This window comes from Seriola dumerili, unplaced genomic scaffold, assembly GCF_002260705.1.
Source record: "Seriola dumerili isolate Sdu_G_001 unplaced genomic scaffold, Sdu_1.0 BDQW01000337.1, whole genome shotgun sequence".
Classification (NCBI taxonomy): domain Eukaryota; kingdom Metazoa; phylum Chordata; class Actinopteri; order Carangiformes; family Carangidae; genus Seriola; species Seriola dumerili.
In genome coordinates, this window is record NW_019174592.1 from 1,080,642 (window position 1) to 1,152,730 (window position 72,089).

General features: G+C 42.4%; 3 protein-coding genes across 4 annotated transcripts; 2 read left to right on the forward strand and 1 right to left on the reverse strand.

Moving 5' to 3' along the window:
- Positions 1-21,814: 21,814 nt before the first annotated feature.
- Positions 21,815-23,931, forward strand: rbp2 (retinol binding protein 2). Its single transcript, XM_022760446.1, has 4 exons — positions 21,815-21,942; positions 23,005-23,183; positions 23,300-23,401; positions 23,773-23,931. Exons 1-4 carry the CDS (start codon positions 21,870-21,872, stop codon positions 23,821-23,823), a joined length of 405 nt encoding a protein of 134 aa, XP_022616167.1. The 5' UTR covers positions 21,815-21,869; the 3' UTR covers positions 23,824-23,931.
- Positions 23,932-25,511: 1,580 nt separating this feature from the next.
- Positions 25,512-39,063, forward strand: copb2 (coatomer protein complex subunit beta 2). Of its 2 annotated transcripts, XM_022760443.1 has the most exons (22): positions 25,512-25,585; positions 26,194-26,331; positions 26,483-26,569; positions 27,008-27,134; positions 27,226-27,374; positions 27,721-27,867; positions 28,886-28,985; positions 29,131-29,273; positions 29,770-29,969; positions 30,451-30,561; positions 31,092-31,180; positions 31,277-31,383; positions 31,461-31,604; positions 31,854-31,984; positions 32,260-32,467; positions 32,787-32,897; positions 34,143-34,357; positions 34,452-34,544; positions 34,793-34,973; positions 35,607-35,678; positions 36,832-37,869; positions 38,001-39,063. In XM_022760443.1, the coding sequence occupies exons 1-22, from the start codon at positions 25,583-25,585 to the stop codon at positions 38,088-38,090; spliced, it is 3,684 nt and encodes a 1,227-aa protein (XP_022616164.1). In that variant the 5' UTR covers positions 25,512-25,582; the 3' UTR covers positions 38,091-39,063. The 2 variants fall into 2 exon arrangements, with proteins under 2 accessions (XP_022616164.1, XP_022616165.1); XM_022760444.1 differs by lacking the exons at positions 25,512-25,585; positions 26,194-26,331 and adding an exon at positions 26,686-26,742 and having other exon boundaries at positions 26,499-26,569.
- Positions 39,064-39,137: 74 nt separating this feature from the next.
- mrps22 (mitochondrial ribosomal protein S22) lies at positions 39,138-44,974 on the reverse strand. The gene is made up of 8 exons (XM_022760445.1): positions 44,848-44,974; positions 44,127-44,284; positions 43,865-44,029; positions 43,528-43,671; positions 40,736-40,819; positions 40,416-40,561; positions 40,133-40,241; positions 39,138-39,580 (listed from the first exon to the last, which is right to left on the reverse strand). Exons 1-8 carry the CDS (start codon positions 44,972-44,974, stop codon positions 39,488-39,490), a joined length of 1,026 nt encoding a protein of 341 aa, XP_022616166.1. The 3' UTR covers positions 39,138-39,487.
- Positions 44,975-72,089: the final 27,115 nt, after the last annotated feature.

Consider the following 72,089-nt stretch of genomic DNA (forward strand, 5'->3'; position numbering starts at 1 on the left):
ATCAGGCGGAGAGCAAGTTTTCTCAGGAGTTTATGAACCAAACGTCCACCAGTCAAACACCAGACTAAATACTGCACTGGTATTCAACAGGAAATGAGAAACAACAATTTAAAGCAGACTGTGTGTTACACCGTTTCTGCCACTTAGTTGTCACAAAACACTTGATACAACGCTGAGATTAAAATCATTAAGAATCTAAAACTGTAACAGTCATTGGAAATCTGTACAGCTATTAAAGCTGCTATGACAAATAACTTTGTATTAACAATGTATCAAGTGACTGTGTGTGATGTGGTGGGAGCAAATCTTGTGACAAACCCGCACAGATTTCCTGCTCAAAACTCTGAGATGATGACATGATTGGAGCTGATAGTGTTGATGTGTCACCACCTTCCTTTTACCATAAACATGGCTGTTCTCATTTTTATACACTCTGTGCCTCTTCCACTCCAAGCTCCATGTCAGTTTCAGTTACTCTTTTCCCTTGTACTTGTTTAAGTAGCTTCCAAGTTACCCACAGTTTCTTGCTGTTGCTTTTTCCTGCATTTTCTTGCCCGCAGGTCCAGGCCTGTTATATCAATCCTTTGCCTTTGTTTTTATTTTTACAGGGTTATATTTTGTTAGTGTGTGGCATTGCGTCGCTTTGTGTTGCCATTGATTGTTCATGAGTCAGTCCAGATCTACAGGCAGGTCCACAGAGATGCTCCTTCTGTGACGAGGGGCCGTATAAATAAACCTGCCCTGACACAACTGCAGCTACTGTGGCAACATTTATTTTGAATCTATTTTTTTGCGTGTTTGCTGTTGGTTCAGGCTGCTCTGTCAACATCTGCACACCATCAAAATATCTGGAGGTTTGTATTGTACCCTTCCAAAAAGTTGTCTATTTCTGAAAGGACACACTGAAAGTGGCTCAGTTGTATGAGTATACAGCTAAAAGTCAGATGACCTGTCTTCGCCCTGTGCAAATCACAACAGACAAAAGTGGGATGTGCAAAAAAAAAGAGAAAGGGTCAATGAATGTTTGTTCAATGCTCCCTTTCATGGTATGCCTGAGAACAAAGAGGACTGAGGTTATGGGGGTGGGGGGGTGTTGACTGGAGTTCTTGCTTCCATCTCTAATGAAATCTCTGGTCCATTTTTTGGGCCAGTGTGGATAAAGTGCCATTCTCCCGCACCAGGAAGGGTGAGGAGACAACCACCGCTGCGCTCACTTCATTAAAATTTCCATTTCTGCAACGGCAGGAGTCACAATGAGCCGTGCTCTCGTGGCCCACTGAGCAAACACGTGTGTGTGTGTGTGTGTGTGTGTTTGTGCCGGCATCAGTATGCTGCTGGTAGCTTGAAAATGACTGAACAATGACCCATAGGGCCTGGTGGATGTGCGCTTGTGCGTGCATCAAGTGGGATAGTACGTGTTTGACAAGCACAGATCGTTATGAATATGGACAAATTAAATTTTTTGCTTTTCCTGTGCTGCTGCAGTCAGGTAAATACCACCGCTGTAAACACAGCAAGTCGATATGGCTGTCGAGCATGAGGCTGCTTTCTGTCTCTGTCTGTCACTCTCTCTCTCTTTCTCCTGGCTGTTCAAGTCAGCATTGTGGAAGAGCTGCGGATTTGAAAAGATTATATGCTTTAGACGATTTCTCTGCCATTACCAGCTGGGCCGAGGCAATTAACCCGCTTCATATGTTTCATCTGAGGCCAAAAAACAAAACAAGTTAATCTGTCCTAAGCTGCGGGGACCTCACTTTATTAGTCCCACGCAAAGAGAGGAAGTTGGAAACTCAAGCTCAAATGTTGCTTTATTGCCTTCACTTTTCCAATTAGTGGCTGCCATCTTAAATCTTAACAGGTTCTGAAAGTCTGGGCTGATTACCTATGCAAATGAGAGGAAAGCTATAATAAAGCTGTCAACAAAAATAAATGGGTTTAACAGAGGAGAGCGTTGCAATCTTGAGCATTGCCCGCTGGGCTAAGCAAAGAGCGGCAACACTCCTGAGAGCTTAAAGTTGGTACAGGACAAAGTGACCAGTGTATATGAATGTACCTTTGGGCTGGACTTCGGCCCGGGCTGGTACGTTTGTTAATGTTACATGGCCTCGCCTCGTGATCGAGGAGCACGCTTAGAGCCCAGCTACCTCTTTGATTTGTTTAGTTTTTTTAGGTTATTTGAAGTACCTCTATAGCTGGAAAGCAGAGAATAAAAAGCATTAATTATAGAGAACACGACCAATCCTTCACTTAGGTAGGTGGCACCTGAACTACAACCAATTACACATTGTAACTGGAATATTTAAAAGGTTCTGTAAAGACACAACAAGAAGCAGAACTGAATAAACTTACTCTGTGTACACGAAAGAAAACAATAAACAATCTAACACAGCCATTAGCACAGCAATGCTAGCAGTAGGCAATGCTAGCGATAGCAACATTTGCAATTATAATATCGGTAACAGCAAGTTAGCTAACGTTGTCATGCCTACTGTAGCCAGTCACTAATAAAAACGTAACAATATGTACCATCAAAATGTAGAGGGGAAGGTTATTAAATTGCTTAACAGTGAACATGTTCTTGTGATTCGCCGACGCGATTCACACACCAATAATCTTCACGTCCTCAGACTCATCTCAATCAAGGACTCAAGGAATCTATAACTCAGTTCATTCTCTGATATAACCCGTCTGACCCGTATTTAAACATCTACATTTTCAGAAGGAATGAACAGGCTGAAGGTGTAAAATACTGAAGGACAAACTCACTCACAAACTGACACTAAAAGTTGTGTAAATTAACAAAACTGCAGCGGTGAGAGTCTCTTCAAAATCCAGAATCTGATCAGCAGGGCTCAGGAGTAATATCCACAGGCTAACAAGCTACTAGGCTAACAAGATGTCTTCTGCATGCATGCTGCAGTTTGGTGCATGTATGGTAAGTCTCAAGGGACACGAGGGTATGAGAGCTGGTATCAGCTGCAGCTGAGTCATAGCACAGAAAGCTACAGAAAGCCAGAGGGGAGTGGGGGCATATGTCAGTCAGTTAACACCTACACTGCTTGAAGATACAATTTGTCAAACAGTACTCAAGTGAGTTTGTAACACTATCGGAGGTTGCAATACTTTTGGTAACATATAAAAGCAGGAGGACTTTCAGACATACCGCTATTTCCTGGAGGCAGAACGTACCAGTGTAAAACTTGATTCAGATCGAACTGGCAGAAAGCATTCAGACGCTCATTGCTCTGTCGGGTAACATAAGGTCACATATTGAAAATGAATAATGTGTGTGTTCCTGTATCTCTCCTCACCTGGTGTGAAAACAGAATGTTATTTGCAGGGTCAGTGGTTCAGTTCAGATCCATCCTGTCAGTATGTTAAAGTGTCTTTGAGCAAGACAATGAACAGCTTATGGGGAGCAGGCCGGCAGTTTGCATGGCAGCTCCACCACCATTGGCGTGGGTGAGCATGAGACACCATAAAGCGATTTGTACTGCTTTCGCATTATAAGTGCAATAAAAGTGTCATCCATTTATCTGCCCTTTATTTTTTTTCTCCACAATAAAAAAAGGCTTGAGGGGGTGGGCTGCCTACTCTCTATTAACAAAATGAAATGATTTACTGTTGTGTAAATTACTTCCCTCAGTCAAGCTGAGCCAATCACAGAGTTTCAAAGGAGGATGACATGTTGTGGGAACACGAGGGAGAAAAATCACTTCATATTCAAAAATCAAATAACCTTCTCCAGCCTGCCAGGGGGTAAATCCTTTTACTTTGGTCTGAAAATTGAACTTATTTGATTAACATGTTTGCTTTCATCAGGAATTTCATTTCTTTCAAGTCTGTGCGTGCATGTTTACGTATGTGCGTGCGCGCATGTGTTAATGTGCACGCTGGGAAATACAGCCCGAGTCGATTTGCTGTCAGTGGGTGGCTCATATTTGTGTATTTGCACAGTACATCCACGCCCTCAAGGAAAGTGTTACACTAAAAATCATATAGCTTATATCTTTGCCTCTGAGTCCTTTATAAATATGCATCCGTGCAGACAAGCCAGACTGATGCAAGACTAGAAAGAGGAGACACACAACAAGAGCGAGACAGGAACTCATCACTCACGTGTATTTTGTAATTATCGCTCCTGTAGGTTGGGCTACAAAGGGAAGCCTTAATTGCACACCACACCACTTACGCTAATTGGCCACATAGCATAACTTAATTGGTTAACCTGGAAGAACTTAAATGCCTGTATTTAAATGGGAATGAGCAATACAAAAATCCCTACCTATCTCCACCTGCTCAATTTGCTTCGTACAATTCCCATAGACCACAGATAAGCACTGTAGTGGGAGATAAAACGCTTCGACGGAGAGAGTGGGGAGTTCAACATGCGCTGTACGCCATGATGTGGAACAGCATGGTGCAAAAACAATACACGCTTAGCTGGATGGTTAGAAGCATGATGAGTTAGATTCAAGAAAGTGAAAGGAGGGGAGGGGGAGGGAAAGAGAGAGAGAGAGAGAAAAGAAAGGAAAATTGGGAGCTGAGGCAGCATTGGTGTGAAAGAAGAAACAGGAGATAAGGTAATAGGTGCAAGCAGAGAGGTAGCTGCTAAGTAGAAGGGGGAAATAAGACAGAGGGAGGTGAGAGAAATTGCAATGCATGGAAAAACAAAACAAGGTGAGAGAAAGTGAGTTAGGCTAGGTGAGAGAGATAGAGAGGTGGAGTGGGGAGGAGGAGAAGACAAGTGAGATGGAGAAAAAGAGAAAATCTAGTTAATCTTCTTGATGCCTTTGTTTTTCTTTCACTCTTTCTCTGGTGTGTCCCATGCATTCAGATGAGGGCTACACAAAGTAAGTCAGCTGTATTAGTGGACATGAATTAGTGCATTTCTATGTGTATAGTTTCTATGTAGTATGTCAGTGTGTTTTACAGGACAAGGTGCTATGAGCTGATTGAACTGGTGGACACTAGTTATACTGGCAGCAGATTGCAAAAGAGGATAGTCATGTGAAAGCACGGTGGGGGAAGGTGATTATGACCCAGTCTGAGGCCAAAACACTGTTTTCATACAATATAAATTATATTTTCTCAGTTTCCTGCTGGAAAATTACTCTCACCAGGTTAAAGTGAAGTCAGACGGGGAAGGCAGTCAGACAAACCTCTTCGAAAGTGGAAATGAAGGAGAACCTAAATTGTTACCCAAACTTTCTGTTCTAAACATCCATCATAGTTTATCGTTGATGTATTACTTCAACTGAAAATCCTGAGCAAGTATTTGCTGTAGCAAGTGCCTTGCTTCCAGGTTTTCTTCCATGTTGTGGAGACCGACTGCCACACTTGAATACATGAACGTGTGCGCTTGTTGCTGCTGTTGTTGGAATAGATGACGGTTCAACTTTTTAAACTTGCCGTGAGACGGAGGCTGATTTTACCAGTATCCAAGTGACCTCTGGGCCTAAAATGAGTCTTTGTATTACCAGAATTCAAACCATTAAGTGTGCATTATTTCCGTACCATTCATGTGTGTGGGGAGGCAGCAGGAAGTCAGGTGGCTCTGCAATACATACTGTACATCATGGGCCCAAAAACATAGAAGCAAGGAAGGTTTAAAAACAGACAGTGAATGGAGGGACATCTTGGAACATCGCACAGAGCTCCTTTTAGAAATCCATGCTGTTTACTGACCAGTTTTCTGGATCTGCTTTGACCCATCATACTCACTGTACAGCAGCGGTGTGCACAGTTTTCCTCTCCAGCATCCTGTATGTGGTGTTCTAACTTTCAACAGTGGTTTAGATAATTTGGTTAAACTGTTCGTTTGCTCTAAATAACTCGTGATGTTAAAAACAAGTTTGATCATTTGGTTGCTTGTGTTTCTCTCTGCATCAGATGTCCCTGAAATCACCATGTAATTACTTTGATGAGTGAAATGAGTAACACACACATACATACACCCACAAACTTTGCAGCACATAATCTGCAGTGAAAAGAAAATATATTCAGTTCTCAATCAGCAACTTTGGCCACTTTTCCCTCCATTATTCACATTCACTCTTCGTTCCTATCATTCACATCAACACCTATTTAGGTCCCACCTACAAGACCGACACAAAATACCCACACAGGGCTTTAGTACAGTGTCTCTTTACCCCAATGCCTCCCACCATCCTCTCCACTTTTATCAGTGACAGACCTGCTTCTTGCTAAAAGTGCAACACTGATGGGTGGGGAAATGTCAAGGCTGCTTTGGCATTTTCTCCTCTTCACATTCTCCTTGCCAAGCTTATGCTCTGCCCTGCCATTTCCATCCAAGCTGCCGACTCACAGCCCAGCCCACTACCATCTTCTGTGCTGGCCAGAAAAAGTAGATTACAGAGAGAAAATGTCATAAAGTCTATGGAGAGGAAGCATAGGTTGTCAATTATACATATGCCACTCTGCTGCTCTGCTCTGTCTCCACCCACTCCAAGCGACTTGGCCGAGGTCGGCCCGTTCTCCTCCTCTCCGTGCTATCTCTGTCTAGGTCTGACATCTGTCTTTTATCACATTGCCACATGAGTGACACACGCGCGCAAGCACACACGCACACACACCATCCCACATGGATGCTGGAGGAGAGACGGTTGTCACAACTGAACCCAAAATATTCTGATAGGTTAGAAGCCAGCATGGCTGGAACAGTGAGAGGATATAGAGTTGTGTTGCACAAGATGGAAGCATGTATGTCGACATACAGATGGCTCTATAAATAAACCACTTCAGAGGGACCCACAGAGAAAGATGAAACTAGTGCAAAGAGGGTGGCTTCTGTAGGATTTCTGAACACCAAGGTTGCAGTGACTAGTTGTTTTTTTTTTCAAATGTATGCTTGTGTAGTTTGGTTTATATGCAGTCATGAAGAATACTCGCCAAAGCTCGAAAATAAAACAAACTTCTCATAAACAGAATGAAACACAGAATACAGAAAACATATGTTCCCATAAAACTAAAGCTTCATATACTGTGAAGATATTGAAGTATATACTGCTACTTCCACTTGACACCAGCATGTCATGTGGCCTGAAAGGTGCACAACACTCAATACTTGAAATACTGTATACATTTAGGGATCTGCACACAGAACATACTGAAGGAAAAATACATGATGGCACTAAAAGATGCAACAAATGGCCAACCAAGCAAGCTTCAACGTTTTAGCTCAGCAGCTAAACAATATGTTAGAAAGTAAACATCAATGCAGACAAACGCAGGACACCAGCAGACGGTAGTAGAAGCACACACACTGTGTATCACTGAGCAACCATGACCCAAACACACGGATATCACACACACGCTGTTAAAATCAGCTGAACTCACTCTGTCCAGTGGTGGTGGTGGTCTCCATCATGTCCATCAAGTCGTACGAAAAGGCTGCTCATTATAAGTTCAGGCGTGGTTCATAATCCTCAGTTTTTCTTCTGTATCAAAAGCGAGCCATGTGATTGTTCTCTGTGCAGTGCAAACAGCAACAGAATATACAGAGGTGTACATAGTTTCAAAAAGAAAAATCAAAAAGATGGTTGATAAGACGATGAAAAGGCACAACAGTAATGTGACAGAAGGGAAGGGAGCAGCAAAGACCCTGAGGCAGCTGATTAGGACAACTTGATACAGGTGTGTGGAGGAGGCAGGTGGAGATCAGGGTTGACACCACTGCTGCTGTGGATGACATCATCACTGTTGTGTGTCAGTGAATGAGATAGATAGATAGATAGATAGATAGATAGATAGATAGATAGATAGATAGATAGATAGATATGAGGAGTTTAATGGCATTAGAGAAATGTAATACTGGCTTTGAGTGGAACCAATACCAATGAATTCAAGGTGTGATCACACTACAAGAATTCTTATTTCTTAAGATATCACTGTTTCTCTCACTGCTTCATTTATTTTTTTCCTCTAAAACACTCGGCATGCAAATGAAGCTGCTTTACAACATGGCTCTTTGTCTCTCTGAGGAGTTATCAGAGAGGTCTAGTGATTAGCACTGAGCGCTGACAAGTCACTTCGGCATGTTTCATAACAGTGTGCTACACTAAATGTGATAATCAATCTGACACAAGTGTAGGCAGATCTATTGTTTGGGACTGACATGGGATATAAATATGTATGACTGCAGGAGAACATAATGTAAAACATAATAGAAGAAGAACATTAAACATGTGCTCATGTGAACCTGAAGCACACAAGTGTACAGAAGTATTTCTTCCAGGGTTACGCTCAAGTATGTTTTGAAGACTGCTTTTTCAACAGTGAGCCCAATAAGCAGGATACTTTCAATTTCAAATTTCACAGAAATCCAAGGATGCAGTATTTTCTGTTGATAAACTATCAGGGTTGTGTCACGCTTCTACTTTACAGGGTAGGGGTTCAAGTTGCTGCAAAATCCATAGAAACATAAAGAGCTTCTGCACACTAAGATACATGGGATCGATGCAGAGCCTAGCTGTAGCCTGCGCAAGTGGCTAACACCGGTAATGCACTGATGTCTGTGTCACTCTGCAATTACACCACCAAAACACTAGATGGCGGTGGGGTTTCTACAGCACTGTGTGTGTACAAACCATGCAGACTGAATTTGAGCTAATAAACAATGAACAACTTTTACTGCAAAACTGAAAACCTACAACAGTATATCACTGGTGTAGTGCATGAATTCCAACATGGTATTGTTGTCCCCAATCAGACACTGCTGTTGTGCACTTCCTGGAAATGACTGAGACTTCCTCTTTCCTTTGCTGCCATTAGGGTTGCCACCCATCCTTGTTTTCCTGGGATTGTTCTCTTTTCTGAGCGACTGTCCCGGAAAATTAATATTCTTTCCTGGGACACGATTTGTCCCTGTTTTTCCGTCATTTGATTGGTAGCAGAAATACTAAAGTTTGCCTCATTACTGCTGTGCGCATCAGTTGCTAGGTTGCACATCCACTGCCCCACCGAGAATCCAGGCAGAGATGATTGAGGCGGGCGCCAGCTCGTGTGTCAGTTTTAAAAAAAATCTGAGGTGGCTGATGGTCGAGTGGTTAGGGCGCATACCATATGGGCATACTGAGCCCTTAGCAGCTGGTCCCCGGTTTGACTCCAGTTTTTTACACATCAAAGGTGGCATCCCCAGCTGCCGCTTTTCATAAGTTTGAAAATACACTGGTGGTTCCTCCCCTTCCGCTACGTAGCCGAGATGCCGACTGTTGAGGGTGAGAAGCATTCCCAGTGTTCCACACTTAACTTTTTGACCGATTTGAGCGCACCATCAGGGCACTTATAGCGCACTGCATGTTGCCATACTTCTCAACATGAACGTACTGATGCTCTCAAAATAGGAAGTGTGAGTACAGCAGTACACAGTGGAACCGCAGCATATGTCTCTCTCTGCTTAGGGATGTGGTTGTGACTGAGCCGTTGGCATTATCCAACAGAGTATGGATAGATTTCAGTTTAGATGAGGAAACAGCTTGTCATCATTTCCCCATTCTCTCAGCTGTCTGCGACTATCTGATGCTATTTTTACAGACCCCTCACTTAACACCTTAATATAAATAAATCTTTGATTGTGAGATTTATAGCTGTTCAAGAGCCACGTGTGGATAAAGATACAGACGAATGAAAAGAGAAAGCTAGAGGGGAGAGACTGACTCAAAGAGCAGGTCTCTGTGTGTAATTGGTTAGTGTAGCCGTCTCTCTGCTTACAACATAGCGAGTTCAGGTTGAGTTGGCAGGACTCAACTGTCAGTGAGTGATACTGGGCAGGTTGTCTCTGTAAAAATAAATAAATAAATAAATAAAGAATAAAAAAACCCCAGGCTCCTGAACTCTGTCAGTGTGCCATCTTCTCTTCACTATGCTCTCATACTATATGTCACATCTGACTGCTGAGCAAATGCCAGCGCAGTCTGAAGCGCCATAAATTGTACCAAAACAGAGAGAATTCACTTCTGCATGGATACTCAATAGTGAGTTTCAAACACTTGTGTTGTACTGAACTCATTCAAGAGCAAGATAAATGCTACAACACGGAGTGAACTGCTCATTATGGTTGGTGCTGGAGTGAATCACATGCCTGCCTGCCTGTGTGTGTGTGTGTGTGTGTGTGTGTGTGTGTGTGTGTGTGTGTGTGTGTGTGTGTGTGTGTGTGTGTGTGTGTGTGTGTGTGTGTGTGTGTGTCCATTACAGCCCATTGGATCCATATCCTCTGTCTTCCCTGCAGCATGTACACACTATAATGATCTGCCATCACTTCTGAAGCTGGATCCAGCCCCGTTCTTTGGTCTGGGCCCAGTGACACACTCATGTGCATGATCTACTGTACCTCGCCCCTCCAGCCACACAACACACACACACACACATACACACACTTAATAAATTGGACCACCTCCACACACACACACACACACACACACACACAAAAGCCCAATGTAATAAGCATTGATCGTAGTGTTCGCCTCATATCACTAATAGATGTACTGTGGTCCTGCGTCGTTGTTTCCAAATGATCTCCCTGGTTGTGACAATAAAGGGCCAGTCCACTACAAAACCACAGAGATAAATCCTCACCCGCCTCCCCACTATTGGCCAACGCTGGCATCATCCGTCATGGTGCTGCAGCTACGCCTCTATAATACCCTTCATACCGTCTGGAATGATTCCAGTTCTTAAAATAGTGTCAGGGATTTGGTACAGCACACTAAGAGAAAAGGAAACCAAGGGGAAGACAAGAGAGAATATGAAAGGGAGGAAAAATGACTGCAGTGGTGCGGGTAAAGAGGGCTCCTATTAGGGCAGTGGAGGGAGAAATATTGGCCAGTGTAGCCCTGTACCATTTGTCCTCGTCAGGATCTTAAATAGAATCAGGATCAATTATTCATAGGGTCCATAACTGGCAATAAATGTTAGCTGAGACAGTGTAGCCTGGGCGAGGGATAGACCGAAAAGTGAGGTTAGATGCAGTTATTGAGGGACAAATTTAAAAGTCTGGACAAAACAGCTGAATAACCAATTATAGTTCAGACCTAGAAGTGACATTTAAAAGCCCTTTTCCATAGTTTGATGTGCCACTTTAGCCACACGCCAATCTGTGAAAACACAACGCAGACTTGAACCCAACAAACCCGCAGCGACGTCAAATCAGCTCAGCGAGAATAACACTGCTTGAAGTGAACGGTATCACACACTGGCCTTGAAACTCTTCACTTGGCTCAGGAGCAATGCATCTTTGTGGGAACTCACCAGGTTGTGGTGTAATCTTCTGCGATTTAATTATTTTCTTGCATTTTTTGAAAAATAGAGGCAGAAAAGATGTATTCCTTCAAGTTAGGATATTGTTATGAGAGCGTATAGACAGCACAGTCACCTGTGGATCACCAGCTTAGGTTTTCAATAATAACAACAGAGCTCACATACTAAAAGACATAATAGACATAAAGAAGTGTAAAAGGGTTATAAGTTGTGGGCTGATGTAGGACCAAGGACACTTGTTACTATGGATACCTTTCAACTACCATTTGTAACCTCAACCCAGCACAGCTGCTGTGAAATTTCTCTACACTGGGAACAACAAGCAGGCAGCTATTGTGGAGAGATGCTTGTGTATTAATGTGTCTCCTGTTTGTTGCACTCAGTGGTTTGTCAAGATGCACAGAGACCCGCATGACATGCAGAACATCTCAACAAACACAGCTCAGAGATGGCTCATGTCGGATCACGTCGTCGTCCGTGTTTGATGCACAAACTGAACATTGTTGTGAACTGGAATGTCTCTGGTATATTTTTCCTGTGTGGGTATAAACTACCAGGATTGTTTTTAAACTTACAATCCTTGAGAATTTCACCATATCAAACACAATTTTTGGTACAATTTAAGGCAGACATTTTGTAACTACATTCCATACATTTGGACAGGTTACTGGAGGAGTGAAGCTTTCCCTGGCAGTATTGAAATCACAGACTGTAGCTTACACATGCAGATACTAAAGGTCCCATATTTTACACTTGTTACTGTGTTTTATTTGAAGTGTTGATATCCATTAGAAGATATATCTGTGTTTCCAAAAACCATCTCACTGTGATTTTACATCTTCTCCCTCTAGCTTCGGGCTCTAGGAAAAACAGGTCGGTGAGCCAATCAGAGGAGAGGAGATCTCTGAGCCTCTCTTCTGATTGGCTGGCCGTTTTCTGAGTGATTAAATAAAAATATAGCAGATTTCAGAGAAACTAAATCCTACAAGGTTGGATGGTGGGTCCAGGTGGGCGGGGCTTGGGGAACGGTTGAGAGCGGGGACTGCTTTGTTGTGACATCACAAAGTTACAGAAGTCCTGACGGCTCGTTTTAAGGCTCAGTTTCTGAATACAGGCTGTGTGCATTTCTCTGTGGACTGAGGCTTTGATACTTTCACAGTATTAATATAGAACCTAGAACTGCTTTATAGTAAAAAAAAAGACATGGAAATCTCACTTTATACAATATAGGACCTTTAAAACAATGTAACACAATGAATCCCCTCAGTGAGCACAAGGTCTGTTTTCATGAAGGAAATACATGAGTTGGTTTTCTTCTGTTGTATTTCTGACTGAGTAGGTGCTCAAGGAGTGTTTGCTGCCCTCATTGGTCAGTACACACATTACTTCAAATGGAACTCCATCCATCCATTTTGGCTGATTATTCAGGTTCAAGGTGGCAGCAAGCTGAGCAAGGTAGCAGAGACTTACCTCACCCCCTGCCACATCCACCAGCTCTTCCTGGAGGATGTGTTTCCAGGCCAGATGGGACATGTAATCCCTCAAGCGTGGTTTGGGTCTGACCCAGGGCCTCCTCCGAGCTGGACGTGCCTCAGCTGGCCTCATTCATGAAGCAGACACACACTTCTACTCCAAGCTCCTTTGCACGCTCCTGTCTGTACGGGTGGGCCCAACTACCCAGCAGAGGAAAACTCATTTTGGCTGCTTACATCAGTGATATCATTCTTTCAGTCACTACCCAGCGCTCATGCCCATAGTTGAAGAACATAAGTCAGCTTGTAAATTGAAACTTTTGCCTTCAGGCTCAGCGCTCTGTTCAGCATGACAGTACAGTACTGCTCAACACATCACTGCTGATGCACTCCAAAGCCCGGAGTGAGCAATCCACCTTTTTCCAACACAGCACCGCAGCCTCAGACATGGAGATGATGGCTTGGCTTCACGTCTGACTTCAAACCATCCCATTGCCACAGGAACCGCAGGTGTCACCAAATCAGTCACGCCTGAAACTGAAGGGTCCGGGTACGCCTGTTCAGACCTACTTACTACAACATGTGGGAATCAAAATAGGTTGTTCTGGAGCAGAGCAAGAGCAGGATCTACATCAGCTGCACATATGAACTTGCAGGCTACAGATCCACACATGAAGACTCATCGAAACATACGAATAACAATAATAAGAACTTTCATGGTACCCAAGGCCGCTTAACAAAGACAGAACACAAATAAATAAAACATATGAATAAAAACAAGATGAGACAGAATAAGGATGGCAATGATGGAGGGGATTGTGGGAGATTAGTGAGCTAGAGGCCATAGGCCTTGGTGAACAGGTGTGTTTTCAGCAGGTGATATACAGGCCCAGGCTACACCAACATGTGCAATCAACAGAATACTTCAGTTCACTTTATATTTTAATGTTTTCTGTTTTTCTTTGAATTAAAAAAAAAAATCCTGGCTGTACAATTAAACCACAGATTAACTCTGTTAATTAGTTACAGCTCATTCTTTAAATAATACCGCTTGCATTGTCTCACCGAGCTCAAGTGTGAGCATGGAGCAGTGATGACTGTACTTTGAGTTTGAAATCTCTACTCCATCAAAATGTCCCTTGTATAATCATCCTGGCGCAGAAACACAAGCCCGAGGCATGAATTACTGTATCACACAGAGTCGGTTCTGGTGATAGCCGACTGAAGGAATGCCAGGCACTTACTGATGAACATGGAAACACTCCACTGTGCATCTCCAAATGGCTTTAGCGAGCTAATGGTGGTGTGGGAAAAATGAGCTCACATAAGGCAGGGGAGGTAATGTAGCTTCCAGCTCGGCTCATTTTCTCCAAACGAAAGAGATAATCTGGACCCCTGGGGGCCTCCGAGATTGAAAGCTTCACAAGCGGAAAGGCCAAATAACTAAGAGAAATTAGACGTGAACCTGGGCCAAAGTTTTCTCATTCCACTCCCACGCCACACATCAGAGGCGCCGACGACGCTCACGTGCCTACAGTGAGGAGATCCTTTTCCTTTTGTTTTCTTTCCTGCTTTCCCTCCTTTCCCTTATTTCTGGCTGACTTCCCCCTTCCCCACGTTGCCTCATGTGCCCTCTTATTTTTTTCCACTCACTTCCTGTCTTCTTTTTTCCTTCCCCTCTTCTCCCCTCCATCAGTGTTTGTTATGGAGGGCACAGACAGAAATGCTGAATGTTTGTGACAACTGGAGCACTTTCCATCGCTACCCAGATGGACTGGCAACCAACTGTCTCAGCAGAACAGGCTTTCATTTCCACCAACAGCTCCTCTCCTCTCCTCTCCTCTGCTCTCGTCTCCTCTCCTCTGCTCTCCTCTCCTCTCCTCTCCTCTCCTCACTGGGAAGCAGGATCAAAGACAGAAATTACACCAATGAATTGTTAAGTATTTGTTGGGAATATAAGAAACATGAGAATAAATTACATGCAATAGTTGTCTCTAAACCCGAGCTGAGATCACCCTGATCCCCATACACAAATGTAATATATGTACATATTTAGAATTTCCATATGTGAAATAAAGAGTATGTACATGTAAAATAAAAACAAATGTGTAAAGATTCTATATTCTACAGAGTTCTGCTTTTATTTTCTTTTTCAAGACAAAATAAGATGGAATAACAGTGTTTGATTGCGATACCCCGCTAGTCAAAATTAGCTTGATCTCAAAACATTAAATGATTTTGAATGGAGCTACTTTAGCACCCCTACGTGTAGCATAGCTGCTACAGAAAACGTGGTTCCTTGAGATGTAGTTGAAAGCTCCAAAAGGAAAAAAAACGAATGGCATTTCACATAGTTTTACAGCATTTGATCTCTTTTACAGTTTTTCTCGATTGCTAAGACACATTTCTCGAAAGCAGCTCTCCTTTTCTCTAAACCGTGAACACAAAACCCAATTTTAAAGCTACATTCACAAAACCTCAGACTTTTCTTGCAAAACCAAACTTTCACCTCAAAACAGTTAATCTGTGCTTAAAACTGAACTATGTTGTCAAATCGTGCCCCGAGTCAATCAAAATTAAAAACACTACTGACCAGTCACTGAACACTACATAGAAAAATAGAAAATACAATGCTCAGGACATGAAGCTCTTGAAATAAATGTTTGTTGTTCACTGTAGGCTAAATGCATGTTGCAAAACAAAAAACCTGTGCATTAGCACTTGTACATAGTAAAAAATATAAAAGTACAATAAACAGAAATCTTGCACATGTACACGTAGCACTTGTACAGTACAAAATCAAACAGAAATCTTGTGCATTTAGCACTTTTATACAGTAAGCCTACATATTACTGTTCTTTGTCTTCGCTGACCCCCTCCACCACCTCCACCGCCTCGACCACCACCACCTCCACCTCCACCTCCACCTCCACCACCTCGACCACCTCGACCACCACCACCTCCACCTCCTCGACCACCTCTCACACCAACTCCTCTCAGATTTCTATCCATTGTAGTGCCTCACAAACCAGCGCTATCTGAACTGGCTTGTTCCCTCACATCATTAGCCACAAGTGTGATCAATTTTGAGTTGTTGTGTTCAACCGGTGACACCTGTGTTTTAATTGTGTTTGACTTTTGCCACCTGTGCTCACAATTATGCAACACAGGTGCATCACAATGAAAATGTGTTGGCAAGTTGTGTCTAAACAGGTGAAAAGTGCTTATGGTTTTGCCAAAGGAGTGACTGATTCAATCAGTGGGTTCAGGCAACTGAGCATTTGGTTCAGACAGTTTAGTGTTTTAGCAATTGAGAAAAACTGTAATTACATCACCTTGTTGCCTCCTCTTCTTGTGCAATGGTTCAGGAGAATTAGCATCACCATCATTTACCTTGACCAACCAACTCCTGATATTTGCATAACAGTAGTAGATGGAAACGCATATTCACTTGCATTTTCTTTAGCTGACTTTCTGGGAATTTGTTTAAAATTATGAGCTGCAGTTGAATGAGAACCTGGCTTTTGACTTCATGATGGAGGGGGCACTTGGTAATCTAAATCCTCTCCAGGCTAGATGTCTCTGGACAGTGGCACTCTGGTGATTGGGAATCTGTAAACTGGGAAGAAAAGGGGTTAAAAAATATATATATATAATTATATAATGTCTGAATAACTATGTACACATTGTCAGACGTAAAGATACATTTGGTAAATATTAAATTAGATGAATTCTGCATTCTGTTCCGCAGTGTTTGCCTTGTGTGAAATTGAGTATAACAACAATTTACATGAGGATTACAGTAATCAGAACCACTAACACAAAAACACAGGAGTGAGTACAGGGCAAACTAATCTTTTTCCTCCATCTCCTTCCTTTGACGTGCCCGGCCCTCCACTGCAGAATGCGAATCTGATCACCCTTTCCCTGTCTGATCCCTCAGGACCCACAGCCCTTTCCAGCTCCACATAGGAAGCCCCATGCATTATGCATCACCATCCAGGCCTATTTCAGAGCAGAGAGGCAAAAAAAAATAGAGAGAAACACAGAGTTTACCAGGCTCCCGCAATCAGTCCCAGAGTTGCTCATGTTTCTGTGGAAAACGAGGTCTCGTTCCGACTGCACGGAATTACCAAGAGGAAAACATGAAATATTTAGCATTGTCATCCCCTTCTTCTCCTCTCTACTTTCCAGCTCCGACTTCCTGAGGGAAAAAGTCCAAAAAAAAGTGAAAGATGGCAGAGAGCTTACAGTATGTTTTCTTCCTATGATTATCTGGATGCTCCTTTTGGGGCGGATGGATGTGTGAGGAAACACCACATTGGATTGGTGGAGGTTAGGATCGCAAGGTTTCCCCTCAGGGGATGGGATGACACACACACACACACACACACACACACACAGAGGTGGAACATGGGATTTGATTTATGCTCCTTGGGAGTGAATGGGCTCAGATACCAGGCTGGTATAGGTCGGATGAAAGCGAGCGTGTAGGAGAGTGATGATGGTCAGGCAAGTCGAGGCATTTAGCATGCATAAATAGCCAAACAACCGCAGGCAAGCATGTATAGTGCATGCATGCATTCATGGCAGGACCTGCACACGGGGTGACCTTGACACAGAGTGTGGCTCCACAGGTACCTTGCTTTGAGAATATGTCTGTGGCACCTGAATAAGCATCATCTATTGATATCAAGGCTGCCCAACCTGGAGGCCTATTATTTTCTTCTCTCCAAAGGACTGCGCACTGTTTTGAGTTATAGTCATGAAATGGACTTTCTTTCCCCGAGCTTTTGCCCTTTGTCTGAAAGGTTTTTGAGTGTAAAAATGTAATTTTCTGCGTGCGTGTGTGTGCATGTGTGTGTGTGTGTGTGTGTGTGTGTGTATGAGAGGTGAAAGGGGACATACGCTCTCGTGACAACTTTTAGTTTTAGTTTTTTTTTTGTAGTTTATTTATTTGTTAGGGAAAATGCAATTTAACATAGTTTCAAAAGGCATGAAACTAATGTGTTGCACAAAGAGTTTATAGCTATTACTCATTCTTGACCCCTGTCCCCAGTTGGGCTTTTACATGTATAATGTAATTAAAACAGTCAATAGCAAAAACAACACAAAACAGACACACACAACATAATTGATAATATCCTACAATTATCTAAAATATACAGATGTGCAGTCTAAAAAGAGACAACAGAAGCACAACATGCCAACAAATAGTCAAAGACAATTAATAATAGATGATTGTGATTACGCCAACTCAGCCTCCTAACACACAGGTGTGTATGTGTGAAAAATGACTTGCAGGACGAGCGTTTGTATGTGCATCTCATCCTTCATGTCCCTTTTCACCCCCCTCACAGTATGTGTGTGTTTATGTGTACAAAGTGACATGGAGGGCGGGACACACGGACATACGCGCTAGTGATTATTTACTAAAAGTCCTACAAGTGCGTCAGTGTGTGATCACAACAACCCAACACCACACTAGTGTGCACGTGTGACTCCGAACACAGTAGTGTGCAGGTGTGTGTGTGTGTGTGTGTGTGTGTAGGCATGCATTTCTTCTGTATGTACAATCTAATCTAACATTGCAACTTTTCATCTTGTACTGACACATGTAACACCACTGCTGAGCTTTTTTTTTTTCAGAAAGGCTTCCATGAGGAGGATAAAAGCAAAAATCATTCAATCGTGTGGGAACACTGGGGCGCTTTCGATTCTCACAGGGACATCAAAGCACACAGCAAGACACTGCACTATTAGAGTCCATGGGTGGGATGAAAATATATTACAAATACATCTACTCTCTGCTGAAATCCATGACTAAGGTTTCATAACAAAGAGCAGACATTTCTCAGTCATTTGTCTCCTCTGAGGGTTGTGATTAATCTAACCTTTGATGTTTCGAAACAACAGGGAGGAGGAAGAGATGGCAGAGATGGGGGGGGGGGCATGGGGATGGAAAGACTCTGTAATGTAGCGATTTGAATGGCACGCTAATGAACCAAATTGAATTGAATCACTCAGGATATTGGAAGTGTATATGCGGAGGGTGACACATCATGCACACACAATGCAATGCACAACATCTTACTGTTAAAAGATTAGGCTGAGATAGACCGAAACTCAACTCTCTGAGGGACGAGGGGACAAATGAGGAGTCGCAGGAAATAGAAATGTAGGATTACTTCACAGCCTGTCAATCACAGTATGAGAAGCGTGTTAAAAATGAGATGCTGCGCGAAACAACATACACAAACAAGATATGCTGGAAGGTGCGAAATGCAGCCAAGGTGTGTAGAAATGTTGAAACACACACATCAACTTACAAACTAAATGTTAATGCAGAGTGTGTAAGTGTCAGTGTGTGTGTGGGTATGACGCCTCCAAGGTTATGGGGCACAGGATGTGCCATTAGGTGTGAATTAGGCAGAATTAGAAATGAATCTGCTGTCATGAATTATTAAAACTACCCTAATTGCATTTGCATAAGTGTACGAGACTGTGCAAGCATGTATGTGCAAACGGGTGCAATCCCTTATAGGATTGTCATCCTCTAAATCATTCATTCATTCAAACAAACCTTTATTTATACAAGAAGTGCCACTGAGAGCAAGGACGCCATGAATACAATAAAAATATACAATATAAGAAACAATAATTCACAAATGTAAAAAGTGGTTTGAAGTGATAACAATACAAAGTACAAAAACAATAAAAGCAATAAAACACATAACACAGGACGTATTAAGTCAATAAAAGCAGCATATAAAGATTAAAGCTCGACATTAAATTCAAATTCAAAGGATCGTTTCTGTTTCTTGTTTACTGTGAACCAGTTACTTCGTGTCTTTAACCTGTTCCTACAAGACAGAAAATTCCTTCAAATTCACCTGACGAAAGCAAAAAAGCCACAGAGAACAGATTTCCTCCAAGTCGGGCCTCTCGGTTGCCAGATGGCTCGGTGTCATCTTAGCTTTGATCACAGTATAACATGTAGTACTATTTTGCACAGAGCACAGGATAGTGCCTCCTCTGGTTGTGAGGAGCTCTGACGTTACGTGCAGCAACATTGCCCCTGTGTGGTGAAATGAAGAAAAAAAAATGTTCATGCCGCCCTGAAGTTGAGTTGAGGCGAAGGTTTACAAAAGAGATTAAGATATCAACATTTGAGTTTATCTACAGAGGGATTGTAAGGATTGAAGTGTCATATAAACATGTCTGTGGAGTAGGTGGTAGTAGCTGGGGTCAGCTGCTTTATTTATTCTACTACTACTTTAACTCATTTTTGTTTTTTTGACCTTCTTTATAACTGATGTGCACTAATGTAGTATAATCACAGCATCATGACACTTTGTGTTGCACTGGATTTATGAGACGTATCATTTTCAGGTGTATATTAATTTGCTATGGGAAAAAAATAAAGGTGTAGCAAATGAAAATTTGGCTTTTAAGCTGCATTCCTTCATTTGTTTCTTCATTGTTTTCGCCACTTGAGCTGTGAACACAACGCTGACACCTCATCACATTTTAAAGATGTTAGGGTGAACGTGTTAGCATACAGCTGCCTTTGCACCCTCACGTCTGTGTCCACCTGGTGAATGTAAGTCCAATATTCACTCTCCGTTTAGCGCTTTATCTGCTAAATGCTTTAGTCGCCAACTTTGTCCGTCTGTCATTTGGTGCAAGACAGATAATGCACAGTGGGGTTTGTTTGTTTGTTTGTTTGTGCTGCTGAGATTTCAGAGAGTGAGATAAAACAGCAAAGTTGCAGGCGATAAAAAGCATGCTACTATGGGACACTTAATGTATGTATGCACATTATTTGGTATTCAGATTGATGAGATAGAGACACTGCAATTCAACTGACTATGGCTAAAAGATAAGTGTTACTTTAGATCAAGGCACTTTATTAGTTCTGATAAACCATTGAACAGTCTGCCTGCCTCACCTTTGACCCTCCACATACAACCACATCACCACAAGATCAAACTAGTGTCATAGTGTAGATAGGCAAGATAAGGTGTGACTGTATCATCTCTTTTTCTTCCTGTATGCTCTTTGAAAGCGCTTCATTTCCTCTGAAAGAGATCCAGAGAGCAAACTGTATTGATTGAAGCCGCTGTTGAGAAACAGTCCGTGGTGACACTTGAGATAAAGAAGAGAAAGAAGTATTAGATGGTGATTCAAGATCAATTTCTCATTTGACACAGATAACAAAATGTGGTTTTGTGGTAAAAGTGTGACATGGATACAAACCAACCAGGAACTTTGAATAAACAAACAACTGAGCAGCTCAGACATTCATACACACACACACACACACGCACACACACACATGCACACACATGCACACACACACACACACACGCACACACACACACGCACACACACACACACACACACACACGCACAAAGACTGGGTTGTTAATACTGTATGTGCACACATGCTCGCACTCTCTTGCTGATAAAGTAGCTCCAGCTGATTCAAGTGCAAGTGTCTTATCTTGATGTGATTGTTAAAGAGGTTGAAGTCAAGAAACTTGGAATACTTCCGTGAAATAAGGATTGAATTTCAGTCTATGGTGGAGTTGCATTTCAGTCAACAAAATTTCTTCCCCTTGCTCCCTGACATGAAACCAGAGAGGAATCCTCCCAACGCGAGCCCAGAAACGAAGCACTCATCTCCGTCTCCCTCTCCCCTCAGCTTTACTGCATTAGAATGAGTAATTGATGAAGCTATTGTAGCTAGTTGAGGAAATGACTATGGAAAAAAACATGCAGGAGAATCTTGAGTCTGAGTGCATCCAAGTGAGTGTGCACACACTTAACAGACAAGCAGAAACTGCACACGACTGTAGGCGAGAGGGCAGTGTGTTCACAATGCACCATCTAAGGCTGAACTTTATATTACATACACACACACACACACACATTGTCTTGACGGAATTATCAGGCGGACCCTGTCCTTTGCTCTACACACACTCACACGCACATGCACACACACACACACACACTCAGAGACAGAGTATATATAAAGGGCTGAAGCGTTGAACTGTCTCTCACTTAGATAAACAAACCTAAAGGCAAACTGCTACCTCCATTCACACACCAGTCACAATGCCTGCAGACTACAATGGACGCTGGGAGATGGTCAGCAACGAGAACTTCGAGGACATCATGAAGGCCCTCGGTGAGTGAGACTCACACTGCATGGCATAGACGGGGAAGATGTGGCTTGTAACCCTCTTTAAAAGCAGGGATCAATTAAAGGGTTACATTTAAAGTAGAGTGCAAGGCCTGAACAGGAAATCTGGAATGAGTGTGACAGATAGAGTGAGAGAGCTGCGGTGTGGGCGAAGGAGAGAGAGGGAGAGCGAGAAAGAATGAGAGGGGGGGGGAAAGGAAGAGGAACGTTGTGGCACTGCTTCATTTCCTCATTGAGCTGCTGTCAGGACAAGTTAACCTCCACTCTGTGAGCGGCTGCCGTCTGTTATCACGCCAAATAAATATTGATTCACTCCTTTCTGCATTTTCATCCTCCTGATTCGCAGGAAAGGAAGACAGATTCTGACCCTGGATCAGGCAGCGGGCCAGGTCATCACTTCAAAAAAAAAAGAAAAAAGAAAAAGAGTCCACTCTCCTTTTGGCGCGTCATTGATCAGGCCCAGAAACACTTCCATTATTCATGACTCTATCTGCAATTCAAACAACAACCCCGTTACACTCAGCTCTGGCAAAGTCCCGGAAATCCTGAACGCCTGCACCTCATTTCCATCAAATGGATAGGAAAATGACATCCTTATGGAAATGGGTCAAAAATATCACTTAGTTGGGTAAATATAGGGGGCATATCTGTAAAAGTGATGGGAAGAAATTGAATTTTCACTTTGGGGAAAATGGGATATGAATATCTAAACGGTGAGGGTGGGTGGTTCTCTTTTGGCAGGGCCCAGTGCTGAACAGGGTGGAGAAACTCATTTAGGGCTATTCTGACTCGGAGCAAGGTCATTTTTAAAGGGTAAATGAAACTGTCAAGGCGACCAGTAGGAGAGGAATCATAATAAGTGGCCTGTGGTGTCATATGTGTTTGTGTGTGTGTGTGTGTGTGTGTGTCTGTGGATTTAATCATGAAGCAGCGAGCCAAAAAGTACAAACTACACACCGAACCAGCATGAGAAAAAATTTCCTTGGCTACATAAAACCGACATTAATCCTCTCTTCTTTTTTCTTTTCTTTTTTTTTTGGCTTGCAGATATCGACTTTGCCACCAGAAAGATCGCTTCCCACCTGCATCAGACAAAAGTCATCGTCCAAAATGGGGATAAGTTTGAAACAAAGACAATGAGCACCTTCAGAAACTACGAGGTCAACTTCACCGTGGGAGAGGAGTTCGAGGAGCACACCAAGGGCCTGGACAACCGAAAAGTCAACGTGAGACTATTTTCTGAATCCTTTTACATTTTTCTATTTGGAGTAATCATGATAAAAAAAAAAGCAACTACAGATGCACTGACCATTGTTTCTGTGTTTGCGTGGTGATATGACAGACACTGGTGACCTGGGACGGCGACAAGCTAGTGTGTGTGCAGAAGGGGGAGAAGGAAAATCGTGGGTGGAAACACTGGATCGAGGGAGACCTGCTACACCAGGTGAGAGAGAGAGAGCGTGTCGCATCAGTTAACACGTGACACAGAGGTGTAAAAGTTTTTGCATATTTGCCTGCAAATGAGATTTTCCTGCGTGACCACAGCTGTAACAGCTGTATCAGCACATTAAACAACAAAGTAACATCAAAAAGCAACCTCAAAAAAAAAGAAAAAACACTTCGTCTCTTCACTTGCTTGATGAACCCGCACTTAGTTCACACTGATTTGTCTCATATCTTTGGGCAATAACAATAAAGTTACACCATCATCATCTAAAACATAGGCTTATGCTCAACCTTATTATCTAACTACAAGAAACAGTCGTTGCATCATATTGGACTCGTAGTTTAAAGGTCTGCTTTCTTCTCTTTCAGGAGATCACTGTGCTCGACAAAGTCTGCCACCAAGTATTTAAGAAGGCATAATAACATGGAAACAAACCTCATCTGCCCCAAACTGTCTGTCATGTATTGCATGTTGCTGTCTATTTATAATGTAACCGCCCAGATCTGCAATAAACTGATTTAATACCACTGTTCTACTTTAATTGTGCCTTTGTTTTAAAAGTCCTACATTTAACACTTTTATAGTTAACAATATAGTTTTACATCTCGGCTTCTCTCTGGAGCTCTAGCAGGAACAGGGCGTTCTGTGTCAGTCTCTGAGCCTTTCTTCTGTTTTCTGAATGACGCCTGCCACAGGAAACAGATTGTAGCCTCATATTGTAGTTTAGCAAAACTCACCGGTAAATGCAAATGACGATGGTCGGTTAGTGATGAAATGAGCCCAAAGATGGTCAAATTTGGGACTAAATTGCCGTGGTATCTCAGAAAAAATCGACTTTAGCCACTGGTCTCTAATATTAGTCTCCATGGGAAGGTTGTGCAATGATATGGTTTCCTGACATTCAATGATTATGCAGGGTTTCCTCAACATTTTTCTGTCTCCTAGCTTGCTAGTTAAGTGAAGTGGAATGACCGCTTGGTGTTATGTGGTTAATAAAGGTAAAACAACCAAAAATGGTAGGTGAGTGGATGGTGGATCTGGATGGGCCATGCTGGGATCATGGCTGAGGGCGGTGACTGTTTTGTTGGGACATCACAAAGTTAAGGAAGTCCTGACGGCTCATTTTAAGCCACAGTTTCTTAATACAGGCTGCGTGCATTTCTCCGTGGACTGAGCGTTTTGATACTTTTACAGTATTAATATAGAAGCTAGACCTGCTCTATGATAAAAAAAGACATGGAAATGTCTCTCAGTTTCCTCATGTGGAAATTGTATTGTGAATGCTTGCACAATATCCTGTAAAGAGAACAGCTTCTGATAATACACTGCAAAAAAAATGTCAAAATAAAATTAGATAAATTCTCATTCAACCTGAAACTCTCTGGACCATTTGCATGAGACAAAAGACCAAAAGACCTTATTCATCCATCTTTTTACATCTGTTTAGTGACTTGTAGGGATTAAGACTGAGGAGTGAGCGTGGCTGGCTGTTTGCGTACAGCCTGTACGTATTTATTTTTTTACAGTGCAGTAGAAACTCACAGGTACAACATGTTCCACTTCTCTGCCGGATCTTGAGCTGCTCCTACAGGAAGCGCTGGAGGATCCACGTCGCCAGAAAAAGCTGCGTCAAATGAGAGAAGTGACAGGTAGATATGAACCGGAAATAGCTGATTTTGTCTCCAAAATAAAAGCCTATATCCACAGCCATAAAACCGTAAAAGTAAAGGATATTTTGAAAAATGTAGATATTAAAATAAAAACAGCTTATTACCACTTATTAGATAAGCTAGTGTTCACCACAAAATACCAGCTTTGAGAGAGCACTGATTTTACTACTTACAAATTATATTAGCTACAGTTTCAAATACATATTGTGCAGCAACCTGCATCCATTATCCATCATCAAATGTAAATCTATAGTGCGCATAGACGTCCATACATGTAAATACTGTCCATAAACCACACCATTGGCACTCCCATGCACCTTTGCACTAACACACTGTCGGCTTTGAGATTTATCCTGAAATTAAATACCGGAAGTCACTTTGTTTTCATTCTTGGTCGCTTGGTTATAAAACTTTCCCCGCTGAGAACCACTGGAGAAGCCCGACGAGGGCAGCAGGGAGGCCGGTGTCTTTACCAGACGGACTAGCAGGGACTGACTGACGTGGAATCATGGTAGGCGGAACAAACAAGCAAAATATTTATCCGACATAACTTTATGTGTTGTTTGATGTTTTCTGGTTTTGTCAGCGGAACGGTACAGTAACTTCTTCAACTCCATTCGTCATGTAAACTACAGCAGTCATCCATTCAGAAACCATATGCAAAACCAATATCCAAAAATTACAACAGATTTTAAAGCAAGAGAGTGAAACTAGCACCAGCACATTTTTACCAAGTATTTACATTAACTTACGAGAAACTTTTAACATGCAGTCATCACACGAAAAGTAGATGAATGAAAAGACTGCAAGTTTTCATTGACATGAGAAGACTTGAAAGGACCCAGTCATTCTGGAGCAGGCATGCATATAAAATGTGGAATGGGAAGTATCAACAGACACCCCACCCCCACCACCCCCCACCCCCTCATAACTATCCCCAAAACCTGAGGTGGAGTATAATAAAATATGTTATTGCACCCTACAAAATGTCAATCTGCATTTAAAAAAAAAAAACATCTCTGCAAAACATATTTAAAACGAATTATTGTCTGGTCATTGAGTGATTTTACTGTCAGGAGGTGTTGCTGAGCGTCTTCTTCTTTCTCCCTTTGTGAACAGCCTCTGCGGTTGGACATCAAGCGGAAGCTGACGGCTCGCTCAGACCGGGTGAAGAGTGTGGACCTGCACCCCACTGAGCCATGGATGGTGGTCAGCCTCTACAGCGGTGGTGTGGTGGTCTGGAACCATGAGACACAGGTCACTATCACTCAGTTACACATTTATCTGCTCGCACAAATCACTTGATCGATTCATATAATCACTTCATTCAAGTCATTCCTTCACATAAACAATCACTTCAAACTTGTTTCATCCGTGTTTTTGATTATCCAATCGATTCTGTGTGCAGACGATGGTGAAAAACTTTGAGCTGTGTGATCTGCCTGTCAGAGTGGCCAAGTTTGTAGCCAGGAAACACTGGATCATCGCTGGAGCAGTAAGTACTTAATGAATGTATTAAAAGGGACATTTCAAATCACTTATGAGCATTTAAGGAATAAACATTTGTCACTTTTCAGTATCTCAAGTCAGTTGCTTTATTTTTTCTCCTAGAATAAACGGCCATTTCAACATGGGAAAACGTTTGAAAGCTTGAATACACAAAGATAGGTGCAGCTCTAGGTCAAAATTGATCCAATTTTCAGTTTTGAATGTCGTGCCCATCATTTTGTACAAGTAACAATACATTTGCAATCATTTTAAGGTAAAACTTGAGCTGGGTCAAAATAACCCACTGTCTTGGGCCGGGTGTTACCCATTGGTAATTGGTGCAGTGCTGCTGGTTGGAGACAGTGAGCATGGCCAGAAAAATGTGTGTTTTTGTTTTTGTGTTCTGTTCGTGGATAAATATGTTAATCTCTTTGTCCCTCCCCAGGATGATATGCAGATCCGTGTGTTCAATTATAACACTCTGGAGAGAGTCCACATGTTTGAGGCTCACTCTGACTACATCCGCTGTATCGCTGTCCACCCCACGCAACCCTACATCCTCACCAGCAGCGGTAGGAAAGAACTGCACACACTCACGTAATCACAAAAAGTACAGCACCATCAGCACACACTCATTAGCATGTTTTGTGTGTGTGTTTTCAGATGACATGATGATCAAGCTGTGGGACTGGGACAGAAAGTGGGCATGCAGTCAGGTGTTTGAGGGGCACACTCACTATGTCATGCAGATTGTCATCAACCCCAAAGACAACAACCAGTTTGCCAGCGCCTCTCTGGACAGAACTATTAAGGTTGACACACATACACAGATACACGCACACACATGCAAAGGCACACAAAGGAAAATGGCTGCAGGGCACAAACAGAAGAAAAGTGTTGCTCTTCTTGTTTAAATGAATGTAAAAGTGACAGCCAGAATTAACGGGGATTGTGGGAAATGTGGTTTCAATCTGGAGAAACACTACCACCATCGTGACCAAGACCTTATTTGCTTGCAACAGTTACAAAATAACAATGATACACTGATAGAAATCACTCTACAACTCATAAAATACATGGACAGTCCTTGGTTGCTCTCTTTCAGACACACTCCCACACACACTTCCTTTCAGCATATCTCCACTCTGCCTGTTGTAGGTGTGGCAGCTGGGCTCCAGGACTCCTAACTTCACTCTGGAGGGCCATGAGAAGGGAGTGAACTGTATTGATTACTACAGTGGAGGAGACAAGCCGTACCTCATATCGGGGGCTGACGATCGACTTGTCAAGATCTGGGATTATCAGGTGAGCTAGTGAGCTGTTAGCTAGTGAGTCAGTGTTTAGTTCTGTGCCGTGTTATACACTGCTAATTTAAAAAACATACATCTCCCGGTAAAATTATAATTACTTCAATATGCTCAAGTCCAAATGAAGAAAATAATAAATAATTAGGCCAAATGAACCGCACGTTAAAAAGAACTGCTATGAGCCTAAAGTTTATTTGTCATCTCCCAGGATTCTCCAGGTAACTGGATCATTTAAACGTTTCATGTTTGATCAGCCATCTCAGTATTTGTGTATCATCTACACACTATGTATTTAATTTAATACACAAGTATTGCGCAGTTCCCTGTAAAAAAAAATAACCATAGAAAACAGAATGGAACTGAGTTTCTTTATTATTTAGAAACTACATTGAACAAATCCACTTTTTTTCCAGACTGACAAACCGCCAAGTTTCAACATTAAGAGATAGAATATCAGAACTGGGCACATTACAATCTTTGCTTTTCAGATAAATTATGTACAACATCATTTTCACTACCATATTCACAGTATATCTTCCTACGTGTATGCAGTTATGGTTTTCCCTCTGTTCTTTACTCTGAGCAAACATGGATTCTCTGAACAGACAAATATTGATCTTCTCTGTATTAAAAAATGCCTCACCACACTCACAGTTGTAGAACAATGTGCACACGTATTTTGATTAAGAGCCAGTCATTCCTTTATCTCAGATAAATATGTTTCTGGGAGCCTGCTTTCTTCCATGTTAAGTATCTGATTCCATAACTGAGCTGTACGTATCTTCCAGCAAACCTCACATGGCTCTGAAAACTGAATATCTGATTTCTAAAGGTGTCTTAATTGTTGAGCTGGCATTTAATGTCTCTACACTCCAGTGCTAGCAGATAGCATGTGCACATATTCTGTTTGGGGATATTCAGTGTTATATATAGATAACATACACACATGAGCAGTTTAGATGCAGTGCTGGTCGTGACATCATATGATGAGTGTATGTGCTGCGTGTCTTTACCAGAACAAAACTTGCGTTCAGACTCTGGAGGGTCACGCCCAGAACGTGACCTGCGTCAGCTTCCACCCCGAGCTGCCAATCATCCTCACAGGCTCTGAGGATGGTGAGAACTACAAAAACACACACACGCACGCACGCACGCACGCACACACACACACACACACACACACACACAGAGAGCAAAACAACAACCCAAAGTCAGCTCAGCACCTCAATGTGAGTTCAATGTGAGCTCTTTGTTTCCTTAGGCACTGTTCGAGTGTGGCACTCCAACACCTACCGACTGGAGAACACACTCAACTATGGCATGGAGAGGGTGTGGTGTATATGTGGCCAGCCTGGCTCCAACAGTGTGGCTTTGGGCTATGATGAAGGCGGCATCATCATCAAGGTATACTGTTTTGTTGTGTTGTCTGCCTGGTGCAGTTTTTAACAATAGCAAATGTTAGAAACCACAGTATAGAGCTACTATACTGCCTCTACTCTGTCATTGGGGCCCAAAAGACTGTCATAGACAGCCACTGACTTGGAAAATAATGTCAGTAATCTGTTGTTAACAGAAAATTGAACGTTAACATTTGATTTTAAACTGTAAAAAGAGCACTTCAGGTTGTTAATACCCACAAATCCCCAGAGAAAATAGAGGGCATGACCTCTTTATCCCCAACAGCAGCTATGTGCAGCCAAATAATATGGCGTCAGTTGGAGTGTATGTTATGAGCAGATTGCATTGTGTAAGCCGAAGGAATATTTGCTGACCTGTGTTATTAAAAAGGTGCCCCTCCTTTAACCACCGGGTCCCTATCATTACATTCCTCTATAATACCGTTTTCTCTTCCTTTTTCTCATATCTGGCACCTCATCTCTCCTCTTCCTGTATGTCTCAGCTGGGTCGGGAGGAGCCCGCCATGTCCATGGACTCCAGTGGGAAGGTCATGTGGGCTCGCCATTCCGAAGTCCAGCAGGCCAACCTGAAGGCAATGGGAGAGGCTGAGATGAGGGATGGAGAGAGGCTGGCGCTGGGTGTCAAAGACATGGGCAGCTGCGAGATCTACCCCCAGACCATCCAGCACAGCCCCAACGGGAGGTGAGACACCGCGCTGTGGGTCTGTGTTGAGTTGCCCCTGAGAGCACTTTTACCCACGCTTACTGTATGCCGGAGAAAGGAAACAATAATTAATGAAAACATTATTGTCTGTTTGGATTATTATTAGAGATGTTTAATTGACAGCCTTCCAAAAAATTTTCCACTGCTCAGTTTTGTAAAACTACTAAAACTACTCCTTTGACCTTGGCTTTAGTTTTACAAGTGAAATTTATTGTGTGTAAAGGTTTTTATTTGACACCTTTGATAATTTTCCTAAATCCATTTATGCACACAACTGGTTATGAGCACATGAATAAAGTCCAAATGAAACCTGGACTGTACAGTAGGTATGTTTCTATCCCAGGACACAGGTTAGTGCAGGTAGAAGGTGTGCAGAATTGTGTGTATCATCCTTGTTTGAGATTTCAATATAATTTTATATCCATATATGTGTGCATGTTGTGTCTTTGTGTATCTGCAGGTTTGTAGTGGTGTGTGGAGATGGCGAGTACATCATCTACACGGCCATGGCCCTGAGGAACAAGAGCTTTGGCTCAGCTCAAGAGTTTGTCTGGGCACATGACTCCTCACAGTAAGTCTTTAAACACCTTAAAGAAACAATTTGACATTTATTTGCTTTCTAGGGAGGCACCGGATGAGAAGATTGACACTACTCTCATGTCTGTATGGTTTGTATGGTAACTTATGAACCTACAGCCAGCAGGCAATTAGCTCAGCTAGCTTAGGTTAGAATAAATACTGGAACCTGGAGGAAAGAGTTAGCCTAGCTCTGTCCAGTGTTCAAAGAAATGCCCACCAGCTACCCTGTTTGTCATGGGATCAAACAAATGACATAACGTGTTAAGTATAAAGTTTTAGAGATGCTGGTAGTTGTGTTTTTGGGAGAGAGCTAACCTAGCTATTTCCCCCCGCTTCCAGTCTTTGTGCTATGCTAAGCTAACTGAGCTAATTGCCTGCTGACTGTAGCTTCATATTTACTGTACACACATGAAAGTGGTATTGATTTGTATGTCTCAAAAAGTCAAATTATTCCTTTTACAATATATGTTACAAGTATAATTAACTCAGCATTATATCTAACCGTGTACATTATATTTACAGGTATGCCATAAGGGAGGGCAACAGTATGGTCAAAATCTTTAAGAACTTCAAAGAGAAGAAGGTTTTTAAACCTGACTTTGGGGCTGAAGGTGAGTTTGATTTCCCATTCTATTTGTTGATCTGACAGACATCTGTGTGTGAATGTGTGTGTGTACAATGTGTTTGTGTGTAATGCTGTCCCACAGGTATCTTTGCCGGCTTCTTACTGGGAGTGAGGTCAAACAGCGGCCTAGCTTTCTACGACTGGGAGAGTGCCGAACTAGTCCGCCGCATTGAGATCCAACCAAAACATGTGAGTCACACTCCCGTGGCTGTGACCATTCCCATTACTCTGTCTATTGCTTCTTATAATCTTCCTCTTGTCTTTAGATCTTCTGGTCTGACTCTGGAGAGCTGGTGTGTATCGCTACAGATGAGTCTTTCTTTGTGCTGCGTTATCTGCCAGAGAAAGTGTCAGCAGCTCAGGAGTCCAAGCAAGACATGTCTGAGGATGGCATAGAGGACGCCTTCGAGGTCAGAGACGCATGTAGTGTATTTTAAGAAATACACTAGGATATAATTCATTTTTGCAGAATGTAATCTTTAAAAACACAGAAGAAAATGTCTACTAGCTGCTGCATGCTCATGCCTTTGCCAGCATTTGGTGTTTTCTTGTTTGAAATTTGACTTTCTGGAGAATGCAGATAGTCTGTAGAGGAATTATGCTGGAGGTTTTTTTTAAAGGTCTTTCTTTGTCGTTCTTGTTTTTTTCTTGCTGACTAGGTGCTGGGGGAGGTGCCGGAGGTGGTGAAGACAGGAGTATGGGTGGGAGACTGCTTCATCTACACCAGCTCTGTTAACAGACTCAACTACTATGTTGGGGGAGAGATCATCACCATTGCTCACATGGACAGGCGAGATGCATTAATAAATGTAAAATTAGCAAAGATGCACTGGCAAACCCGTCATGGTTTATTCATGGCGTATGGTAGCAGCACAAAACAAATGTGCCTCAGCCATCATCAGCATTACAGCCGAGTCCTTGGCGTGCAGAGAAAATCTATTCTCTGACTATGAATCTCCTTGCTGTCTCATGGCGTCCAGCATTCTCATACTATCCACAATGAATTAGAAATACCATAAAATATGCTCAAACGGGTTCCTTAAAACTGGTCTTTCTCTGGTGTAGGACCATGTATCTGCTGGGCTATATCCCCAAGGACGACCGTCTCTACCTTGGAGACAAGGAGCTGAACATCATCAGCTACTCCCTGCTGCTTTCTGTGCTGGAGTACCAGACAGCCGTCATGAGAAGGGACTTTAGCACAGCTGACAAAGTTCTACCCACAATCCCCAAGGAGCAAAGGACCAGGGTTGCCAACTTCTTGGAGAAACAGGTACAGTATGTCCGTCTTCCAACTTTTGCACTTAGAAGTCCATGTCCGTTTCTCTCTGCTTGAGAAGACAATAAATTCAGGGTTTGGTGCATAAATTACAGAACATCAGGCAGCCAGATGGAGTAAAACCTCCTGGCAGAATTTTTGCGTGTTTATTTTAAAATATATTTATGCAGGGGATGGTTTTGCTTCTCACGCACTCTTACTACTTCACTTTTTCACATATCTAACCTTTCACTGTCGGCCACTGTGCTTTACAGAGCAGAATAAATAAAATAAAAATGCTTATGCATATAGTGTGTTTTCTTGTGTTGTGTAGGGCTTCAGACAGCAGGCCCTGGCTGTGTCTACAGACCCAGAACACAAGTTTGAACTTGCTCTGCAGCTGGGAGAGCTCAAGATGGCCTACCAACTGGCCTTGGAGGCAGAGGTCAGTGCAAACATCAACATGCTCAAATTCTAAGGTTTACCATATTTACTAGTGAAGTATGTTATCATGCAAGAAGTACAGCTGAGGCTGATGGGGATGGCATCATATTTACTGTGGAAAAACATGAAACAACAAAGTCACACTGCTGCAGGGATGAAGTGTTTTTGTAGGTCAACCTTGAAGTTAGCCTCACCCTGGTTCCCTCGACAAAAAATCAATGGGATTTTTCGATTGGCTTTTGGATTACTGCAGAAAATAAACTCTGACAAAAAAAAGTTTATGATACTGACACATTTTGTTCAGCAGGATAATCTTCACAAATGAACCACTTTTATGATTTTTTTAAGCCTAAATACAATCGCCAGAAGTAAAAAGCCAATTAAGGCTATAAACGAGCTACACCGCATTCGCATGACTTCAATGTCACCACCGCTAAACTTCAACTTGAAGTTTGATTCAGTGCTTTCCTATTCCAGAAAAGGCTTTCCTCTTAGAAAGTTAGTAACAGTCTACAAAAGCTTAAGTTTATGTGAAGGTGGACTGATGAGTAGATCGGTTTTCGTGTTTGGTGTGATGACATTTTCACGTCTGCAACAACCTCTGCAGTCTCATTTAGACCCTTGTTAGCACCCAGCCTTTTTTAAGAGATGTAAAAGCTTAAAGAAATCATGACTGGGGTATTTACTGGTGTATTTTATGTTGTAGAATAAATCAATAAAATGTCTTGAGCTTGTGTTAGTTAACTTGACCTTATTTCAGCCGTCTAACCAAAAGCCCACTCAAAAAAACCCATCCATCCAAAGGTCAGGGAATCACCAAAGTTCTTAGGGTTTACCCTCTGGGGACCAATAATGTCTTTACAGTTTTATTGCGATCCATGACCATCCCTAGAGCCCTGCTGCTAGCATGAATAAAAGCTATACAAATGCAAATGTCAAGGAGATAAATATGCTCTTAATGTTAAGTGTTGTTGAGAACTGAAGAATGACACTTAAATGCATCATCATGTTTGAGCAAATTCTTACTTAATAGCTTCGCTGTTTCGTTTTCAATGACTTTCTTTCATCAGTAGCTATGTAATATGCAGGATAATGTGTATAGAATCAGTCATTCTTCCTCTACAAGTCTGACAGGGTGAGTCACAACCCTGGCATCTCATACTGAGTAACTGCTTCACAGTGTATTGTTGTGTTGTGATAATCCTCTCTTCTGTCTCTTTGGCACTTTGACATGTGGGGGCTCCAGTCAGAGCAGAAATGGAAGCAGCTGGCAGAGCTTGCTACTACAAAGTGCCAGTTTAGCCTGGCCCAGGAGTGTCTGCACCAAGCTCAGGATTATGGGGGATTATTGCTGCTGGCCACTGCCTCAGGCAACACAGACATGGTGGGCAAACTAGCCGAAGGGGCAGAGAAGGATGGGAAGACCAATGTGGCCTTCCTCACCTACTTCATGCAAGGAAGGCGAGTATCTGAGAAGTGGATGGGGAGAGGAGCTGTTTGAACTTGTTTATATTTTATTTATTTTTGTCAATGCTATTTTTGTGTGTTTGTCCAGATTGGACAAATGTCTGGACCTTCTCATCAAAACAGATCGGTTGCCAGAGGCTGCATTCCTGGCAAGAACATATCTGCCCAGCCATGTGTCAAGGTACTGGCTGTGTCTGTGTACATACATGAATCATATATCTGAATCCGTTCTGGAGAACTTCTGTATCTACCACTAATAAATACCTGTGTTTGTTTCCCAGAGGATAAAACTTTTAAAAGCTCAAAATCGGTCGAAAAAAAAAAAAAATGATGCAGTTCCTGAAACCTTTGACAATGGGAATACGCATCTCTCTGTGTGTGTTTACATTATGCATCACTGGTGAGCGGTATACACTTCTCCTCCTCCAGGGTGGTTAAGCTGTGGAAGGAGAGTCTGTCCAAGGTCAACCAGAAGGCAGCAGATGCTCTGGCTGACCCCATCCAGTACAGCAACCTGTTCCCTGGCCTCCAGCAAGCCCTGCAGGCTGAGCAGTACCTGAAGGAGACTCATGTCAGGGTCAGACCTGCCGCAGAATACCCACTCATCATGGTCAGTGGACGTCAGAGGAACTATAAAACTTTATCACATCAAGGAGTGTACTGCTATAAAAATGTGCACAGTTGTTGAATTGGGACCTTTTCTCAAATTATGTATTGCTGTCCATACTAAATTTGTTTTACTCTTGCTACATAGCCAACATTAGCATTGACAGCTGTTAAATTACCAGTCTTTAAGAAACGTTGCGAGTTCAGCATCAAACTTCATTCCTTTGCTCGCCAAGAGCTGTCTCCAGAGGTGGAAAGCAACGCCAATGTTTAATCTCATTTTGCTTCTATTTCAACCACGTCTTTTCTGCAGCTGAAGTTAGCATGCTAACCTACTAGCCTCGGTCAAGTCAGCCTGTTTTATCATTTTTCAATAGCGAGTCACTGTAGCCGCCAGTCTGCCCGGAACAAGAAGCGTTTCTCGGGGGGGGGGGGGATATTAAAACCTCTTATCTTGTAAATGTAACGATGACTGAAGCTCTTGGCAAACGACCATCACCACCACCAGGTCGCAGCAAGAAACCACTTTCAGTAGCAGAGACTATTACATATAGCCCCTTTTTAAAAGCACCAATCAAATATCAAATACCTGTTTGAGATCGTTATCAGATATTTGTCCTGTTCCTCTGCTTTTCAGCCAAATGAGGAGCGAAACGTTCTGGAGGAATCTGCACGTTTTGCGTCAGAAGAAGAGGTCAGTGAGCCAGAGGTGAGGACCAGAATCTGCATCTCCACACAGCCCCTTCCAGACATGCGCCTCTTTACATAAATGTGATGGCAAGTTTGAATGTCGGTCGTATGTCAGAAGTCAATTTTTCATAAGCCACAACAGGAATCTTACTAAGTCTGGCCTAATTCTGAAAAGTCTGAATTGAATGTTGTCAGATTAACATAACAGCTGCAGCAGGGCAAGGTAAAATACACAGAGAGCGACTGTACATACATCAAGTTCCACATCCTAAGAGCACTGTATGCACAAAGAAAACAAAACCAGCTCAATACAGCATTAAAAACTATGTCAGATCGGTCAATGACAATGATTCCCCCTCTCTTTAACCCCTATATTTATAACTTTCATCCCTGCCAACAGCATGACATTTCCAAACACTACACATACAGCAAGAGCAACTTAACGCCCTGAGGTGTTCTGAGCAGTGCCACTGCTCCCTCTTGTGCCCCAGGTGCCGAATATGGCACAAGCATTGTTTCTTTTTCTATAAATAAAGTCATGTTTGAATAAGGTCACAAAGAGTTTAACATAAAAGACACTTTTGTCTGAATGACCATGAGACATTGCTTTGATAGATAAAGCCTGGAATGTAATGTATTAATTCATGCATAATGCATAAATATCTGTATGTGAAACAGTTGGAGGAAGATCTTATTTGATTTATTCAGTGTTTTGCCTTAAATGGAGGCTGAATCAAAACTACTTCAACCTTCAACAACAGACTTCTTTGGCCACTTGGGAGCAACAGAAAACACTGACATTTTATCACTTTACAAAGCTGTCATTGTTAGCGATCTGTTGTCCATTCACACACCCAGCAGATACTGAGCAACATTTGGATTCATATGGAGTTGCGTTTCTGGTCACCCAACAATACTAGATGTATATTACAGCAAATCTTTTAGCTCCAGATATTTCTTTAAAAAACAAAACAGTAAAGTGTGTCAGAAAATGAAAACAGTGAGCTGAAAGATGCTATAAACCGCCAACTGCAAAATTGGATGATAATAATCAGTGGGTTCATCATTACAAGCGACCCTTTATGTGCAAGTTGTCATAACCAGTTAATATAAAACTACTGAGTAAAGCTGCTTTAAAATGGAACGGTTATTTCTGTTTGATCTATAAACAGGAAGCAGTGGAAAGCATGGAAGAAAGCTTCATAGTAGCAGAAACAGAAGCTGTGCCTCCAGAAGCAGCAGCAGCAGAGGAGCCCGTTCCATTACAACAGGAGACCACTGCTTTTGTTTCAGCAGTAGAAGAAGAATCACTTCCAACAGCAGCTTCCCCTCTTCCTGTCGCCATAACACAAGAGCATGTTGAGGTGGCTGCATTTGAACCGGAGGTGGCAGCAATAAAGGAAGACATCATCACTAAATTTGAGGAGGCTTCACTCTCTGTGGAGGAAGACGTTTTGGAGGAGTCCACCATAGAGGTTACCCCCAAAGAGCCAGAGGTGGTACAGTCCAGACCAGTGGATGATGTCAGATCTTCGGATGAGGAGGATGTTCAGGAAACGTCTCCAGCAACAGATGCTGTTCCTACTGCCTGTGTTTCTCAAACATGTCTTACTGAGACAATAGAAACAATAGAAACCATCATGGCAACAGAAGAAGCACCAGGTGAGACAGTAGCAACAAAAACCATGGCAACAGAGGATGTTCTAGTTACCACTGCATTAACAGCTGATGCTAACGTAAAAATGCCTGATCATGACAAGCTGGAAAAAGATGTAATGTCTTTAGATGCACCACCCATCAAAGATGCACCAGCAGCAGCAGAAGGACCTCCTGTTACTAAGGAACTCGTTTTGGAAACGGCACCATCAGCTGTAGCAGTGGAGGAGCTCATCTCCTTTGAAAACACAGACAGCTCACTGCTGGATGTGCCGGTCCAAGTCCAAGCTTTTCCAGAGTTTGTCCTTGATCCACTGCTAGACCCACTTGAAGATGCAATGCCAGTATTAAAGCCAGACCCAGCACAAGAGCCAGAACAAGAGGGACTCCCAGTAAAGCCTGAGGAGATCCTGGAGCCTCCTGTGCCTCTGCAGGCTGAGCCAGAGGTTTTACTCCCAGTAGCTCCCACAGAGAAGAACATAGCGGAGCAGGAGACGGCTCCTGGGGGAGCTAAAGACCCAGCAGAGGACCTTGACGAAGAGATGACTGAGGAGGTAAAGTTTTTAAGTCTGTGGCAAACATTCCCTAATATTGGGAATATTAAACATATAACTGTATGTATATGTAAACAAAATCAAAACACCACACCTCCTGACCTCCACCTGTGAATATTTTCTACTCCCAGGTCCTGGATGATCTGGATCTGGACAATTTTGACTTGGAAGAAATAGACACCACAGACGTCAACCTGGATGATGATTTCTTGAGCGAATAGGAAGAGGTGGACTTTCCTGTTTTACTGTGACCAAACAACACAAAGGGCTGTAGTCCAGGACCACTATTAGACACCAGCAGATTAAAGTACCTTTGTTAAGCTTAATTAACAAGCATTTTTTTGTTGTTGTTTTTTAGTTGAGGGCTGAAGTAGTCATATATATTTGAGATGTACCATTCCATGATTCCCACAAGATTTGTGTTACTGAAGGACGAAAACCTTCAAGACATCTGGTAGAACTTCAGATTAATCTGTAGTTTGTCTTTATTTCAGCTACGGATTCGCTCAGTGTTACGTGCCTTTTCTAAATGTGGTTAAGGGGAAAGAGAAGTGAATGGGTTTAAGGAGAAATGTTTGTATGTATGTGAAGTATGGGATGTGGAACATTGTAAAATTTCCAACAGAGGCTTATTTGCTTTGCTTTGTTTACACTACACATTTGAACAATTTTGCTCCAATCTTTACATTTTGTGTTAAATCTCCTATATCAAAAGTACTCTTTAGATGTAAAAACCAGTTTACAGTTAAACAAAAATTAAAAAAGGTAGAATCTTCCTCATTCCTCGGTGCCACGAGCTCTACCAGCCGACTGCACGTCTTCATGAAAAGTAACTAAAATGACTCAGTACCTCTTCTTCTTCCTCATACCTCATATTACACCTCTGTTGATCAGGGTGCTATCGAAGCCAGTGAGGAATTTATTTTTCTCACAAGTGCTGGACCTTTGCTAATTAGAGCATTATGTTGGATTTCTATCTGGGACAGGGCTGCCTGTGTTTTCCAAATGCCACATATTTTTTTTTTATAAAGAACATATTCAAAAGTGTTGAACAAGCGAGGACTAAGACAAATCTGCTAATTGGTTCTACTCAATGTCTGTTACCTTCTTATTATTATTATACACTATGTGACATCTTATTATCCTGGTGCATGTTTCCCTCTCAAAGCCAGGATCAACACACAACTGCTGCTTTTAGGTTATCCAGTAAACTGCAATGGGACTCTGTACGTAGACCTGAAAAGTGAATTAAATACAAATCTTCTGTGTTATCCAGAACTGAAGCTGTTTTACTCCAACAACACATCCAACGAGTACAAAGACCTTGCTTTGTTATGTACATTGTTTGACTCAGAGCTCCAAACACATACAGATCATCTGTCTACATGACTAAAACACAAACTTTGTGTATCGTACAAGATGTTTCACAGCTAGCTCTTCAAATCGATGGCTGTGACAGGCGTAGCTTTCCTTGTTACTCTTCAGCACAAACAGTGACAGAACAGTAAATGTTGTCATGCCTTAAATCTGGGGCGCAGTTTTCAGTTTGTCCTTCAGGATGTGGTTACCGGTCCTCCTTGTGAATGAATTTGTGTATTTCTATGAAGGAGTGTGTCCGTCAGGCGGCAGAGCCTTCAGCAGCTGTCTGTTCATATGCCTGCAGCGCCAGCTCAATGTAGCCCGACCTCTGGGACTCCTTCTGGGCGTAGATCTGCAGGGACGAGGGTCAGAGGTTAGCAAAATGGAGAGGGAGAAAAAGGTCACCCCAATTACATTGAAGCTGAGGCTGTGCATAAAAATGTTCCAATTAATTGTTTTAGTGGCAAACTTAAAAAAAAAAAACGCTGCTTAGAAAGTCAACCGTGACTAAATGAGTTCTTGACTGTAGCAGGCATTCACACACCCGTGTCTCCTGCTGCTAACCTTTCACATTAAATGGCTGTCATTCTTAATGTCCCTCCCTACTGCTTCAAGGCCAAGGGGCCGTGAGCGCTAATAAGACCTGATGTGTCCTGAGTCTGGCCCCCCAGTTCTCACGCTGGAGAAAAACCCAAGCCTCTCATGCAGGAAACCTTAGATGAGCCGGCCTTGACTCGACCCCTCAAGAGCAACGCTGACTCCTGATGTGCCCTAATGCCTCGGGGACACAACTCATATGACCTGGACAATTTCAGAATCAGATGGCAATGTTTTCTATACAGTGAATAAACGTGCAAAAAGGGGAGTCAGCAGATATTTCTGTTCAGGGTTGAGCTGTTCTCACCTTAATCAGGTCGGTGCCAGTGGCCTGCTGGCTGGCAGCTTCCTGGGCTGACTCACTGTGGGGGTGGACCATGTGGAACAGAGACACTAGACTCACGGCATCCTGGAGCCTGGAGGGGGACGGACACACCGGGGGTTTAGGTCAGAGCTCTTTGCCAGCAGGTACAGCCACGGTGGTGTGACCTGGCTCAATTTAAACTCAGGTTAAAAGCAGTGAGAAAAACTAGTTTAGCATCAGTTATAAAAACAGTCTGGCATCATTGTCACACAACAGACAAACTCACAGCTCTTTCTTCAGCATGTCTACTATGAGCCCGTCGACCCTGCGAGCGTTGACCAGGTACCAGGCCATTCCTCCAAAGTGTCTGGTGGAGCGCAGCAGCTCGTATTTGCCGTGCTTGTCCACGTCCTCGTAGGTGGCTGCGTGAACCTGAACACGAGGAACATACAAAGGAGGAGTTTCATTACAGACTTCATGGTGATTTTCTCCTGGTTACAGACATTCAGCACAAATTTCACGGTTTAACAGACTGTATAGATTCTACAGATTTCAGTGCAGTTGCTGATCAGGTCAAAATAACAAGAAGTCCAATGTCATCTTTACCCTGATGTATTCTGAAGAGTCTGGTTCAAATTGGACCAGACACAGGTCCAACACATCCGCATGCCGGTCCTGGGAAAACACCATCTAACAGAGAGAGAGACAGAAGTATGAATGAACTTTTTAGACACTCACTGAACGAACACACACACACACACACTTTCACTTATATATTCTGCCTGATTAGACCTTTTCTCTGTGGACTGCATGGGTGTTCACAGACCTCACACCTTTGCCTTTGCGCCCCCCCCCCCCATGGTCATGGAGGACGGCTTATACCTCCATCATTAAATTGTATTATATGCAATATTCTGGTTATATCCTTGTGCTTGAAAATATCCCAACCTGGTCCCGGTCAAAAAAATGCATTAGCTCTTATAATAATAATAATAATAATAAAGAACGTTATTTATAGAGCACCATTCATACAAGAGATGTAGCTCAAAGTGCTTTACAATAAAAAATCTTGTAGTACAATAAAATAAAGGGCGAAAAAAACTGAATAGTAAAATATGAGAGAATTAATTAAAAGCCAAGTTATCCCTTAGCACTAGACATACTATGGCATGTAAACACCTTATCTAGATGTATGGTCGTTGCCTACGGTGCGCGCCGCTGCAGCATTTTGTCTCACATATGGTAAACAGACTGCATTTATATACAGCACTCTTGCAGTCTTATCGAGCACTCAAAGAGCTTTACAATGGAAGCTAAATTCACCCATTCACACTAACACATTCATACAGTTCTTTCCCTACACATATAGCGTGTTACTACCATACACGCACAGTCACATAAGGGGTAGTTCCAGGGACACTTGGAAGAGCTCCCATACTATCTCATAGTAGTGCTAAAGTACTAAGTGTAAAGATGATCTACATCTTCAATCTCATGTTAGTAATATGTCTATGCTAGAATAAAAATATATTTCAGCTACACTTGTGATGATGCTGATAATCTTCACTACTTGCGGATGTTGTTTTCACCTGTATTTCACCTCTATTCATTCAGAGCAGTGAGTCTATCCATGGGTTTCCATCCAAATGTAAATTCTAACAAAACATTGAAAAATTCTGCAAAGAAAATGCAAATTAATGCAGGTTTCCATCCACTGCTATTATGTGAATATTAGGAGCAGATTTGTCCAGATAAACAGCTGGTGGTTCTAATTCCCCAGTCCGGTGACGTCAGTTGCGTTCCTTTTCGACTTTGCCTGACTTGATGGTCAACATGACCAGCTGGTGACTGCAGGCGTGGAGAATAAAAAGACCGCCATCAAGTCGGACACATTCTGCTCCTCGTAGCGTGAGTGAGCTCATGACAACATCTCACAGCGTGTACAGCTGTTCTGTGGTTGTTTTTAATTTAAAAAATATGAGCGTTACCCTCAATATGTCGGAGTGTTTTGCAAAACAGAATAGTAACAAAAGAAAGAAGGGCCACCATGTTGCCAGGAGGGTGAAAATAAAATCTTAAGGATAAATATATGACCTACAAGAGCCTTTTACGATAACAAACTAAGTTGTTATCACAGCTTTCTCGCTGCTTTAAACTATAGTGTTGGTGCCCATATGTACAAAATGAGATGCCAGAAGAAGGAGATCAAATAAACTGCTTTAGGAGAGATAATCACAGGTGATAACTGATCAGAGGTTTTTAATAAGAATATACCAGAAGTCATGAGTGTCAGCTGGAGGAGAACAACTGCAGAGCCTGACTCATTAAACTGCAACCACTTTACTCCTGCAAGTTTGTGATTTCATGTAAAAATGTTGACGTTCTGCAGCGCCAGCAAAAGTTGGACAAAACTTTTCGAACCAGCATGCATTGTTTTAAGTCCAGCGTGGACCATCTTAAGTCAGCATTTCACAGAGCGCAGCCTTAACAAATGAGCCCATTAAACTCATTGCAGAAGAGCAGGACACTGCAACAAGATGACGTAATTAAAAGTAGAAAACATGATGGTAATATGGCATTTATGTTGGTTTCATGTATTAATTTAAGGAACATTAACAGTGTCATTATCGCTCCACACAGATCTGATGTTTTCTCCCACTCTTTTCAGTCTCTTCAGTGGAAGCTTGCATTCACATTTTGACTTTATCAATACACCAACGTTTCCTCCTGACCAAGCGTAAAAACTTTTTATATTTTGGGACTTTTTTTTGTTTTTAAATTGTCTGTCTTTCCACTCAGGTTTTCAATTTGCAAATTGAGAACGCAGATAAAAAGTGGTGGAAGGAAACCGACCTGTTGAGGTTGGTGAGGAAGGTGACGTCAAAGCAAGAAACATAACAGGTGTTATTAATCACACTAATGAGAGCTCTGTTCAATTTAAGTGTCATATCAATGATCCAGCATGAACCAACGCCCTGTAATTGGCCGACATAAATATAATTCAGTCACAATGAATGTTAATTAATTACACTTATGCTTTTCCTGCTATGACATATCAAACAGCTCATAACTACAAACATGTGGCTTTTTTCACTTTCACACGTCACAGCAGGAAAATCATGAGCATTACCAGCAACATTAACAATGACTGACTTTCATTTAACTGCCTCAGTTTCAGGATGCAGGTAAAGTGTCTGCTAGCTCACTGTCAGACCTGAACAGAACAGAGTCATCATTGATATGATTACTAACCAGTGTGGTTGTCCTACTATAACCTGTCAAAATGTCTGCTGTGAAATAACCTTATAGCCGGATTTTATAGCAGGAAACATAACAGACATGAGCTGATACTGTTTCAGTAATTTAGCAGGAAGGAAGTAATAAGAGCCATTCCTCACCTTGAGGTTCTCTTCCTTGAAGATGAGGGGCGCTGTCAGCTTGCGTCCATCCTTGGGAAAGTAGACCTGAATGAGCCGGTCTCTCTCTTCCCAGTTCGCCTTCCTGAGAGTCCCGTTAGGCTCCCGTACAACAATGAACCTCTCCTGAAAACATACACCACATGTAATGTGTAAAGATGAGGGACAGAGTAATATAATTGTAACACAATTTAAAATGCTAGAGCATTCATGCAATAAAAAGTTGCACTGTCTCATTAACTGTGTTGTGTATCAAGATATCACCCATCTTACCCCAAGTTACACACATGCACACAAAACAAAAGCAACCTGCGTGTACCCTGTGTGGGATGTTGTAGGTGATGTCTGTGAAGGCGTATTTAGCTGTGTCCATGCCATCCAGGATCTTATCCTCAGACAGCACATCGTCAATGGGCTTCCTCTCTGGCAGGACGGGCGGCATCTGCAGCAGCTTCTTCGCCTGCTCTCTGGCCACCTCGACCGCCTGGAAACACACACACACAAGTAAGCGGATGACACAAGAATTACTGTGACATGTGTACATGATTGAGAGAGGATATTGTGGTTTATTAAAACAGTACCTGCTCCAGTTGCTCATCAGTCATGAGTTTATATGTGGGCGGCTTCAGCTCCTGTTTAATGGGCTGGAACACTTTCTGCAGGTCCACGCCTGTTATCCTGGAGAGGACGTCCTGCACAGCTGGGTCTGTGAACTGGGGCTTTGCATGGTCTGAGACAGCTGTGGAGAAAATTACACTAGTTAACGGTTTGTGCAAACTACACACCCAGAAATGTTTACAATCGATGATACCAGCCTAGCTAACTTAAAACTAGCTAACATTGTTTCCTGTTAGCACAACTCTGTAAGGTCAAGACTTGGACTGGAATGGGTTACATTTACAAGAAACCTGTGCTGCACCAACCAAACTCCTCACAAATATTGCCATATTTAGCTGTAGCTGTCTTCTTTGTCAACGAAAAGCTACAGTAACAGCAGATAAAACATAACATACAGATTATACCGCTCTGCTTTTTCAATACGGCAGGCATCCAAAGTAAAACAACAACTCGTACGATTAAAACCTTTAATAAAAAGACCGTAAATATTTAAATGGGTTAAACATTTTCTATAACGTCTGTATTTCTGCCAAAAAGCTTATTCAAGATTAAACTACTCAGATATGTGATGGGAGTTTGACATCCGCAGGTCGAGTATGGAGGCTAGCGAAACATGCTGCAAGGTCAGTGTTATAGTTAGGAAAGAAATTCAAATAAAATGACATTCACAGCATTAAAACATACCGTTGTCTTGTGTCCCACTACACAGCGTCCTCACGTTACACCTGACCATTATTTGTTTGCTTTTCTGGACATTTTTCACCCGGGAGTAGCTCCGGAACACGCACCGTGCCGTACCGAGCGCCGCCATGTTTGTTATTACCTCATCAAGGCGACCTGACCTTTCACCTCACAGTGGAACAGCTACGCGGTCATGGGATATGTAGTGTGTTTTTCGTGTGTGCAGCCTCAACCTTTCATTTGTTTATTTTACTTTCCCACGGCTTCTCACGGGCCATTTTATCTGCAGTGCATTAGACCAAACAAGTTTTTTAACAGGCTGCTGCTCTGCACTTCTATCCGTGGCTCTTTTTATAAGCAAAGGTCCTTTTTCAACATGAGACGAACAAACATTTTATGTAATAATTTTTTTTTTTTTTTTTTTTAAAGTTCACACAGAGATTCATAGCACCAAAAAAGAAAACAAATAATAACTGTGAAGTAATAATAAAAATATCTAAAAGAAAAACAAAAAAATTATTTGACCTTTAACATTAATTGTTTAAAATGTGATTGTGTTTTGAACCAGATTCCTATAGTTCCTATCATGCCATAATGAAATATATTTATTGAAATAATAATGTAGTAATAATGATATAAAATCTTATTTAAAGAAATAAAAGAAATATAAAAGAAAACTTAAATTGAAATGCTACTTTGATCACCAGGTGGCAATATACTACCATTTATATTGGAAACATGTAACGCCTTTGCTACAAGACGATCCTGTAGTGAAGTATATTGCTCTCTGTGAGGATAGCGAGAGACATAATCCCCATTTAAACATATTTGTATGTTTGTATTAAAGTCAGAGAGTCTATCTTTGATATGTGGACTAACTCTGTGCAGCCGAGACACATTCCTAACTTGTCATCACAGTGTGTTCTTGAGTTGGCTGATAGCTGTATAATCTGTCTGGATGATAAGAAGTTACACGCTCTTCTTATGAAGAAAAACACATTCTACACTACATAGTACATTTTATGTCTCTCAAAACATTATCATCTGCCCACAGATTTGTTTTGAACTCTTCCCTATTTAACACCAAAAGTGTGTAGGGTGTGACAAAAAACAAACAAACAAAAAAACAAAAAGAAAACATATTTATATAATAATTAATACTCATTTATAATCTGTTCTTTCCCCAACACAACCTACTGGTGATTTTATGTAATCTAATAAATACAGGAAAATAAAACCGTCTACCTTTTGAATTATTGACTTGTATGACAAATTAAGATGACATTTTGTAATTTAAATTTAGAAACAAAAAAAGAAAGAATATATTTTCATTAGCAGAAAATTTGTAATGCATTAATTTTTTCATTTTTTATTTCATAAGATTGAGAAAAATGTGTACTTTCAAATATAGGACATAAGAGAGGGTGCAAACCACCATCCATGCATTATAATTACATGAAGGTGTTTTAGCCTCAGCTCAACTTGCTGATGAAAGTGGTTTGTTTCATCTTAAAAACTGACACAATGTCTGACAGTGTTGAAAGTGAAACAGATAAAACTGTCAACCTCTTGCTGCAGTGAGTTATGCAGTTCAAAAGGTTCTTGAACGGTAGAGATACTTTTTTAATATATATATATATATATATATATATATATAAATTTGCGCTTAACAAAGCTTAAACACTGTGTTTAACATTGATACATAAAAACTGAACCACGTGTTGTCTTTGTTTCATAGTCACGTCCAATCCAGGTGTTCACCAGCAAAAGATATGGAGCTAAAGTTGAGAATGACTAATCCTCACAGGAAGTGTTTGTCTAAGACTTTGCTCCTATAGCGGGTTTTTCAAATTAATACCAAGAGGTTCCTATCTTTTTTTCTTTTTTTTTTAAAAAAGGGATGCTTCCAAATTAAAAGATATTTGTTTTTAACATAGTTCATGTTAACATTGACATTAACATTAAATTAGTAGATTTTAAATAAAGCTACTGCAAATTCAAACAGTGATTGAATTTGTATTTTCATTTATTACAGGACTGGTACTGTATATGTACATGTATCATCACTTTAATAACAACACACCCGGAGTTGGTGGAATTTTGTTTTTGTCTTTGGATTTTTTCATTTTAGATTTATATAACCACAATTATTGGTATAAACTATGTGGACCTTGAGGTGAGATTGTTTTGTGAACCAGTTATCACCTTTTGATACAGACATTTTCCGATGTATAAACACTAGAAAAACATCCTCTTCTAGTACAAGTAAACACTTAAATAAGGTGTTATTAATAATACAAAAAGGCACTTCTGATCAGTCATCAAGTTCCATATAAAGGACCAAAGTGTCACCCTGACTTTAATCATTTCAATGTGAACCAATCCTTCCGATGATTAAAGCATCATTCTATATTTTTATGCTCTACAACTCCCTCCGTCTCTCAACACTTTCTGACTTCCCTCTGTAGCTCTCAGATCCGAAGCCTATTCACTTCTACTGATGATGTAAATCTTTAAAAACAGGTAAAAAAAAATATATATATATATTTTAGCAAATTAATAGCAAATTAATCTCCCCAAAACAGCTGGGCACTGTAGTTCTGTAGCAAATCTTTCTCAAACAGGAGTAAATAGTGTATTTATTTGACTGACTAGTTTCAGTCAATAGTATATGTGGGAAGAAACTGCACTGTCCATGTTCATTGTAAATGATGAAACAGTGCAACAGTGTGACTCACTGTTGTATTTTTAATAGGTTTTAGACAATGAAGCTCTATGACACAGAGGAATAAACCTCCACAGGTTTATTTTATCGTAAAGATCAATTTATTGTTTTGGTATTTAAAGGGTTTTGAAAGAGAAAAACATAATAAACAGAATATCAGCTGACTTATTCTTTAGGGTTCAACACAAAAAGTACATATGAAGATGAACATTTAAAGGAAGATTTACTTAAAACTGAGCTTCATTCATTTTGAGAAGAACATAAACTTTTCACATTATAGATCATCATTGTGTGTGTGTGTGTGTGTGATTGGTGTGTCGTTGTGTGTGTTGGGAGGGGGGTTGGTAATGAGATTCATATGATGTCATCAGGTGTTCGGTAACGACTGTCATATGTCTCATCTATCCGGTCATCTGGTCCTGGCTCTGTTGTCTCCCCTCAACCACAAACATGCCACCATAAAGTACCAGTAGTGACAAGCCCCAACCATGCCAAAGATCCACAAAGCGCAAGAAGCAAGCACATGCCACCCTGGTGCCTATGATCCGACCCCCAAAGCCCCCACCAGTCTATCCCACACCGTACCCCACCAACACCCACCAAACACATCACAAGGCGACCACCACCACCACCATCACCACACAACCCTAGAGATCATTAAAAAAACCTCATGTGCCACGCACAGACCCTTCCTCCTGGATCTTGTTTCCCCTCTTCCCCTCCTCCCATCCTCCCCTCCTCCGGGCCCTGACTCCCCCACTAATCTGCAGCAGGATTTAGATATTAAGGGGACAGATGGAGGTGTGGCTCGGTCAGTAATGAGGTGAGCAGTGGCAGCGAGTCCGGAGGCCCAGACACCGGCGAAACGACGTGTGGATTGAGCTGTAAGAGGCCCCTACACAACCAGATGTACACAGCTGTCACACTGCTGACAGAAAGTATTCCTGCGACCCCAGCCCGCTGCCAGAGAGAGAGAGAGAGAGAGAGAGAGAGAGGAAGTGTCTCTGCTGTATCTATCTATCTGTCTGTCTGTCTGTCTGTCTGTCTGTCTGTCTGTCTGTCTGTCTGTCTGTCTGTCTGTCTGTCTGTCTGACATTTGTGCAGGAAGGGGGAGTGCGACCCTTTAAGTGATCCTGAAGTGGCCCTTAGCTTCAGCTTCCAGGTATGAAATGTGAAATGCTCGCAGCTGAATTGGAATTTCCGTTCACCTCCTGAACTGAGATTGAATTGACCCTGAAAGTCGGCGCAGCGCCGTGGATCCACATGCACACACACGTGCACACGCTGCATAAAAAAGAAAAAAAGTTACTTACTTCTTACTCGATTTACTTAATGTCATATTCAGACAGAAAAATAATACATTTTCTTCTGAATTACGAGACATAAAGCCAACTTGTATTGCAGCTCCAGGTGTTTTATTGTCAGATTTTTCAGCATTTGTGAAGCAGGGTTGGTAAAATAAGACAAATCCAGTATGAAAAAAATAAAGCTGTAATGGTTTGACTCCTGAATCATGGAAGTTTGAAAAGAATAAAACAAGATCTTTAAGTCTGAATGATTTCTGAGAGTCAGTTTCAGTTAAATTGCAAACTATAAGAGTAACTATCAAAGTTAGATATTGTACCTGTTGCTCCACCACATTTGTTTGACAGCTAATAATAGTCCAATAATCTAATATATAATACATTAAGATAAACCTCCCCAAAAGATCATAAGGAGTATTTTTACTTTTTATATTTCAAGCACATTTAAGTATAATTTTGGATGCTGGATCTTTGCTTGTAGTGGAGTATTTCTTACATCATGGTATTGCTGCTTTAACTTAAGTAAATAATAAGAGTACTTCTTCCACCGCTGCTCCTCCAACAGTCAATAGGTTGAGTGTAAGAGTGTGTGTCAGCGTGACTGGGAGCAGCAGGAAGCTGAGAGGTGAAACCTGAGTGTAGAAGAGGGGCTGGATGGAGGTGGAGGGGTTCAGGAGGGGAAAAGGGGGTTGCAGGGGGTGTAAAGGGTGGTGGGCCGGTAGGTTGAGCGGCTGTGGTGGTGGTGGTAGAGGGGGCACTCTGGGAATGACTCGCCACATATGTTTATTTAGCTTTCTGCACGGTGGACGGAGAACGGGTTCAGAGCAGGGTGAAACGGAAAGTGTGTGAGTGTGTGTGTGTGTGTGTGTGTGTGTGTGTGTGTGTGGAGAGAAAATGTGAAGAGGATGTCTATCCTCAAACAACTGCAGCGTCAAATACGCAGGGCTTTAAATGGGAGACGATGGAACGAATAACTTCATCCGAAGTCACTGTGAATTTGGCACATTTCTGATTATGGGATTTTTGAAGAGATGGAAAATGTAAGTGTCACTTTAAGTGGTGTGCAAATAGGGCGCAGAGTAGTTCACTTCAATACTGACTGTTTATAATACTCTTGTTATATTGACATTTGCTTTATGTCTTGATTGTTCAGTCCTCACTGCTGCATGTGTAGAAATATGTGTGTGTGTGTGTGTGTGTGTGTGTGTGTGTGTGTGTGTGTGTGTGTGTGTGTGTGTGTGTGAGCACGCGCGCACACCTGTGTGTGAGCTGTTATGGCTTGAGAGTGGGTACTCAAGGCCAGTCTTACTCTCCTCCCAGCCTTTGAAGAGGAATGAGGATGGGAGAGAGGGCAGATAGAAGGCCAGAGGAGACGCAGCGATAGGAGAAGTGAGGGAGAGGAGTGAAGAAGGGGGGGAGGGAGGGAGGGGGGGAGGGGGGCAGAGGGCACAGTGACATTACCTCCAATGACCTCTACTCTGAAACTTACTTTATAATCCAGAGAGAGAATCTCAAATATACAGAAAGTGAAAACCAAAACAAAAAAATCAGCCAGTTACTGTAAAAACATTTTACTGTAATCTACCAAACCTCCTTCAACATTTTAAAGAAAACCAAGTGCTTCTCTCTGAATTTTAGCAACATTAGACCAATAAGAGATTTGTTTAATTCCACCTTGCGGCAGGATGCAGTTACAGTACTCAATTCCTGAATGAGGAGAAAATGCGCTGGGCTTGATTTGAAACCGACGGCAGAGGAAGAGACAGGAAATGAGGGAAGAGGCAAGAGACGGGTGTGACAACATAGGCCCCCTGCTGGAACCAGACTGGGGATGTTGTGGTCATATGGTTTGTGTCTTAACCACGAGGCCACCAGGACACTTTAAGTGGAATAATCTCAACCAGTTGACTAAATGTTTCTCTTCTCTTTTATGACGGAGCTTCTGACTTTGACATGTAGTAACATTTGATGCAGATAAAGAGAGAATAAAAGGAATCACAGAGACTGTAGACACGGGAATGATGTGTGTGTGGATTTGTGTGTGTGTGTGTGAGTGTTTGAGAAAGGGGGCAGTGTGGAGGGTCAAAGTCAGGGAGTGCAGGAGGTATGAATGCCTGTGGCAGCAGAGTTCACCCTCACCAAGTGACCTTCACTGACCTCCATCCATCTGTTTATATTCACTGATTCTTGCCTCCCAGAAAACGCACACACACACACACACACACACACACACACACACACACACACACACACACACACACACACTGATTGAACAAGCAGGTGGCATTTAAAGGATTTCTCATTGACTTATAAATCTTCTTTCATATTTGCGTTAAGCTATATTTCTGATATGAACTAAATAAATTGAATTGAATTGAATACATCAAGTAACGTTTTGGCCTTCATTAGATGGGTAATAATAAAGATACATAGAGGAAAATATGAATATGTTATGTGCTCAGCTTTTTTAATGCTCAGACAGCCTGACAGTGACCGACTGACACTTGATCAATTTAACATCGTACCTACCAAGTTCATTACTGAGAGGTGGTTACACAGTCAGTGCGAGACAGGATTTAAATAAACCTGCAGTTAGCCAGACAGGTCACGTTTGAACTTTGACCATGTGCATGTAAGCAGTTTTGTTCAATGAGAGATTCTTAGGACTGATGATTTTCAGTTTTACTTCCACATTCGGTTTTACCTCCACATAAAATGGCCGAACTGTTTAAACCCGTCTGATCGTCTGATCACTTGTTTTTCTGACTTTTTCTGTAGTAATGTTTCTCAGTCATTACTTTTGTGTGAGTACAGTTTTATGGCAGGCGACAGAAAAGACGGCCCAAACTCCAAAAACAGGACCCGAGTTGTTATAAACTGTAATTAGTACAGGTAAGAAATTCAAACACACACACACACACACACACACACATAAACATAAAAACATGCAGATGCTCACACTAACCTGACTTCAGCCTCACCTTCATCCCCCATGACCTCCTGCCAGGCACAAGCTGAAAGACAAACCAGTGCAGGCCCACACACACCTCCGCTGCATTTGTTTCCAACTAAGCCCCCGGCCTGGCCGGGTTTACGGAGTTTACATGCAACGCGAGAAGCAGCACACACTCCTGTACCCCCACACATACACACACACACACATACACACACACACACACACACACACTCCTCTTTCACTCTCACTTTGTTATTTTTATAATTCAGTGTTGGGGTGGGTAAGAGATGGGGTGACAGGGGGAGCGTGGCACTGATAAGGGAGCTAATACCCAGCTTTTTAAAAGGTCAAAGGTCACCTCTGCTCGACTGGCTGTGGTTGGGCTGTTGTGTGTGTGTGTGAGGGGGAGGTGGGATTTGTGAAATCAGTGGACGGACTAATATTTTTACAATTTCATATTTAACATTCAAGCAAAAAGCTGCAGAGGGAAAATGGTTTCCTCGGTGACAGTGAGTGTAATCAGTGTCCCAGAGGAACAGGAAATCCAATGGGATCAGTCTTCTGATCTGCCCCTGCACTCAGAAAACACACACACACACACACACACGCACACACACACCTACACACACACACACACACTCACTTGTTGCCACTAAATCAGTCTGTTGATTGAGACGGCCTCTAATTTTAGCCGCAGTCCCCCAGCTCCCGACCAGCAGCCCTTTGCATCCCGGGTCCGGTTGGGAATAGGCGGAAGAAGAGGTGATTTATAACTGTCATGTCTGTCACGGCAGAGTCGCGCACGAGAGGGGAGGGGCAGCTGCGCTGATGCTGGGGGGGAAATGAAGTTACACGCGAGATGCTAACAGCTGTTGTTGTTGTCGTCCGGGGAGGGGACTGACTGGAGAGTGTGTGTATGTTACTGCATTTGTTACAGAGCCGACCCCTCACCCCCACCCTCAAATAGTTTTTGTTTATGATATTAGATGCTCAGATTAAAGTTAAAGTAAAATTGCAAGTTTTAGCAGCAGTGAGATTTAAATAAGATGCAAATTCAGGTCATTTAAGCAGAGTGAATGACAGCGTTTCCTGGGTGTGTCGATGTTGACAAAGGTGAAAAGGATTAGTGAAGCTGGAATGAGACGGAAAAAAGACAGAGGGAAAGACAGAGTGTTCTGGCTCCCTGACGGTGAAGCTGTACACTGTGTATCTGGCTGTAACACATGATAACACAAACACACACACACACACACACACATACACTCACAGCAACCGTCACAGCTGGTCTGCATCAGGTCACACTGTTGTCAGTCTTCTCCAGTGTTTCCATTTACCTGTCATTTTTTCTTCCCATCAGTCGACCCCAGCTCCGCTTCCTACAACTACTGACAAGATCCTGCTCATTACATTTAAACCCCTTCATCGCCTGGCTCCAGATTACATCAGAACTTGAGAGGAGAGAGATTATTCTTCCTCTTTTTCTTTTTTTTTTCTTTTAGGTAAACACTTCGGTAGAACGACCTGCCCGTGAATCTCAGACTTACAAAACCGTGCTCTTTCTGTTGAAAACTCACTTTTACTGTAAGGCTTTCTTATCATCATATTTTAACATAGTGCATGTGTAGGTGTTCGTCTCTGCATCCATATATATACAGTTCATTATTGATGTAGAAATCTATGTATGAATCTGTATACTGTATATGTGTATTTTTATATATATATATATATATATATATATATATATTATTTTATATTATTTGATTTTTTAAAAAATCACTTGTCACAACCATGTTGATTATATGACATTGTGATGATGATGATGATGATTATTATTATTATTATGAATGTGTGTGTGCAACGTGCTCTGATTTTTCTTAAGAGGAACCAGAGGGGCCACTAGAGGGCGTCAGGTCAGAGGGGACCATATTCACCTGATTTCCACTGATACTAATTGAGTGAATCATAGTTATTATTCAAAGATACTTCAGTGTCTTTTTTTCTTCCATGCTACAGATACTTTGATGATTAATTTGAAGATTCACGAGGTTCAAAGGTTTATCCATTTAGATTCAGCTCTGATGTGAAGTTGATGTCTTGGTGGCAGGCACCGGTGTTTCCAACCTTTTTGGCTTATGACCATTTACATCATTGGTTGTAAGTGGACATGACCAGTTCAACTAAAACATGATTATTCTCTTTGTTTTATCTGAAATAATTTTCAGTGTACTTGAGAAGTAAAATCAGCTGTTCATTTACAGGAAACAAGAAAAGATAATGATAAATGATGATAAAATTCTGAAAAGATAATTGCAAGAAACAAAGCTTTAAACAAGAGCAAACGTTTTAAATGTGAAAAAATGTTCATGTCATTCCTCTAGATGGAAAAGAGACATTTGGAGTAATTGTCTTCTGGATGTTTTGACTGGACGCAGTGTGAGGACGAGTGTATTTGTAGGTTTTCTACATGAGAATAATAAATGTTTAATCTTCACCGTGTAGCAGAGTCTAGATGTTTAAATGTAACGTCACAAGACATTTCACACTCTATCACTTTTTGCTCCACATTAAACATCTTACATCACTCATGCACACTCTCTCTCTCACTCACACACACACACTTTCATGTGCACACCCAGACACACTACACCCATATATTATATTGCATGTCAGTGCCGTGTACAAGGGTTTAATCTTAATTAGCAGCCAACATTAGAGATGTTTGGACGTGTCTGTCAGCACCAATCACTTAGAGCCGAGCTGGTTTCGAACCAATCAGCTGCAGTTAACCTTGTTCCTTTGATGATTACCAAGTTAGCACCTGTTCAGTCTGCCACAGGTAAACTCCTGTTTGGTCGGCATATGGCAGGAAGCGACAGACGCCTGGAAAAAACGTTGCAGGATGATGCTGCAGGATCGTAAATTCAAATCATTTGTGCATGCACTGGATAATGCATGTGGGTGTGTGTGTGTGTGTGTGTGTGTCCATCTGTGTGAGTGACCTCAGTCTGTCCACCATACTGTATCTCCAGCCCTTCAGACTGTGTATCCATCCCCATGTGAGTGGGAGGCTCCGGGCGTTTGATGTGTCTGACAGTCACCTCCTCTCTATCTCTGGTCCGGTGGGCCAGCCCGGTTGAGATGACCGCAGCGGCAAAGGGGCAGCTGCCAAACCCTCAGTCACATGACCCGGGTCACGTGACCCGGTGGGGGCAGCCAATAACGTTGCTGCCCTTGCCTCCTCATGCGGTGGGAAAACATTCCAACAGCTGGCCTCGGACGGTTCCAGAAACATCTGCGACGTCCGCCACTGGTGAGAATCTCCCCCCCTGCCGCTTCAGAACATAATCTTATGATAATAGAGGTGGTGGATTAGAGATGATATCGAAGGCCCCCCACCCCCACCCCACCCCCCCTTTTTTTGTTTTTTTGGTATTCATTGCTCTTGTGTCCCATAATGCATTTCCAAAGGTTGTGGGAGAGCATGAGCCCCTCATCATATCCGCCTGACACACACAGCATGGACTTATCTGCAGAGGTGTTGCATTGTTCCTTATCTTAAAGCAGATCTGAGTGTTTGTGCATGTGTGTGTGCCGGAGAGCGCTCCATAGCCTTTGACATATTGTTAATTTGAAGAATGTTTGAAGTATGATGCAACATCAGCTGCTCTCACTTAGCTTTGAGCTGCTTTCCTCTGAAACGTCCCCTCCGGTCTCAGATTACCACAGAGACAGCATTAGTACCACACTGTGTATGTGTGTGTATGTGTACGTGTGTGTCGGTGTGTGTCAACTGTAGAAAGAAAAAATGCTTTAAATGCCTTGTTAATGTGGTTAATACTGCAAAGATTCATTTGACATTTTTTAAAGGTGTTTATTGAAAGTGACAAATATTTTCAGGGCATTCCAAAGGTCCAAATCCAAAATGTGGAATAGATAAGATCCATATCTGTTTTGGAAATTTGTGCTCGGCTAGCGCACCACCGAGCCACAGTCTCCAGCTAGGGACTGTTATGAATAATATTCAGTTGGGTTTTGTGGATAGCTTCTTTGTTGTGATGTGGATGTTAGCATAAGTGGTTTGAGTAAAACAGTGCTTTCCCAATTTTCCACAATCTGTTGGTGGAAGTGTGCGATGGAGATCATTTTGTTTCTACTGGGTTTCATTTGTTTCTGTTCCTTATAACCTGGCGGAAAGCGTTTGACTAAACCTCTTCATCCTCTTGTCATGACGTAATGTGAAGGGGTTTATGTTGTTATCTCTGATTGCAACCAAAAGCCCCAACTGCCCCATTGTTAAGGTGAAGTTATGACAAGCTGGATATGCAGCGTTGGGCAGTCAAAAAGAAAAGGTGTTGCTCAATCTACCCTTAATATTACCCCTGACTCATGGAAGACATTGTTTCCTCATTCACACTCTCTTCCTTCCACATGCTGCTCCTTTCATTCTCATCATTTTCCTCGGTGCATGAGCTCATTTGTTCATTTACCTCTCTGACTGGCCCCTATCCATCCCCGTCCTCCTCCAACAGTTCCTGTTGGTGCTCGGCCAGCTCTTCAGCTTTAAGTCCCAGGGTTTTGGTACTTTAGGCTCACTCGGGATTTTGCATGAGCGGCAGGGTTACTACTGATGCTGGAGTTTGATAAACAAGAGAGGACAGGATTTACGGCGCCTCGATAGCCTCGCCTGTGGCTGCAGAGAGGACGTCAGGTAGAACAGCCCTGAACTGAGTTTCACCGCTTGTTGTGATCATAGCAGATTATGCTTTTGCATAGCAAAACTCGTGTCAGTTGAAGCTGCATCAGTATTGTTTGTGCAAACACAAGCGTTGAACTTACGGAAACGTGGTATGAACATTACTAGAGCCTGTCTGTTTATGTTTAAATGTTTATGACGAGCAGTTAATGTTAACTCCATACATGCCCATGTTTCCTGACAGTGTCAGTTAATATTAGAAAATAAGTGGTGGAAGTAGTTATAACTTATAAAACACAGCGATTCATCTATTTTTGATTTTTTTTTTTTTTCATAAAGACTTGATGATAAAATATACAGTATTTTCTTTAATACTGAGCTTTAAGTAGAGAGAGCAATTACACCAAGATAAAGTACACAAGTTTAAAAACAATTTTCCAGTGAGACTTACTTCATACCTGCCCATATTAAGTGACAGTATCACTGTAATATTTAATTTATATAATTACAGATCAAAATACATGATTTACTCTTTTTTCATAAAGAATTGATGACAAAAATGTATTTTTGTTAATAACAAACATTAAATAGTGAGAACAACTACAGCACGATAAACACCAGACATTCCTGTGACAACTGACAGCATCAAGTGAGTGATATTAAAAATCAAATGGCATAAAAAGTGTTTTGTTTTTTATTATTCATAAAGATTTCATGACAAACATGTTGTCACTGAAATATTATTAGTTCTTACACTAGAAATCCACCATTATCAGTTAAATGTAATGTAATCTAATGCATCGCCCCCCTCCTGTCTGTCACGTCAACCAACAGCTATAATTTGCACTGGCATCGTCTTTGACCTCTCACCTACATGAAGTAACCTCAGGGTCTTGGCCTTGTCTTTCAACTCTGAGCGCAGGCCCGGGCCCTGTAGCTGCGAGCCTCTGGGTCAGCGTGGATAAAAGCTCTCCATTATAGGAAAAGGAAGCAGCACATGTTGAGTTTGTTTTACATGGAGCTTAATGGATTCCCGCTTATGCATGCATGTGCGAATGTCCGCTTCCCTTCTCCGCTGGCCCGACCGCAGAGACACACGCGTGACCGTGCACACGCGTCGCGCCTGGGGACAGGATGGGCACCCACACATATGCCCACATCACCAGGGCGCAGGAGGCGTGATGCAGGGCCAGACGGTTGCCGAGGCGGGCGGGGCGGGCACAATGGAAGGATGTGGTGTATTGTTTTAGACCGTGGGGCAGCAGGGCGAGGGCTGCCGAGGGCGAACATCGTGGTTTGACACATGTGATGAGGCCGATGACTGATGGTAGTAAGAACTGAACCGGTGCATGTGGAAATAGACCCAAACCGTGAACTTGAACTTTTCACTGCAGTCTATTGTACAGGCATGTTATCAGTGACATAATAAGGTCAGGAAGGGAAGGAGAAAAGGTTATGAAAATGACTAATATTGAGCAGGTGCTGCCAAAATACGTTTAACCAAGGTACAAAACAGCCACAGTTTAAAAACTAGATTGTTTTGGACCCTCTTAAACTTGGTGTTAGGACAAATTTAGCACACTTCAACTGTCTGTAGCAGCCGTGTATAATTTGATAGGGCGACATCAATGGGAATGTAAGTTGGAGTGGGTTAGAATGTGGAATGTGCCACAGCCAATCAGGCGCCTCAATCTCAGGCTGACAGCCAATCAGGTCATGGCACTTCAGGTCCCCGAGAGACCACTGAACTCCACGCAGAGGACATTTCTGAGGAGATCATGAACTTTTCACTCCAGGAGATCTCTGCTTCCTTCTCTCCCTCCGTAAATTGCTTTTCTTCTGTCTTAGAGAACTATGTCTCTCTGGTAATTGTATTTTGCCTCATGCCAAAGAAATGTTTCCTCTCTCACCGCACTCATCTCTCTCTCTCCTCCTCTCCTACTTTCTGTCTCTATGTCCGTCTGCCCCCCCCCACCCCACCCCCACCCCCCACCCGGCCCGTCTCACTCAAGTGATGGGAAAAGAGCCGGAGCAGGAATTTCTGTGTCTGTGAGTGCTGTTCAGTTAAACAGAGTCATATAACACGGCTATGGTGCGTTCACATGTGCTTCAGCATTGGGGCAGAGACGGCTATTTACATTAAAGAGCCCAGAGCGGGCAGCACTGGGGCTCCCAGGCCTCCATGGTTACATTAAGTGAAATAGAATCAGCCTCACGCTCACCACTCAACACTCTCTGTCTCTGTCTTCCACTGTGTCCCAACAGTTTGTCTGTCTGCCTCTTTCCCTCTCATTCTTTCCACGATCAGTCTTCATCATGCTCTCCGCAGTCACTGAGGCATCTCAGTCATTCTAACACCATTTCCTCTTCCTCCTCCTCGCTCTCCATGCTGCTCTTTCTTTGACGGATGCTAGTAATGTTATCGCCCTCAACACCCAGGCAGCTCAGCAGCATCAGGCCACTATACAAACTAGTGAGTCCATGCGGAGCGAGCTCTCAAAACAACGGAAGTGTTTCAGGCAGCATCACATCTGTCACTGGTAAAATAAGCGTCCTTTCTCTGGCTCTCTGCCTCCCTCCCCTGCAGTTTGCACCCAGTACTGCAACATCTGGCAGGAGTGGAGCTGTGCCTCACCTCCACCTTTACCTTTTCACCTTTGCTATCCATGTGGTGTAAGTCATGCCTTTTATATTTACGCTCCAGCTCACAAACAAAGAAATATCCCACAAAAACTTGCGCTGGTCGTTTTCACAAATGGACCGCTAGCCATTGAACTGAGCTGAAACCCAATACTTAGATTTAAAAGTGTAGGCTAATCCTCTGGCTCTCTTTCGGTGTTCTTTGCTGCCATATTATTTTAAATACCAGCACGCAATGAATCTTGGGATAGGTTGGGCCACGAAGGATCCACTCATTGGATGCAATCGGTCTTCTAATGCAGCCTCCAAAGGATGTGGCACCTGAGTTGAATGAATAATTAATATATATTAATAACAAAAGAGGACGAATATTACTTCCAGTAATAGGTTTTATTAAATAGCTCCCTTGCTAACATTAGCGATTTCACAGTAACTGTTAAACCGCGATCCCTCATTTTTAATTTCCACATATGTTAAATACAGAATATGTGATAAGTGTTAGGCATGTGGAGGCTAATGTAACTTTTACTGTTGAGTAATTAGTAAAGCAACATAATTACTTGTTTAATGAGTAATAACTATTGTGAGCTTTAGAGGTTCTGGTAGTCACCTTCGGACAGGACCAAGTTAGCTGTTCCCCCATTTTTCCAGCCTTTAAGCTAAGCTAAAGTATCTAGCTCCTGGCTATAGTTTCATATTCAGCCTAGAGACATGAGGGTGTTATCGATCTTCTCATCTCGCTCTCGGGAAGAAAACAAAAAAGCAAATAATTATTCCTGCTGCAGAGAACTGACCTTCAGCCTGTAACGACTACATCAGAGTTTTAATCTGTTGATCATTTCAGTCCTGTGTGTTTACACCTCCACTGATTCCCATGATCTGGAAAATTAGACAGGTATTGGTGTTGGCTGCTGTTGAAGGAGGCTCAGACACCGCCAAATATCTCCCTCACGCACACATATTCACTTATATTCACTCACACACACACACACACACACACACACACCAAGTTACCATGACTAATACCGTAGCTCTTGGCAGGCACAGGCTGGGTTCAGAGGTCAGCTCTGTGTCAATAAACAGGGGGCCATGTGATTGGCTCCACGGTGACTCAAAGCATTACTGTAGCCTTCTTTAATTGTTTTATACCCGTGCTACCACATCTGAAGTTTTCTTTTAGTGGGTGAGATTTGCAAAAACGTTTTTGCGGGAAAGTCTGAGTCACAAAAATATATCATATATGATATTTCCAGAATTTCTGCATCTGTATCTCACTGAGACACACATACATGTAATTAATATAGGAATAAACAGATGAAGGCCAGGTTAATAACAACCCTCTAGTGTTTCAGAAACCTCCAGATTGATAGAGTTGGATTTGTCCCCTGATGGGAGCTGAGTCCCGACTTTGACCCTCCTGAGATCAATTCCTTTCCTTTTTAACCTGTCGGTGGCTCTACCTCCAGCCTGCTCCGAAAAGACAGGTATAGTGTTTCTCCCTGAGCTTTACACTGTGCTTGACCCCGCCGCATAGAAAACATGTTAGATAATGGGCCCGGGCCGGCCGGTGGGGCCAAGTCGCAGCGTTTGATCAGGAAATCCTGCATGTGGCTGTACTGGATGGAAATCTGATTAGTAACCTTGGTGACGAAGCGATGGGATCCTCGAGGCTTTGCTTCAATCAGATGTGACAGGCTTGAGTTTTTGTCTACAGATCCAGTGCAGCAGAATCACCCGAGCCTGCGGGGCTGAGGCAGAGCATTAGATAAAGTGCCACAGAGCCTAATTGAATGCATCAGCCGAGGGCAGTCGACAGGACTCTGACTGTGCACTGATAACCTGCACCACTTACCTGATTTCACTGTTCCCACTGCCCCTACGTGCCATGTAATGCCTCATCTGTGTAAAAGCAGGGGATGATTGGATATCTGCCGCTCCAAATATCTAAACAATTTCACAGAGTTCTTGACATGTTTATGTGCCTTCAGAGGGGTGCAGAGCGAGCGGGGCCAAGACGACGCAGTGGCCAGGAAAATCAGCAACCTGAAGGATGAATTTAGATTCCAGTAGTCAGGAATTTCTAAGCATAACAAACATGTCAGACCTATTTAGCAGGCAAACGGCAGGTCACTAGCCAGAGCTGTGAGGTGTATATTGTTTCTGATTAAGCTTTTCTACGCTCATGTTGCTGCACTTTGTAACAATTTACTTTAAATTCATTAGAGCTTCAAACATTTTGCTTTGCCATCTCCATAAAAAATAAATGAGCTTTGTGGAGGGAATGAAGCAGAGAGCTGATTAGCTCTCTGATCTATCCTTTACTTTCTGCACCACAAGTGAATTTCCTTGGATTCTGAAAGCATGCAGATAACATTAGTCTTCTTTTTACTTTTGCCAAAATACATTTATCAAGCACAGATTCCTATCACTGTTTCTTAACACTCAGACACTCAAATAAATCATCTCCTGGAGTTCTCAATCTATTTTTTTCCCAGAAGTTCATGGATATTGATATCAAACGGGAACGTTTCACACCAAAACACCTCAACCGCTCTCTCTGCGTGTCCCCCTGGGAGCATTGAACAAAAGGGATGAACGAGTTGACCATAAAAAGCCAGCGTGCCGATAATTTCCCAGACATCTGCGAAAAATGTAACCTTTCCGTCGCTCTCATGATGTCAGCGGGCCGTTGTGTTCAGCGGGGGATTGGGCTAAAACATTTGTGACAGAGCCAAGGTAAACCGTTCCAAATGGAGCGCGGCGCGGGAAAAGGGACACCATCGCAACAAAAGGAGTTAGATATGGATCATTGGGTCTGCGCGCTGGCCCCAGCTTGAGCCAATTATTGGTGTCATCTTGATCCAATTTAATCAATCTGAGGGGGGACTCGGGAGGGGAGGGGGAGTGTGGAGTAGCGGGCGGGTGCAAACGTTGGTCAAATATCCTGAGCTGACTGTGGAGCTGTCGACCCCACCACCACCCACCAACCAACCCACTAACAACCTCTCACTTCATACCACTTCCCACCCCCCATATTATCACAGATATATTATCTCCCAGAATCACTGAAGTGACCAATATTTGATCATTTCCATAGCCACCTTTGCATAGACTTCAGTCTGCAAATCCCACAAACACTGCTTTTACCACCAGGAAATGAAAATCAACAGTGAATGAAGGAGGATTTTATAATATTCAAATTCTAGGTAAATGTATCTGCAACGAGTTTTTGTTTAACTGTGCCATTATTGTCTATTTACACTATTTCCTCCTCTGAAAAATCTAACAGCTCGTTGCTCATTAGCTGGAGGCATTGGATCCCTCTGCTTTGCATATCTTAGTGTTTGCACTTCAACAAGGTTTTTTTTTCTCCTGTTTTCTTAGGTGGTCCAGCTACACTGTTCTTTTTTTTGTTTTTTTAACCCTTTTTTATTTAAAACTTTTTATTTACCACGAGTAAAGCCCCTGTAGAGTACAGTCTGTTTCCACTGCAGGAACTTTTTCCAGCACCCAGGAATAATTTAAGGAATTTAGGAGCCAACCAGAAGAAACTAGGGTCTGTATTTACTTCCTCAAAGTCTCTACTCAGAGGGAGAGTTTGGAGACCTGAACAATGCTCATTGGTCAGACACAAACCTCACATCTGCTACAGCTTGTGTACAGCATCATTCACACAATAAGAAAGCTATGGGCTTGGCAGTGCAACAAACAGTCACTATTTTTATCTATGTCAAATGTAAGAACGTAGATTCCTAGTATGAAAATATGCTTCGGGTCACGTTTACACGAGTGAAACTCAAGATGTCACGCTGCCTGTGTGGACGGTTGGATTGACTGATGCACGTGAGATGGACGGCTGAACACGCTGTTAGTGTCTCACTATTTGCAAGTCTGATATTAGATTACGATTTGTTTATATGACCCTTGTTATGACCTTTAATCCACAATGTGAATGTTGTTAATATAATAATAGTCACATCCCTTTAAAGACTGTAAGAGGGTCTTTGTAACAAACCTGGTGACTGAATCTGAAGGTGCTCACCCAGCACCTGTTGGTCTCAGAATGATCATGGTTTATTATAGTGGAGTTTTCATCAGAAATAATAATCAATAATTTCTCCTCCATCTTGAATTGCATCACCAGCAGTAGCCCTCAGCCACTGGCTGTGCTCACAAGGTCAGTTTAGCTCAGGTCAAAGTTCAACAGATTCGAACCTACATGCAGCGCAGCACTCTCTGTCACAACACACCACATACACAACAACAGAGGAGGAACTAAAAAAAGCTGTTTTTATATAGTTATGTTAATCAGAGACAGAAAACCATAAAGAACTCAGCAGACTGTTGCAGACTCTGGAGACTCCCTGAGCAGCTGCACCGCTGCAGCTAAAGGCTAAACATGCTGCTCAAGAGCATCTCACGCATCAATACTTATACAGTAATAATAACACATTGAATTCAACCAACCACACACATACACACACACACACACACACACACACACACACACACACACACGCTGACTTGCTGTGTGAAACAACTCTCATCTAATCAGTGTTTCAATCTGCAGAAGTCTGTTGAAATAATTAAGGCTCGAGTAAAACAATACACACGACTGGCTATTATTTTTCATCTAAAGCCAGGTCACGTTCCCAATTACTCTAAAATGTTGTGAGGACATGCTCTCTGTTTTCACTGAAAATATTGATATAATTCCAGGTAATGTGGCTCAGCATGGGAAGTGAGTAAGATGGTCAGACTTAACAGCGGTTTAGACTCAAGTTCTGACATAAGCTTCATAGAAGACCGCTTTGATTTGTTTAGTTCCCTTAATATCTTTTCTCATCACACAAAATCCGTAAAGCCAGAGTTAAATATATTTCTTTCTTTCTTTTTTTCAGCCTTGAATTCCTTCCCAATCGGTAATTTTCCCCTCATTTAAGCGTCCTGACTAAATCCTCATTTTGTTTGTGTATTCGTAGTAATGTCAGTCTTCAGATCTCTTCACCAGTTGTTGCAGTAATTGACTTCATCTCCCATCAGCCGTGTGATGTTGTGGCAACCCTGGAAGCCAGTGTGTGCATCCGCAGGATGGTAGCCAATTATTTGGAGCCCGCTTCAGTTTTCCAAATTAAAAATGGCCTCCCTTCCACTGTTGACCTTGGATCAGCTTTCCATTTCTTATTATTATTAGGTTATTAACACAAACCCCTGAAAGTATCTTTTTAAAGTCTAAAACAAATTCGATTAGGCCTCTTTACTCACACCGGTGCAGACATACCTATCGCTGTCTAACTCCTGTCTGCTCCCTATTACCTTCGACACTGAAGTCAGTGAGAGAGCCCGGACCTGAAAACCTATACGCCCCTGCACGCTGAACAAGGCAGGGGGGTGCCGGGTTTGCAGCACATTACCGCTTTATTGAATTAATTACGATAAGGATCATAACTTTAAACGCGGGGTGAGGCGCGGGGCGTTTTTCGGCGTGGATCGCTCCGAGCAATTTCTCCCCTGAACGACGGTGGAGGGGTTATTGGATCTGTCAGGCCTGAACTCTGTGGCATCGTAACGAGCTCCATAAGGTAAGCCGAGGTTGGGCACAGTTCGCCGCACTGATCCCTATATGCCTGCAACACGGGGGAAATTTGTACTACATACTGAACAAATAACAAGAGAGGAGAGAGGGAGAGGGAGAGAGAGAGAGAGAGAGAGAGGTGACTGCTGAGGCCTTGTTTTGATGGCGCCTCAGTCCAAGGGCCCAGAGGGTCATGCAGGGTTATCCCGGGGTCTCGCACCACGTACAGTTCCAGTAGACGCAATGAAGTGTATCATTATATTATGATGCTGCTTGGATGTTGCAGGAGGCTCTCCTCTCTCTGCTTACAGAGCTGTAACTGTTCCCAAAGGGCTGCGTCTGCATGTGTGTTTGTGGTTTATGGAAGATTTATACAAGATTTTCTTATTCTTCCGTGGGGTCCAAGCATCCAGAAGAAACCAGAGAGCGGTCAATTATGATGAATTTTGATGAGACCACATCAGACGGGACGCTATTTGTATCCACCGCAGCTGAATTTAGGTTAAAATATGGTCAAAAAAGAAAAGGGTTAGGTCAGTGCTGGCATGCTGTCATGTCAAGTCTGGAGGTTAAAGAGACAATATAAGTCAACAGAATAACAATGCAAGGATGTGTGTGTGTGTGTGTGTGTGTGTGTGTGTGTGTGTGTGTGTGTGTGTGTGTGTGTGTGTGTGTGGAAACCTAGACCTCCTATCTAGTGCACTTCAAAGAACTCCAGGCCCATTGAGAGTCCCTTCTTATTTCCCAGGGTTATTGGCATTGAAATATTTTTGGTTTTGTTTTTACAATGACAAAAAGCTTCAACGCACGTGGTGCCGAGGAGGAAAGGCCGAGCTGGAGGACTGAAGGAAATCACTACGGGTTAAACCGGTTTCGGATTAGCCCCCATGTAGATCAATAGGCTTCCCTGAGGGGTTGATGGGCTGCTGATGACGTGCAGATAGCATTTTTACTGCTTTGAGCGCCCACCAACATTTTAGCATGTCTGACAGCTCTCCCAGACTCTTCTCTTTTGACTTCTCAGACGCATGAGGTGTGTTTTTGATGTGGGAGTGTGTGTGTGTGTGTGTGTGTGTGTTGTGTGTGTGCTCCGAGGTCTCTACACGATCGTGTCTGCGTGTGAGTGTGAGCATGGCTGAGAGCTAAATATGTGCAGATGTATCATAATATTTTCACTGTAAGAAAGCGTCTTTGAGGGACAATAACCTGCAGCTGAATCAGCGTGCTGCCCCGCCACGCGAGGGCCCTTTCATATGAGCAGCTCAACTATCTGGAGAATGTGTAGGCTCGCTCAGGGTGCAAGCTGAAGCGCTCTTTTTCACTTTGCATGGTCTGTGTGTATATATACAGTGTGCTGCCTTAACATCAGCTCTAATCTCTTACTGTGTGTCTTTCTTTTTCAATACACACCCTTGCTTTGACAGAACCACCCTCTCCGCTCACCTTTTCATCCATAAATATGGTTTTTGGCACACATACACAAGCGCTGCAGATATTACACACACACACACACACACACACACACACACACACACACACACACACACACACCTATGCCTATTCAGATAACAAGCCTTTTTTTTGATCCATGACACTTCTGTTTGCATGCAGCACCGCTCGTATTTGCTGATAAAAGGAGCAACAGGTCTGCTGTGGGGGAATTTGGGGCAAACAGTGGGGAGATGAGATGTAATCACAGGCTTGTACAGCTGGCTCTTGTTTAGCTGGTCGGCTCTATTGGGGTGGGGTGGGCTGGGGAGGAAAACTAATTCCCAATCAAAATACATCAGCATCAAAGAGCCTCCAATAAAGCCTGAGAGTGGAGGCTGCTAGGTCAAATAAGTGGGCGATCTTTTATTGACTAAATACTGAGGTGAGTAAATGGACTTCTTAACTTTTGTGAAGTCTGTGAATTTTCAATATTGAATTTTTGTGTATCACATTAGCTTGTTTAGCTGCGTTGTATTTTGGGTGCACAGCTGAGAGATCATTGCAACTCTGGTGGACATTTGCTTTGGGGGTGCATGGGAAAAGAGATTGTGATTTTAGGAATAACGCCAAGTACTCTTCTTCTTTTTTTTTTTCCTCCCCTGGTTTTTGCCTGTCAGGTTACGCACAGACGGCCCTAGCTTATTGGTGAAGGTTGTAAGGGCTGAATGCAGCCTGAGAGGAATACCTGCAGACACTACTCAGGGCTGAGAAGAGGTGGCCTACGTTAAATAAAAGTCATTTAACCTATGTTTTCAATCAAAACTAATATAATTAATTACATAGCTTTTTGTAGTTCAGTTTGTGGTGAACATTATCAAGTATCAGGTATCTATCAAGAAATGATTTTAAATAAGGTTACATAGTTTATATAGATACTGCAGTTATTATAAACAATAATAATAAGTTTTATCATCATTTGTTATTTGCTCAATTTCTGCTTTTTTCAAAAACGTTTCCAAAACAAAGTCAACTTGTGTGAGGTCCTTCTCTATAGTCAGTGTGTCTACCTGCAGTAGATTCGGATCAGCTCCCAGTTTAGAGAAGCAGCAGGAGCACCGGCACAGAAGCTGAGTGATGAACTGCTGTGGACGGGAAAACATGTTTTAGCCACTTAAAAACATACCCACAGAAAAAAAACTAATATCCTTCTAAGTATACGTTTTATTTTGAATATTTTCACTGCTTTATCTTGCCGTCAAACAGCCCTTTCCTTTGGAACTACATTTTTCAACTGTGGAACTGCTGTATTCCTACGCGCAAGCACACCTACGCTTAACTCTATCTGACTCAAACAGCTGATCTGCGGAGTAATACAGTTGTGCACGCCTGCTGTTGTAGCCCATCCTCCTCAAGCTTGGGCGTGTCGTTCATTCTGATGCTCCTCTGCTCACCATTGATGTAAAGAGTGGTTATCTGAGTTACAATGGCCTTTCTGTCAGCTCCAATAACCAGCCTGGTCGTTCACCTCTGACCTCTCTCATCAACAAGCGTTTCCATCCACAGAATTTGCTGCTCATGTTTTTCCTTTATGTTTTTTGTTTCAGAGTAAAAACTCTAGAGACTGTTGTGTGTGAAAATCCCATAATATCAACAGTTTCACTAACCAGCCCATCTGGCACCAACAATCCTCAAAGACACTGACATCACATTTTTTCCTCATCCTGATGTTTGATGTGAGCATTAACTGAAGCTCCTGACCTTTATCTGCAGGATTTTATTCACTGCACTGCAGCCGCAGGTGTACAGGTGTTCCTAATAAAGTGCTCGGTGAGCGTATGTTTTATTTATATTCCAGAATAAATTTCTATAACACACAATACAAACTGCAGAGGGCTTCAGAATCACTCACATTCACAAAAGTAGCTTCTGCCTCCTCATCTGTTGACAGGATTACAAGTTGATGTGAAACGTCGATCGTCGTGAACATTTTTTGTCGTCATTTTATCAACAGATAGGAAGAGGGTTCACACTAGATCTGCAGAATCTGTGCACTTCAAATTTCTTCATATTAAGCAGCCGCGGTACATGTGAATATAAATAGAAACTCCCCTCCGTCCGTCTGTCCCTTCCTCCTCCTCTCCCTCTTTTTATTCTATTTGCTGAATAAATATTCAGTTGGAGCGTGGACTCGTTGGGATTGACAGCCTCTCTGAACTCCACAGAAAGCCTCTTTCTTTCACACTCTGGATCTTATTGGCTGAGCTATCTCTCCATCTTTGGCCCGGCTGAACCTCTCCATTTTCTGGCCCGCTTTCTTATCTTTACATCTCCGTCTCTTTGCCCCCCCCCCCGCGTCTTTCTGTCCTCATCTATCCCCTTTTCCCAGTAATGCCTCATTTTATCACCTTTTCCTGCATTTTCTCTCTCGGCCAAAACACATATTTTTGCAGGATGATTTAGACGTGGGTTTATAAAGAGCCGTAGACTCGCAGGACTGACATTTTCTTCAGCTGATCTTTTCATCAGTGTGTTAGCCTGCCTTTTGCCTTTGCGTCACTTTTTGCTTCCTTCTCTTTGTCTTCCGTGTGGGTCCGCACTACAGCAGTGCTATTTATGTTTTGCTCACTTGTCACCTCATTATTTGTTGTGCCACGGAACAGTAAATGTTTCTGATAGAGATAGGAGCCGCCGCAGAGAGGCACTCCTTCATTTGTTTTGTGTTTATTTTGTTATCCTTCCCTCACTCTCCTTCTCTTCATCTCTCGGAGTCGAGCAGGGCCGAGTCTTTATCTGGAAGCCAAGTTTACACACTGGAAGGGGAGAGAGGCTTCAAACATACAGCTCCACCACTCTTAACACCAGCACTTTAACTAGACCAAATATTTACCTTTCGCCCCCGTTCATCCCTCTGTTCGGCTTCTCTTTCACCTCGCAGTGCCACACGCCGGCTGATGCGTATCGCACACTCACTGTATCAATAATTTGGACCAAACATAAAGAGCCCCTAGTGTTTTGGATCATGCTTTTGTGTGTGGATGTGTGTAAGTGGGTAAATAACTGTCAACAGGTGGCATTTAAGTATCAAACTGTATGACAAAGAGGCACACACACACACACACACACACACACACACACACACACACACACACACACACACACACACACACACACACACACACACACATCTCAAGCCTTAAACAGTTAAGTTTGTTTTCATCTTCATTTTCAAAATAATGAATAAGCTACTCTCTCTCTCTCTCTCTCTCTCTCTCTCTGTCTCACACACACACTCTCACACACACACACACTTGCACCTTACACACATGTTTTCATAACGTTCTTGTCCACTATCACAAAGACACACACACACACACACACCTCAGGAAGCAGTTGATTGTTTGTTTTCATACTTGTTCAAAAATAATAAAACATAACCAGCTCTCTTACTCTCTCTCTCTCTGTCTCATGCCTGCTCACTCACACACTCACACACACACACACACACACGGTTTGCAGAAGAAGGTGGGAGGAGGAAGGATATGCTTTGGGTTTAAATGCCCAATGCACAGATTTACACGTAAGGTCTCTCTTGCAGATAAGCTGACGTTACATCAGGGCTACTCTCTTACTCGTGTGTGTGTGTGTGTGTGTGTGTGTGTGTGTGTGTGTGTGTGTGTGTGTGTTTGTGTGTGTTCAGCTCTCTCAATGCTCATTGTGTTTGTGTGTTTTTTTAGGGGCACAGCTTTTGTTTGCTCCTGTCAGCCGCCTCATCATTCTCTTCCTGTTCCATGTCTGTATGTGTATGTGTGTGTGTGTGTATGTGTGTGTGTGTGTGTGTGTGTGTGTGTGTGTGTGTGTGTGTGTGTGTCTCATTGGGTGTAATGTGTGTTACTGGGCTCTGTGTTCTTTAATCAACATCAGATACAAAGGTGACAACACATACGAGCAGAGGGAGTGATGCAGGCTGTAAAAATCATGACAAATCAGATTGGCAGGTCATTATGGACCGTGACACAAGCACACAGGTGAGCCGCCGACTTGTCTCTTCTTCAGCACTTCCCAAACAGGCTCATATGTGTGAGGAAAAACATCACTGTCCTTCAGAAGGGGGATCATTTTGGTGTCTCTTGCATCACTGAATGGACCATTTATTTCAAATTGTCTGACTGGCTGATATCAATGCGCTGCACTGCTGGATTTAACGGTGGCCCTGCTCTGTGTTCATTCTTAGCTCAGCTATATCTGAGTTTATACGATTTACATGTGCATATAAAGTACAGATGTTATGTGTGTTATGTGTGTGTGTTGTTGAAGAACAGCTGCGAGCAACAGCAATTAGGATGAGAGTGTTAGTTAGAGCTGAGGATCACTTCACACTTCAGCTCAGAGCCAAAGTCTACACAGACATTCCACCCTGTCACTACTGACACCTGCTGCAGCGCACACACACACACACACACACACACACACACACACACACAAACCCTGACAGCCATTTAAACTTGTGGGGTCCAGCATTTTGGTCCTCACAAAGCTGTCGGATTCCACAAGTATAATGGGCTCCCCATGTATATTGTAAAACATGCCCCTACACACACACACACACACACACACACACACACACACACACACACACACACACACACACACACACACACACACACACACACACACACCCGAATACTGCCATATACTGTAATCTTAGGTACACAAGCATACACACGCAGAGAAAGGCGGGCTTACCGTTAGACGCACACACACTAAAACACACACACACACACACATTACTGTTAGTGCTGACTCATGACAACTACTGAGACTTTAGTGTCTGACTGATCAGGTGAGGTAAACACAGGTAAGAACTCACCCAGTAGAGCTGCTTCACTGTAATAACAGGAACAAAGGATTTTATTTCATATATATACACACACACATATATATATATATTTATATATATATATATATATTTATATATATATATTTACATGTATATGTAGAAGACATTAACTAGAAAGAAAAAACATCACATATACTGTGTGAGATGTACCTATACATATGCATGGTAACAATTTTTTAGCCAATATTGCATATTCTGAATTCTCTCTTTAACATAAAGATGAACTATTTACATTAAATGCCTCAACTTTTAGTTTATTTATTTATACTGAGGATGTCTTTCTGAGACTGTGAATACCCCAGTGGTAATTCGCCTTAATTAATTACTTAATTAAACTATTATACTTTTCTTTATCTCCATAAACAACAAGAATCATTTCAGTATGGTGCAGAGCAGCTGTAATCACAGTGAAAGAGAGAGGAAAGCTTTCACATGAGGACAAAAGTCTGATCGTGTGTTGGCTTCAATATAAACCGGTCAGCGGTCGGCTTTGGCTCAACTTGTCTCAAGATATTTACTCTATTTTTGTGGAGCTGAACTTTAGCTTGATAACGATAATCAGTGCAGAGACTGAGAGACTTGGACCAAAACATCTGCCAAATAAATTTGTCTCCCTACAGGAAGAAACGGGAAGCTGGAGATACATTATGGAAGTAAACCTATAATTTCATTGCACTGTTTTGTACCAGTGTAGTTCATTTCTGCCCAGAGAGATAAAACACCAGGATTTGGGCATTTTCCTGCCACAACTCCCCACCACCATCCCACCACCTCCCTCCTCCACATCCCGCCCTGGTATTTGGGAGCCTCTCACGAATACCAGCATGGACGAGCGTGTCCTACCACTGAACCCCGTCCCACCTCCCTGGTAACACACAAGCGCACACACACACACACATGCACCCGCCCTTATCGCCAGCATTGTGCTGCAGAGTAGTTTGCTTCCTGCTTTGCTCACACACATCTACGTACTGTGTGCTTGAAAACCAGCGTGCACGCACAACTGCCACAACACATTCTTGCA

What these genes read in the sequence shown, in the direction of transcription:
- rbp2 (XM_022760446.1), top strand. Translation starts at nt 21,870, where the DNA reads ATGCCTGCAGACTACAATGGACGCTGGGAGATGGTCAGCAACGAGAAC. An exon ending in TGGACAACCGAAAAGTCAAC is followed by an intron (nt 23,184 to 23,299) that starts GTGAGACTATTT and finishes GTGATATGACAG; the next exon opens with ACACTGGTGACCTGGGACGG. An exon ending in AGGGAGACCTGCTACACCAG is followed by an intron (nt 23,402 to 23,772) that starts GTGAGAGAGAGA and finishes CTTCTCTTTCAG; the next exon opens with GAGATCACTGTGCTCGACAA.
- mrps22 (XM_022760445.1), bottom strand. Translation starts at nt 44,974, where the DNA reads ATGGCGGCGCTCGGTACGGCACGGTGCGTGTTCCGGAGCTACTCCCGG. An exon ending in TCAAGGAAGAGAACCTCAAG is followed by an intron (nt 40,820 to 43,527) that starts GTGAGGAATGGC and finishes TCTCTCTGTTAG; the next exon opens with ATGGTGTTTTCCCAGGACCG. An exon ending in GACATGCTGAAGAAAGAGCT is followed by an intron (nt 40,242 to 40,415) that starts GTGAGTTTGTCT and finishes GTCCCCCTCCAG; the next exon opens with GCTCCAGGATGCCGTGAGTC.
- copb2 (XM_022760443.1), top strand. An exon ending in CCTCACAGGCTCTGAGGATG is followed by an intron (nt 28,986 to 29,130) that starts GTGAGAACTACA and finishes TTGTTTCCTTAG; the next exon opens with GCACTGTTCGAGTGTGGCAC. An exon ending in ACCTACTTCATGCAAGGAAG is followed by an intron (nt 34,358 to 34,451) that starts GCGAGTATCTGA and finishes GTGTTTGTCCAG; the next exon opens with ATTGGACAAATGTCTGGACC.